This window comes from Myotis lucifugus, unplaced genomic scaffold (assembly GCF_000147115.1).
Source record: "Myotis lucifugus unplaced genomic scaffold, Myoluc2.0 scaffold_890, whole genome shotgun sequence".
Classification (NCBI taxonomy): domain Eukaryota; kingdom Metazoa; phylum Chordata; class Mammalia; order Chiroptera; family Vespertilionidae; genus Myotis; species Myotis lucifugus.
In genome coordinates, this window is record NW_005871938.1 from 95,253 (window position 1) to 163,441 (window position 68,189).

General features: G+C 41.1%; 1 protein-coding gene across 14 annotated transcripts; it reads right to left on the reverse strand.

The window, feature by feature from the left end:
- Positions 1-1,878: 1,878 nt before the first annotated feature.
- Positions 1,879-20,404, reverse strand: LAYN (layilin). Of its 14 annotated transcripts, none has more exons than XM_023747476.1 (8): positions 20,135-20,404; positions 19,529-19,552; positions 16,935-17,232; positions 10,996-11,171; positions 8,091-8,123; positions 7,398-7,481; positions 4,824-4,926; positions 1,879-2,730 (listed from the first exon to the last, which is right to left on the reverse strand). In XM_023747476.1, exons 1-8 carry the CDS (start codon positions 20,226-20,228, stop codon positions 2,364-2,366), a joined length of 1,179 nt encoding a protein of 392 aa, XP_023603244.1. In that variant the 5' UTR covers positions 20,229-20,404; the 3' UTR covers positions 1,879-2,363. The 14 variants fall into 14 exon arrangements, with proteins under 14 accessions (XP_023603244.1, XP_023603245.1, XP_014304140.2 ...); XM_023747480.1 differs by lacking the exons at positions 19,529-19,552; positions 20,135-20,404 and adding exons at positions 5,143-5,206; positions 18,598-19,292 and having other exon boundaries at positions 2,418-2,730; positions 11,014-11,171; XM_023747477.1 differs by lacking the exon at positions 19,529-19,552 and having other exon boundaries at positions 20,135-20,401.
- Between the last annotated feature and the right edge of the window lie 47,785 nt (positions 20,405-68,189).

Genomic DNA, 68,189 nt, shown 5'->3' on the forward strand with positions numbered 1-68,189 from the left:
ATATATATATATATATATTTCATCTATTGTGTGTGTCACAGTGGGAAAACCCTGGGAACTATGGTCTTAAATGATGAAACAGGTTTACTACATTTTTATGTTTTTAAATATGTTTTTATTGATTTTTAGAGAGAGAGAAAGGGAAAGAGAAAGAGAGAGAAACATCGATGAAAGAGAATCATCGGTTGGCTGCCTCCTGCATGGCCCCCACTGGGAATAGATCCCTGGGCATGTGCCCTGACTGGGAATCCAACTGGCGACCTCTTGGTGCATGGGTCAATGCTCCAGCACTGAGCCACAGCGGCCAGGCAGTTTACTACATTTTCAAATAATACCTAGATCAACTCAATGTCCAATTTGAACATAAACACTTAATTGGTGAAGTGTAATTGTCAGAGATAGAAATGGAGTTGGATAAATTCAGGCTAGTAAATCTGAGGAGAAAAAGGAATGGATTAATTTAAATGCAGGGTAGGTAAGATTGGCTGCACGAAAACCCAGAAGGGAGAAATCTGTGCAGGAAACACAGGAACGGCAAAGAGAAGGTGCTGAAGGAGTCACTCCCATTATAACCTTTAAGAATGGGTCTTTTCCAGGTTTTAGTGGCATAATTAAAGCAAGTCGTTAACACAATTCACCAGCTTCCTTTACTTGTAACTACTCTTCCTTCTTCCTAGGCCGTGGGAGTGCTTTTCCAACTAAAATAGTAATTAATCACCTCCCCCAGCAGGTCCAGCGTGAGAAACAGGTCCTACAGACTTTTGAAATACGCAGGCTATTTTACATCAGTCTGAACGATGAATTGTTCATCCCTTCAACAAGAATTGATTGTCTGCTCTGTGCAAGGTGCTGCCTGGCTATCGGAGGGACAATGCTGACAGGGCGGATAGGATCCCTACCCTCAGGGAATTTGCAACCTCATAGTGGCCAGAGTCGAGGGACACTGAGGGGGATAAAGGCACAGATCACAGAGCCAAGATGTATGAAGCAAAATGGGGACTTCAGTATTTTAGAGCAGCGGTTCTCAACCTGTGGGTCGCGACCCCTTTGGGGGTCGAACGACCCTTTCACAGGGGTCGCCTAAATACATCCTGCATATCAGATATTTACATTATGGTTCATAACAGTAGCAAAATTACAGTTATGAAGTAGCAACAAAAATAATTTTATGGTTGGGGGTCACCACAACATGAGGAACTGTATTAAAGGCATTAGGAAGGTTGAGAACCACTGTTTTAGAGCCACGAATTAGTCCTTCAGACCATGAGGTCACTGTTTTTGCTTGAAATGTTGTAACTCCACAGAATACACTCCCCCGAAGCAGACGTAAATGATGTTTTTGTATCCACCCTGCTCCCTATGCCAGCAGGACAGGCCATTGAGCCGTGGTTACAATCCACTGCACTGGGTACGGCTCCGACCCAGACTAGTTCACTTTATCTAGTGTGGGGCTCCATGTGGGAGGCAAAGTTACAAACTCTTCAGAAATAATATGTACGAGGGATGGGACAATAATAAGATCATTAAACGGAGAGAGGGAGGTTGCTGGTGACTTAGATAATGGCCTTCAGACCTCCAAACGGTAAATGACGGATGTTAGGCCACGAAACCTTTCTCTGGATTTGAGCCCAAAAACATTGTCAGGTTCCTAAAACAAAAGGGAAGACTCATCGTCATGACCGGTAACCTTACGTCGATGCTGCTCGAGAACAAACACACAGACAGAACAACCTGCAGTGTGGGGCTGGGGACCCAAAGAAGCCGAGGCTCCAATTTCATTTTCAGTTTCCAAAATATTCCCCAGTTTGGATGTGGGGAGAAAGAAAGAAAGGTCCCGCGAGGCCACATGCAGAGGAAGGGCTGTCGGCACAGGCTGACTAACATTCGGCTTCCTGCTTTTTATTTGATTTGAGTCTGAAAAACACAGATACAAGAATGGCTGGTGCACAGGCCAGCCCAGACCAGCACATGAGGCTTTGAAATCATCTGTCATTTCCGTCCCGCTCGGTGGTGATCCCAGGGCTGTAGGGATCTAGAGGAAGGAAAAAGGCCTGGGGATGGGTGTCCTGGAGATGGGTGTCCCCAGTCCCGCAGCCACCCGGGGGCCCTGCCCAGGAGAGCGCTGTCCCTGGCTGGTCTGCTACAAGCAATCAACTGCCATCGATTTCCTCCTCTGCCCCAGGCCTGGGCAAGCTGCTTCCTCACCGGACAGAGCTGGTGCAAGGCTGGGATAAGGATGCAATAGCGGTGATGGGGACACATGCTCACCCCAGGCCTTCTGAGTGTTTTCCTTACAGAGAATAGGAGGCTGTTGCTTCTCCTTTCTTTCCCATTCTTGTCCATTCACGTGTCGTTCCCGGGACCTAATAACCATAGATTTCATTTTCCACCCACCCACACTCCTTGCTCCTCCCCAGTCGGTGGTCTGGAGAGAACTCGTAAATGTCATTGGTCACAAAGCCGCTCTCGATGCTGGCCAGGGTGACAAACCCGCTCTCAGACGGGTTCACAGCCCTGTGGTCGGAGTCACAGGACATGTCCTCGGGAGTGGCTTCTCCCGAGCACCCTCGGAATGATATGTTCTTCAGTTCCGGCCGGGTCTCGGCCAAATCAGCTTCGCTTTGTTTCCGGATGACGCTGTAAACCTCCAGGTCCGGGCTGAGCCCGGGGCCGGGCGAGGGCCAGATGGTGCGCGGCTCCTTCGTGCTGGGGTCTGGCTGCTCCCGTGTCCTAGGAGAGAAGACAGGGCTGAGTTTTCAGACGCGGGGACTGCGACCATCCCTGGGCCCGACCATCCCTGTGCCCGCTGGCCCGGCAGCGACCATCTTGGGCAGGCACAGCTGTGCTTCTCACCTGCCTGACTCCACAGTCAGGCATCCGCAGGGCGAGGGGGAACAAAACAGGGGCGTGTTGCTAGGTTCAAAGCGACTGTATATCTACCAGTCACTGCTGCCGGAGCATGGAACAGAGGTGTCTGTCCTGGGACCCCCCAGTGCCCCGAAAGGGTCCATGATAGAATGGGATGGGGAGAGATTTCACTTAAAAAAAAACCCTCTCGCCGAGACCGGTTTGGCTCAGTGGATAGAGCGTCGGCCTTCGGACTGAAGGGTCCGGGGTTCGATTCCGGTCAAGGGCATGTACCTGGGTTGCGGGCACATCCCCAGTAAGAGATGTGCAGGAGGCGGCTGATCGATGTTTCTCTCTCATCGATGTTTCTGACTCTCTGTCTCTCTCCCTTCCTCTCTGTAAAAAATCAATAAAATATATATAAAAAAAATAAAACAAAAACCCTCTTCTCTAAGTGAAAAAGGCCAGTCTCTCCATTCTAAGTGTAGGAAAATAAACAAGAATAGAATTAGTAATATCTCTGACTTGATCAACAAGAGAAATCATAGATATTTTTGTGATTTCATGATTTTATAACATCACAGTAATAATAAATGCCTTAAAATAACTTCAAAATGATAATAATTACACCCACCACTAAATAAAGAAGCATCAATCAAGGAGCACATGTATTACTGTATCACATTCCTTTGGGGAAATACTTTGCTAAACTATATATTCGTATAATCGCTTCCCTTGCATCCAATGCATTTTATTTTATGCATTGAAAAAATCTTTTTCCGGGAAGGAATCGCTAGGCTTCACCAGAGCAGGTGAGGTGCTAAATAGGCAGAGGAAGGAAGAGAAATCAAGAACCAATCGCACAGTAAGCAGCCGTAAAACACAATTGTAATTTTTTTTAACTGAATTCAATTTTTAGATGAAAAGGAATTAACTAGTAAAAATGAGCACAGTAATAAGAGCGAACATTTTTGAGTGCTTACTATATGCCCATTCTGCCTGTACTAACTGCTTTGATGCTAATAATTCTCTAAGAAAGTGGTTATTAAATGCAGCAGGTTCTAGACTCTTACTCAATCATCTTAAATTGGTCATCAAAGGGCGTCACATCTGAAACTGGACCTTCGTTTTCCTGTTGTAGAGTGGGCACACCAGCCTTGTCCTCTGTGTACCAGGACAATGGGGGAAAGGTAGCTGGGAAGCTCTGGGCATCTCAAAAGTGTGGCACATGTTCCGTCAGTGGAGTGGCCCTCGGCCAGTGATGGCGAACCTATGACACGCGTGTCAGAGGTGACACGCAAACTCATTTTTTTGGTTGATTTTTCTTTGTTAAATGGTATTTAAATATATAAAATAAATATCAAAAATATAAGTCTTTGTTTTACGATGGTTGCAAATATGAAAAAATTTCTATATGTGACACGGCACCAGAGTTAAGTTAGGGGTTTTCAAAATGCTGACACGCCGAGCTCAAAAGGTTCGCCATCACTGGCCTAGGCTATTAGTGCAGGTGTTTTGTAGCAGTCTACAATTGCTATTCAGTGGAAAGAAAAGCCAACTAAAAGTATTTGGGTATTTCATTTTGAATAGAATGATTCAGTTTCAGATGTTTGCCAGAATGTTCTGAAAGAGATGTTTTCCATGTGGCTCACTATATACTCCTCCACTCACTCAGCAAACACTTTGGAGTGAGAGCGTGGGTTTCTGAGAGCACTTGGCTGAGTGGATGCAGAATAACACAGTTTCACCCCTCAAGCCATTTAAAAAAAAATGAAAGAATGCAAGATCACTCTCAACCACAGCTAAGCACAAATGTTTGGTACTTCAGAATGCCTAGAGCACGGCGGAGAATTTACTCTCAAAACTGCAGTGGTGTTTCTCTTGTCACTGCCATGGCTTTTAGTTAAATAAATAGGGCAGTGTCCAAACCTGAGAGTTCAGAAGACAAAAGTTTGCATGACCAAGGTTTTACTTGCCTCCTCCTCCAGATCCAAACCCAGCAGACAACTGTGGTGACCAGCAGGAGGAGGAAGAGGGGGATGCCGGGCACTAGGAGGTAGACAAGGTTCCAGGCAGTTTCTGAAAAGAAAAATGCACGGTATCCGCATTAATGATGTTGTTATGTGCTTCGAAACAGGCTTTAAAAAGCATAATCCACATAATCAACACAGAGTATTCCAAAGAGCACCTCCTTTCAAAAAGTGAGTCTTTTCTCCCTGTCCAATTATTCTAGGTAACAGAGAAGTTTAAAGTTTGGGTCTCATATAATAGCAGAAGGGCAGTTTGGGTAATTACATTTTTTTTCCAGTTGAAAGATATTCTCTCTTCTTGTCCTTCCTCTCCCTTAACGAAGAAGGGGCTGCTTGGGCAGTGTGGATGTTTCCAAGGCGGGACGAGGGAGAGGGAGGAAGGAGAGACAGTCACAGGAAGCAAGCAATTCAGACTGCAGACTCTTCCCAACATTTCTAAGACTAACTGGATCCAGTTGGGCCCATGAGCAGTGACTTCTTCTGTCCTTTAAGTCTTAGAACCAGAGAATTTTCTTTCAAGGGGCTTTGGGACGATCAAGGATAGGGGACTGACCCCTTCCCTAGCCCGACTGGTCCAAGATTCCCATCCATCCAGAGGCTGTTGCTTTGTTTTTCCACAGAATCTGTTACACACACACACACACACACACACACACACACACACACACTTTAAATACCACCTTAATAACAAAGAGCAATAAAAATGCCACCCATCTGTGCATAGCACTGTGTACTTTTACCCAACATTTCCTTATATTATCTGTTGTAGACTAACACACTTGATTGGCCTTTGTCCCTGGTTCCTGGGAGGAAGGGGCTCTAAATCTTTGGAATTTCTCAGGTAATAAGAGTGATTGTTATTCACGAGGCCCTCAGACCATATCAGAGTGGATGCTGACAGAGATGTCTCACAATGGGGCTGATGGGAAGGCAGTGGGGCCTGGAGATTGAGCTCAATGACATGACCAATGATCACATCAGTTATGCTAATGTAATGACACCTCAGTAACACTTCTCACACCAAAGCTCAGTAGAGCTTCCTGGTCGGTGAACACACTGATGTGTCAAGAGCATGAGAAGGCATCCAGACTCTACAGAGAGAGGACAGGAGCTCCCCATTTGGGACCTTTCTAGACCTCACCTGATGTGTTTTTCATTTGGCTGGTCCTGATTTGTATCCTTTATAATAATACGTAGTCATAAGTATAGCATTTTCCTGAGTTCTATGAGTTGTTCCACCAAATTAATGAACCTGAGGGAGTGGTTGGCACCCCCTGGATTATAGCCAGTTGGATAGAAGTGCAGGTGGCCTGGGGATCCCAGAACTTGTGGCTGATGTCTGAAGTGAAGGCAGTCTTGTTGGGGCCTGAGTCCTTAACCTGTAGGGTTGTGCTAACTTGGAGGGCTAGAGTCAGAACTTAATCACCATATCACAATATCCTATTTTATTTTATGGACACAGTTTCTCAGGTAGTGAGAAAAACATTATTACTTCCATTATGGAAATGATTAAACTGAAGCACAGAGAACTTGTGGTTTTCTTAAAGTTGCCCAGCGACAAAACCCCAAATTTCCCTCTTAAAATTCAAGGTGGAGCCCCCGTCTAGTGGCTCAGTTGGTTGGAGCATTGTCCCACACACCAAAAAGGTTGGAGGTTCGATTCTCAGTCAGGGCACATGCCTAGATTTCTGGTCAGTCCCCAGTTGGGGTGAGTACATAAGGCAACCAATCAATGTTTCTCTTTCCCATCAATGTTTCTCTTTCTCTCTCTCAAATCCATAAACTAATCCTGGGGTGGGGATAACAAAACAATAACAACTCAAAGTGGAGTCCAGGTTGAAAGTCCATTAGCACTCCAACTTATCACCCCATTTCCTTTTATCTTTTATGATTTAACTTTTAAAAGGTTTTTGTCCATTTCCTTTATTTGTTTCACAATTAATATTCATCATGGATAGTATGCAGCATGGTCTGCGACTCTCTGCTCTTATTTCCCTACATCCATTCTCTCAGTCCTGCCCCATCACCGCCCCAGGACTTCTGGGTGGTTCCCAAAGCTCCATCTTCATGCAGATTTTTCCTCCCCTGCAGTCTAATTCCCCCTATTGTCTTAGGACAGCTCCATCAGCATAGTTCACTGATGAAAGCTAACATTTGATGCAGTTTTTGCAAAGTCACAAATGCCCTGTCTAGTTCCATTGTTAGGTAGTATGGGATGGAAAAAAGTAGGAAATGCAGCCGAAACCGGTTTGGCTCAGTGGATAGAGCGTCGGCCTGCAGACTGAAAGGTCCCAGGTTTGATTCTGGTCAAGGGCATGTACCTGGGTTGTGGGCACATCCCCAGTAGGAGGTGTGCAGGAGGCAGCTGATCAATGTTTCTAACTCTCTATCTCTCTCCCTTCCTCTCTGTAAGAAATCAATAAAATATATTTAAAAAAAAAAGTAGGAAATGTAACTGTGGGTAATGTGTGATCAAGGGAGTCCCATTATCTATTTTTCCCAGGAGAGTTCTGTATATACCTTTGTTTTCTTTAAATGTTTCTTTGACATCTTCTTTCTCTGTGTTTTCTGGAAGTATGGGTGTGGCTGCCTTTGTCCTTTCACCTGGAAACAGACACATGAACTTGAGAACCTGGAGAAAGGCATCGGAACACAGATACTCTCTGAAATCCTACCAGGTTCAAGGTGGAATGCCAAAAGGCAGTAGCAATTTGACCATTGCCATTTATAGACACAGAACAAGGGTAGACTTTGCTGGGATAGAGGTTTAATTGTCTTTATCTTTCTGGTGAGACTCTTGCTGCCAAGAATCAGGTACTGCAACAACCAGCAGGTGGCTGGCATCAAGGCACATGCTGTACGCAGGTGCTAAGGGAAGAGTCAATGACTCATTTCTAGGGCCAAACATGATCAGTTTGGCCCACTTGTTCAAACAGATGAGCTATTCCTTTCATATTGTCAATCATGACAAGTAACATCTCAAACTGAATTTTCAACGGCTCCTTTTCAGCTTTGAGAGAAACAGACAACGTTAGAGAGCGAGACTCTCCACGACTCGCCATGGCTGGATATGGCATATACCTGTTTAAATGTTCTGGGTTAACAATGATCTTTCTGTTGAATAATCTGGACTAAAGATCATATGGTTCTGAACCAATGAAGAAGGGCTGTGAAATAGCCCAAATTAGCCCAAACCTCAAAAGACAGGCTTACCTCCCAGCCCCGTAGAAGGAACTGTTGGTTCCTCTGTGGCAGAAAGAAACAAAAATGAAAATAATAACTCCATTTCCATGCCGCCTTAATGAAATTGGCCAGATCATGACATCCAGTTGTTTGCTCATTCAGTCACCAATAAACCATCTTCGTTATGAAGTTAGTCAACAGGATCACTTGTGCACGAAGACTAGCCCTCCCCCAGCTTTGCTTGTACACTTTTTTTCTTTTTTAAAAAGTATTTTGAAATTTTTAAATATGAGGATTCCCAAATATACACAAAAATAGAAAGACAGGTATTATGAACCTCTATGTACCACTGTTAGCTGCAATTGTTATCAACATATGGCTAATCTAGTTTCAGCAATAATCCTTCCCCACTGGGTTATTTTAAAGCAATCCAAGACGTCTTAACAATTCCTATTAGGATGCTTTAGAAAGCAACAGACAATGATCTCCAGGCAGTGGAACTAGTTGGGGGGCTAAGTAGTCTACTGGCCAGGCCCTAGGTAGAGGCTGTGGTCTAGAACTGAGTCATTTTACATATTTCAAAGAACCTCAGGAAAGTCAGGTTGCACAGACAACTTATAGCAAATGTGTGTACTCTCTTCTGGCAGTCACTCCCTGATGCCAACCAGATGGTCTGGGGCTCATGGGGATGGGGTCCTCAAGGGCAAGATTTTAGAATTCACAGTCCTAAGGCCAGGATGTCAAAGCGATTCAGAGAGAAAACTTTTAATCGTCTTCTCATCAGTTCAGGAATTTATAGAGATGACTCAAATCCATTAATTTATTTAAAAAAACATTTATACAGTGCATGCCATATGACAGAAATATCATCATTTCTAAGTGTTTTCTAAGACAAACAATTTATCCTGAAAACAGCCTCATGAGGTAGGTGCTATTATTACTCTGATTTTGTACATGAGGAAGCCAAGGTAGAGGGAGATTATATAACTTGACCAAATCCCTCAGCTATTAAGTAATAGCTGAACTGGGATTTGAAACAATAAATTCAAATAAAAATTAAAATCATAAGGAGACAAACTGTGCTAGGTAATGGAGATAACATAGCAAATGAGAAATAGTTCCATCCTTCTAAGGCTCTTACACTCTACAATTTGGCCATAAAATATGGAAATACAGGACAATATTAATAGATATTGATAAATAAAAATAAATGTTTTAATATTAATGAATATTTTTAAAAATTTTGTAATGTTACATTATAATACAAAGTAAACTCAATAACGTTACATGATCTACTCATTTTCCTGTCTTTCTGTGGTTTAATCCACTGTGCAAACCTGCAGCAGTCAGCATATTTATGCAGCATTTGCTCCAGTACTGCAGTGTGTCTGCAATGCATCGCCTGTGACGAATTGTCTCTGATTTTCACTGAACCTGCCCATTCCTTTAGCATACCCGGAAGTAATCAAGTGTGCAGATCCGGCTAGTATGCCCCCTGTTCTATGTGGTCATGTTGTCAAATGCAGTTTGGGATGTTATTCAATCAGTCCCTTGCCACGCTGGCATAATGAGTGGTGTGCCATCCTGTTTGAACCACACTGGATGAACTTTCCCTAACCCACCAAGTGCAGGGATTAATTGGTCAAATGTGTATATTTCCAGACCTCATGCCAAACATGTAGGGAGGGAGCCAAACTTGTAAATAGGCCGTTAAAGTAATGGGTGTGTGAAGAGCTATGATCCTCATGCGAGGATCACCTAACCTAGTTTGAGGGGCCCTGGAAGGTTCCCAGAGGAAATTATCATTTTTTAAAATTTATTATTTTGAAGTAATTTCCAATTTATAAAAATTTGCAAGAATAGTACAAATAATTTTCATATATTCTCCACCCAAATGTTATAATTTTATATTTCATTCATTTACTTATTCTCTTTAATCTCTCTCTTCTCTCTCTCTCTCACTTTCATTGCTCTGAAAGGTGACCTGCTAAGACAGCCTCCAACTTTGCAATCACCTGCCTAAGACAACTCTGCATGGGAGTTAGGGAAACAGTTTTCTGGGAAACATAATTCACTTGAGAGGGTGGAAAGAAAGAGAAGAAATCTTTTAGCAGAAAAAGCATAGTCCAATTCAAACAATTAAAATATGATAGAATTACCTAGTAACCAACTAGAACTAAGTCATTCTCCTATCGGGAAAGGATGCAGAATTGGAGCCAAGCAGTTGGCTTCATGGAGGTGAGAAACTTGAGGGACAGATCAGAACTCACTTCAAGTTTAGATCCAAGCCAGTTATAATGGAGGAGGGTGGGAAACTCCAGCAGAATGAGACTACAGTCTTAGAGTCCAAACCCTTGACAGACCTAGGAGCAAATGCCCGCTGCATTTGCAAGGTACATATAGAGGGTGGTCTGGGAGTTCAAGCTCATCAATGTGTCTACTCTTTGCCCCAAACCAGAGAAATTGGTGTATTTTATCATCTACTGCCTCAGGTCACAATTCTGTTTCCTTAAAGCCCCAGAAAATAATCTCACATGGCTGTTAGAAGACTTGTAGGAACAATGGCCAGTTTCTTTTCATATTTCTTCTTTATTCCAAGCTCCTACAGCCAACATCACATGTGGAAAGAATAAGAATTTGTAATTGTCCACTTAGAGAACTTTTTGTTTCCCGAAGTTCTCATAATTCTTGCTTTATCAAACATAAATTAGACCCTTTCTTATCTTCATCCCTCTCTTAGCATCTGATACCCCTCTCCTTTGCTAGTGCTATTCCTCAAGGAGGAAGGCTCTCTACATTTCCCTTTCCAAGGATTCCCAATGTTTAACATTGCTGGCATGTGCAACACACTTTCTTGGAGACCACATAATAAATTCTTGGAACCAGCAGCTGCTCATGAAATGAGAGAGGAAGTTGAGAGATTCAGCCACCTAACTTGGGAGAGGATCATTACCATCGGAGTATTTGCAAATGAAATTGTTCTTCATGTTGCATCGGTCGTCATTCCACTGGAACATATAGGGGCCCCCGATGCCGATGGGTGCAGATGGCTGATGGTACATGACTACGCAGACCTCACTGCCACAGGAAGGCTCATCCACATACCAGTTCCTGTAGGAAAGGGGTCAACAGTGGAGGCAATTGGAGAAGGATACCAGCAGCCTTCAAAGCCTTTGTTTGTCCATCAAATCCTACTGAGCCACGAACTTAAGACTCTGCTTCAAGAACACGATACAGAAAAAGGGAGGAATTGAAGTACCGCCAGGCTTTCTAATATGGACAGCACAATCAATCATCTGACATTTGCCACAACCTTTTTGCAGGAAGGAAGGAATATATTACCATATGATTTCTGCGAAGTAATTATGGGGGGAAAAACAGCTAGCAGCGCATTCTGAACAATCTTATTTATTGCTTGCTTTTCGATAACTGGGTTTGTTTTTCTTCTTTTATAAGTCAGATGTGCTGAGAAGAGGCATGACTCATCTCATGTCCTGCTCCCATCTCCTCACACTTTTTAATTGGCCAGAACTGACTTTTCCAGCCCTGGGAAGACTTTCCAAAATATAGAGGCTGTCAAAGCAGGTGAGGGGGTGGGGACAAGAGCAGAGGGCCCACATAGTCTCCCGTTGTTTCCTGCGCCTCAGGCTGATGAGCCCCTTGGTTGGCCTTCACTGCTAGATTTCTTGTCTTGGTCTCCCTGGCTCCTGGGTAGGATGCATTAGCAGCCTCAGCTTCTCTATCCAGTGCTACTTGGAATTAAATGGCACTGTCACCCAGCTGGATACGTGGGTGCCAGGTTTTGGATTTCACAAAGCGTCGAAGTGCTCTGAGCACCCACCCCATGCACTGGCCATGGGCTGGCTCTAGTCTACCTGATTACGCACCTGAGCTGTTTCCTTCCAGCACTCAGAGCTTGTCCTGATGCTCAGATTATTACTGGGCCCTGCGGCTCTGCCTACCCTTATCAGAGCCTCTCCTTAGGAAACTGCTATGAGTCAGGTCACCTCATAGCACCCCATTATGGCTCTGCTCAGTGTTGTATTCCATCCACCAAAAGGAAGAGCCTGTGCTGCACCCACTGGGTTTTATGTGCCTGGACAATAGGTGGCATTGCAATACCACTGGATACTATGCCTGGATCCTCTGCTCCTCCTTAGTTACCTCCAGGCCATTTTCCAACTCTGTGAGTGGGCCTCCTACACTGACTTGCCATTGGCCTTATGGCTTTCCACTGGCCTTATGGCTTTATGTTATTTCATCTCACAGGTGATAGACTAGATGGAATGTTATACCTGGCACCTGGTTTCAAGCTGAGCATTCTCTGATAGAAGGAGAGGCTAGGTTCCAAGGAGGAAGGACCCTGCAACACCATGGCAGCTGCATGTGGTGATCATCTCCTCTGTTCTCCCAAAGGGGCCTACAGCCATTTACTCAAGTAGCCATGAAGTGGGAGAAGAGGAAACCCAACTATTATAGAGACTGCTGGACACAAGGTGCAAGTCGATATTGAAGCCCAAAGACTCGAAGTGACACCAAGGCTGCCCATTAGAGTGGGCGCATACTGAGGCCAGGTATCAAGTGAAATTCTGGCCCAGGACCAGCTCACAGTGGGACCCATCCAGTGCTCATTTTCGAGACCCCAAATATACAAATTGAAAGCCTATAGGCTTTCATAGCAGAGAAGGTCAAGTGGAAGCCTCTGAAACTACACTCTTCCCAACCCTATTCAAGATAGTAAGTAAACACAATATCTTATCCAGGAGAAGATGACAGAAAGTAGTGGCATCCCCAAAGACCTAGAGACTGCAAGGGTGATATTCCCCATCACATCTCTGTGTAATTCACTAGTCTGCAACAACCAGGCAGGTCCTGAAGGAGAAGACTGGAGTAGTGCAAACTGAACCAAGTGGAAGCCTCAATTGCAGCTGCTTTGCCGTATGTGGTATCTTTGCTACAGCAGCTTAACATGCCCTTGGTACCTAGTATGCAGATCTGGTGAACACATTTTTTTTCATCTTTATCAGGGAAAGAAACAGTTTGTATTTATTTGGAATAGACAACAGTATACACTCTAGTCTTCCCTCAGGACTACACTAATTTTCTTGCCCTCTGTCATAATATGGCATGAAGAGACCTGAGCAGCCCAGACACCTTGCAGAAAATCATGCTAGTCCATTACATTGCTGACATGCTGAGTGAAGCAGATGAGCAAGAAACAGCTAGTAAATGGAGGCTTAGTAAGATTCATGTGCTCCATGGGTTGGAGCTAAACCCTATGACGATTCAGGAACCTGCCACTTCATGAAAATGTATAGGTGTCTAGTGATCTAGGGAATGCCAGAACATCCCTTTCAAATGAAAGGATTTAAAGCAGTAATTTGAAGCATCTTGCAATAACTTGAAGAAGGAACCGTGGCATTAGTAGGTCTCTTTGGGTTCTAGAAGCATATTTCACACCTGGAAATACAGCTCTGGCCCCAAAACCAGCTGACACAAAAGACAGCTGGCTTTGAGTGGGATCTAGAGCCGAAAAGGACCCTGAAGCAGGTCTAGGCTGTGGTGCAAAGAGACTTACCACTTGGGCCATATGATCAAGTAGACCCTATTATTAGAGGTATCAATGGTGGGAAAAATAATGCCATGTAGAATTTCTGACAAGCCGGAATGAGAGAATCACAAGGCATATCCCTAGGATTCTGTAGCAAGGTCTTGTCATCTACAGCTGAGAAAGAACCACTTGGCCTGCTACTATAAAAAGAGCACCAAGAGATCATTCAATCCAACTTACCCATCATGAGTGAAGCACTGTCAGACACATATAGTCACAGGCTGGGCAGGCCTAGAATCAATCCATTATAGATGGAAGATATATATGACTGAAGGGCATTGTATGAGTAGGGTAAAGCGCACTGTATGAATAGGTAGAGCAGACTGCCATGACATCTACCACTGTTGTACTAGTGTCTCTTTCTCAGCTTACACCTATGGCTGTATAAGGGAATCCCTTGCCATGACTAGCTGATAGAGGCAGCCTAAGCTTGGTTTGTGGATAAGTCAGCCAAGTATGGCATACAGCTCCAAATGGATAACAGCTGCACTACAGCCCCACTCAGAGGTGGTCTTGAAAGGTCAAGTGTTAAGAGGATATCCTTCTAATGTCCAGAGCTTAGTTGGTAGTTAGTGGAGGTTAGAAGAGAGAAGGACTCAGGGGTAGGGCAGAGAGCTTGGCCAGCTGATCAGGGGAAAAAGCTTTCTAAAAGGAGAAAGAGTACAAGGTTGGGGACAAGGAGCTATTGGATAGAGTGTTATGAGTAGACATATGGGAATAGCATCAAGTATGAGACTCTGTTATATGTTAAAGCCCACCAGAAAGTATCTAGCATGGAAGAGACCCTTAACAACGAGGGAGACAAAATGACTTGGCCAGTTGACGTCAGCTAGTCTGTTGTCAGCTGCCCCAGTGCTGGTGCAATAGATACACACTAGAGTGGCCATGGTGGCAGGGATGAAAACTGCATAGGCTCAACAGTATCTGTCCCCACTCTTCAAGGACCATCTAACCTGCTGGCAATAGAGACCAGGGCTAAGTCCCTGAAAGAGTACCAACCCTAGGAGACCAGCAAGTTGACTAAAATGGACTCCTTCCAGTGACTCATTTTGACCGGAATAGACACATAGCCTGGGTGTGGGTTTGCCTTTCCTGCCCCAGGGCCTTAGTCAGCATCACTGTCCAAAGAGTTACACACACAGTATTTGATCTACCAGCACCGTACCCCAAGTAACATCTCATCAGACCACAGGATCTACTTTATAGCAAAGGAGTGGGAGTAGGCACTTGGCCATGGGATTTGCTAATCATCTCATATATTCACTATCCTGAAGCTGCCAGCTTGACAGAGTTATGGAAGAGTCATTGAAAACAAAGCTTGAAGCACTAGCTTAGAGGCAATACTTTGTGAGAACAGGGCATCCTCCTCCAAGATGCAGCATACACTTTGAATCAATGACCTTTGCATCGTCCTGTGTCCCCAAGTGTAAGACTACATAGGTCTGGGAACCTAAGGATGGAAGCAAAAGAAGCCCTGATTACTATCACTGGTAGTGGCCCAGTTGGAGAATTTGTACTTATTGTCTCTGCAATGCTGGGCTTTGTGAGTTTAAAGGTCCTGGGACCCAAAGGGTACCCATTAGAAGATACAGCAAAAGCCTTATTGAACTATGAGCTTTGGTTGCCACCTGGGCACTCTGGGGTCCCTGTGTCCAGGGACCAGCAGGTAAGAAGACTATTATCTTGGCAAGAGTTAACTCACCCTAGTCATGAGGAGGAAGTACTTCTGCTATTCCAGATTATGAGCAGAGAGAAATATGTATGGCACACAGATTGTCTATTTGGATACCTGTCAGTACTCATATGCCTAATTTTGATGGTAAATAGAAAAGCCTCCTAGTCCCTGAGCAGAGGGGGCAGGGAATCTGGACTGGATAGCAGAGGAGGGAGATGCAGTGGTGAGAAGTGCAGTTCATCTGATTAACCTCCCGTTTTAAGTTTCTCCCAGGAAAAGAAGCCCATGAGGATCCTGAAGGAGGTACTCCTAGAACTTAGATGAAGATGTGGATCTGATCAGCATAATGGGCAGACTTTCATAGATGCTGACATGCTATCTTAAATGTAATAGGTAAAGAAGATATATTTTAACTTTCATTCTTTTTATTGATAATGAGTTTAAACTTTTTTTATCATATGATTGTTTACCAGTTAGATTTTGTATTTTCTGAAATGTCTGCTTAGGTCCTTTGCCTCTTTATCTTTTGGGGTTTTATTAACTTACTAGAGGCCCGGTGCATGAAATTCATGCAGGGGGTGGAGGGGTGGTGGAAGGGTGTCCCTCAGCCCAGCCTGCACCCTCTCGCAATCCAGGACCGGGACCTCTGGCTCCTAACTGCTCGCCTGCCTGCATGATCACCCCTAACCCCTCTGCCTGCCTGCCTGATCACCCCTAACCTCTCTGCCTGCCTGCCTGATCACCCCAACTGCTCACCTGCCTGCCTGATCGCTCCTAACTGCTCATCTGCCTGCCTGATCGCCTCTAACTGTCTCTGCCTCACCCCCGCCACCACGGCTTCTTTGGGAAGGATGTCCAAAATGATGTCCAGAAGGTCATTCAGCTGTCTGGTCTAATTAGTATATTATGCTTTTATTATTATAGATGTAAACTTTCAGTGTTTTATTGACTTTTATATAAGCTCATAAAATATACTCTTTGTTAAATTTTCTACAATTTTTCCAGTCTTATGTCTGCCTTTTAATTTGATATTTTTTGACGTTTGTCACAGCATTTCTTGGGGTGGGGGTGGAGGTGATGGCAACACCATGGTGCCAGGGGAGGGCATGGGTTTAGGAAGGTTCTCTAAACTGCAGGCTCCCTTAAGCCCTCTCTTGCCCAATCCATAGAATTAGATCTTGTCTCTGATTTCTTGGCCATCATTATGATTCCCTGTGGTCTGGAAATCTACCTTCAGTATTAGCCCCATAGACCTTCCATCTCTCACTGGAGTTCTAGTCTGAAAAGCCAGGTAGCCAGAATGATTGACTACAAGCATTGCATGCCATTGGAACAATGCTTTGGGGCCACACCCTCCAGAAGAGAGTTCTCTGGATAAGAGCTGGGCCCAGATCAAGGCTGACTCACCACCTTCACTACACTGTTTTAGTCAGCGCTATTCTGCTTCCCTCTCTTCACGGCTGTTGAGGCTGTTGCCTGGGTCGGTCTCCTCCTCCTCTTCCTCCTCGCTGTTCTGGCACCGTGGGCCTAACCTGCCTTCATTTGGAGTTGTGTCAAGTGGGTTAGCTACTGTGGGTTCCACATTTACCTGAATGTTGATATGCTGCCATCCATCCAAGTATAAAGGTCCTGGCAGGCTGTGCTGTTGCTTTGCTTCTCCTCACGCCTTCGGAGCCCAATCCAGAAATCGCCATCAGACGCCAGGAGGTTTTCAATGAACTTTTCTATCAGCCTCTGTTCATCTTCAGACTCAATGCTGACTAGCTGGCCCCCATCCCTCCGGCAGGCTGCTCTGGCCTCCTCAAAGTTCAGTCTTCGAGAAGCATCATGGAAGTAAAGGACTTTATAACAAGGTCTCTGTGTTCCTCCCCGGCAGACCGGCTGGCCTAGAAAAAAAATAATTCCAACCATGTGAGTGAACCCAAAGTACACTAGAGCAGGGACTTGGAGGCATGCGAATGAAGCTGTCCCTAGGGCAGGCTTTCTGATGACTCATCAGTGGACTGTTGTAAGATCAGTTAGGGTTCTGAGAAAAGTTAATAGCCTGCCCGCAGGAGATGTGTGACTTAGACTATATCACGTAGGGACTCCATGCTTTGTTTGTCCCATCACAGCTTCCTGAACAGCAGATTTTTGGCTTTCCTCTAAAAGAGAGGTAGATGAAAACGTATGGTGTCACGTAATGGCACACAAATCACTTTCATGCTATTAGGGAGTCTCAGGGGATAATGTGGCTTTTTAATATTTTTTATTTTTATTTTTTCTTACTTCTTTAGTGTGGCTTTAAGTGAGTTATCTGTTTGGTGCTTCCTTCAGGGAAGAGAGGCATGCTGAAATTGGGTGTGGACTTCTCTACCCTGGAGCCCTCTGCCCATGTGGCAGGACTCAGAATTCACCCATTCTGTGCACCGTTCTGCTACTGATCTTGCCTAAGCTCAACTAAGGTTAACTGAACTCTCACTATGTGCCATGAACTATGCTAAGGGTTTTTGTTGTTGTTGTTGTTGTTTTTTACATTTACATACATCATTTATCTCATTGAACTCCCATAGTAAGTCCCTGATGTAGATATTGCTTATGCCCCATCTTACAGATGAGAAAACCGAGGCTTAGAGAAAGTAAAGAATTTGGCTAAGGCCACATAGCTATCAGCAGCATTGCCTAAGTCAGAGCCCTAATTATAAAGTCATGTCAGTAACCAGTGAACTGTATTACCCACTCCCCATTCCACAGTCAGGCATGTTCCATCTGCTTGACAGCTGAAGGGCAGACGACCATCTGAGACAAGTAGATGGGATTCTACTGAGGAGCGAATAACAAATTGTTCACCAGTACACACCACTCTAGCTTGGGTCCCGGTGCCTGGAGCCTTGCGACCCCTGAAACATGAGCCTCATTACTCTGTTGTTTAATCATCATGTACTGAGTGTACTGGCTGTGCCTAGCACTGTGGTAAGTGCTGGGAATATGGAAACAGATGCCAGTTCCCAGCCCACAGGAGCAGACAGCATCTGTTTCTGGATCCAGAGTCCAAGGGGAATCCCTTTCAGCGAAGAGCCAGATCCTGGGCCGTGGGTGTGACTTGCTGCATAAAGCAAGGGATAATGGATTTTGGTTTGCAAGCCTCTTCCCAGCCCTCATGGAATGTTCTCACTTTCCTAACTTATTCTGCAGCTGTGCTGGGAGCCAGATAGCCTTCATTATTCTCCATCATGAGAATACAGTGCTACACGGGGGACCAGCGCACATACAGACAAATCCAGAAGGCTGTGATTTCTTATTTCCTATTTCTTCTTTCATTGCTTTGGTAGAGAAAGTCTCAATAAGCAGCCAGTTATAAAGAGTTTTGTACCTTCTTTCTTTAGGTGTCATTCTGCTATTGCTAAATAAACCCGAATAGGACTGGTCCTCCAGAGAAATAGGAGGCCTCAAAAGTGGTATTTCACCAGAGGTATTCCAGAGAAACTGGGAGCACTGGCCGGAGAGGCTGTGGCTGGGCTGCTGCCTGGGAGAAGACTGGGCCCGCTCGGCTTCAAGGAGTCCTTAGAGGTGGCTCCAAATGAGCAAAGGACAAATGCATGAGCCCTAGGCCCCCCAACTTACCCCCCCGCCCCCCAACTGGTCATCAGCAAAACAGAAGTTGTAGTTGATTCACTGGTAGTGCCCGCTGAACACTGTTGGATTATCAAGGAAAAAACAACACCCTGAAGAAGTTCCCGATGTGGTCCAGCCTGGCCACACCTCCCAAGTCAGCAGGTGAGTGGCCCCCCGAGGGCCAGAGCTGGCAGGAGGCCAAGGGCGCGTCTGGCTCCCGGGCCTCAGGAAGTGTCCAGCTCTTCTTTCTTGCAGGAAGGGGAAGCGGGGAGGGCCTTCTGTTCCCCTGGGCCGATGACAGAGCCCAAGCAGCCCAATTCAGTTCACCCTCCCCTTGGCAGCTCCGCACCCCACCCCGCCCGGAAACCAACTTTAGATGTTTTCAATCAGCTGTGCAAGCAGGAAACCAACTTTAGGATTTTTTCAATCAGCGGTGCCAGCAGGATAAAGGCGTGCGGGTTCCATTCGCCTCCGTCCCTCTGGGGCCAGGCGGTCGCCTGCAAGGCGGGCCTGAGAAAGACAGGAGCGCGGGCCTTCTACCCCCACATGCAGAACGAATGCAAGAGGCAAGAAACCCAAGCACTGTACCTCCTCTGAGGTCCACGTCCGAGGCTGCAGACACACGGGAGGAAGGAAGCAGAGAGTCACTCCTCAGAGTCAGGCGGGACTTGTCCCGAGCAAACTAGGCTTCTTCCCGATCTCCAAGCGCGTATTCCGAGCGCTGGATTCAGCCATCCCGCCCTCTCTCCGCAAAAGACCAGGAGTAACAGGCTAGGTTCCCGGGGCACAGCCGATCCGGAACCCCTACGGTACCCGCCCTCTCCTATCAGACCTTCCCAGGGGGGCAGGACCGGGAGTCTGCGAGCCCGATCTGCGTGGGGGTCCCGGGCCTGTGCCTGCCGGGCCAACTGGGCCCACTGCCCCACCAGCCCACGTTCCCGAATTCCGCGAGCTGGGCTGGGGACAGACTTGGCGAGATCCAGGATATCAGGGAACCCGCGCGGGGCTCAGCCGCGGGAGATTGCTCCCCCAGAAAGGCTGAGTCCACTAGTTCTGTTGGGGCTCTACCGCCCTCACCCCCGCAGCCCCCCCCTCTGCAAAGGGCCTGAGAAGAGGAGGCCCTGAAGACTGCGTGGCTGGGGTGCGGTGGGCGCATCAGCCGAGCCTCCCGGGAAGCGGCCCCCGCGCACTCACCACTCAGCAGGCGACCCTTCTCGCCCCGGAGCCCCGCCAGCAGCACGGCCAGCAGCACGGCCAGCAGCACGGCCTGCGGCGCCCCCAGCTGCATGGCCCGGCCCCTGTGCGCCTCGGACCCCGGGCGCTACCGCGGAGGAGCGGGGTGGATCTTCGGCAGCCCGCACCACTGCAATCGGCAGCTGCATCTCCGGAGACAGACCTGGCACCCGGACGAGTGGGGAGGGCGCGGAGCCAGCCGGTCTCCCCTCCGCCCCCAGGGACGTCACTGCGGGGAGGGCAGCCCCGCCAGCTGGCCCGCCCCCATGGCTCCTCCGGGGCTGGGCGCAGACACCCGGCCGGCCCGGGCAGGCGAGCAGGGGAGGGGAGCCAGCTCCCCGCCCCACTCCGAGCTTCCCTAGGAGATCCCGCATTTGCCTAGAGCTCAAACCCGCCTGGCTTCGCTGAAGTCTGATGACGAGGGCACTGTGGCTAAAAACAGGACCGCGCCTCGTCTTCCCCCCCGCCCCCGCCGCCCCCCTCCTGGGGACACGCCAGATGCACTTGGGAGAGGCAGGCACGGAGACCGCCTGGGGCTGGTAGGGTGCAGCGCAGGCTTCGGGCTGGCCGGGCGCGTGAGGGACAGCATGGATCGCGTCCCTAGAAGGAGGCTAAGTTGAAGTTCTGGCTGAGCGGAGAGTAGCTCCGCCCGAGGCCAAAGGATGACTGAATTCAGCAAGGAAGTAACATTGTCCTGCTTTTTGCAGGGCTCGTGTTTGTTCAGCCTTGAACTTGTGATAGAAAGGAGATAGCCCCGCCCCCCACTCAACAGTGACCCGAGTTCCTCTGGAAAGGCTTTCCTCACAACCCAGCCCTCCATGTGTGCTCCTTCTAAGCTCCCACCGCAGCTGTGTTTTACATTTGGTTTTCAAATATATCCAGACAATAATGTAAGCCTCCAAAAACGAAGGCGCTAAGCAGAGGTGCGTCTGATTTCCCCGCCTTTGCCTCTCTGTGAAGCACAGCAGAAGCTCCCTCTGGGCGGACTTCTGGTTTGGGGCCTCAGCTTCAGCCACTGCAATTCTAGACACATAGGTCTGAATACAGGCTGGGGGTGTGGAGAGGCCTGCTTCAGTACCAGCTGGTAATATGGGGAAGCTCTGCTACTGCAGAAACCAGTAGCAACAGCAGGAACTTATGGCAAGTTCATGTACCACCAGTCTTTATGTCCGAATTAGAATATCTCGTATCCAGCATACATTTTTCTAGAAATTCCTCATTATCTAAACAATCAAAGAGAGAGCTGCTCTGGTGAAAATCAGCCCTTGATTTGGCACCGGGCATTGTTTCCAGTCCTGTTTTTCTTCACTTAATGTCTGTGTGGCCTTTGAGAAGTTTTATTGTGTGGGTTTTGTTGTTGTTGTTTTGGCGTAAGTTTCAATTAAATCTTGGTAACACTAAACGTTACCTCAACTTTTGTGAAGGGTTGATAAGACAACCAGATGTTCAAGTGTGTAGGTAGCTGGGTACTTCATGTCAATTGCAAAATATTTATTTCCAATATTACAGCATCGTTACAACCTAGAGAAGCTGTTACCTTGGTCCAATTAATTAAATTGTGCCCTGAGTTCTCCCTTTGATACGCTGGCCCTTGGTCCAGAGAGACTTTGTTGAGGCATGCAGTCAACCTAATGTGGTAGATTGTAATAACAACCCCGATTCTTCACACCACCCTGTATCCACACCCTTTATTATGTGACTTTGCAGTTCCTCTTACTAAGGGGGCAGAGTATGTTTCCCTCCCTCTTGTCTCTGTGTTTGAACATGTGATTTATTTGGCCAACAGAATGAACCAGAAGTTCCTGAGCCAAGACTGGAAAAAGGCCTCACATGTTCTCATTTGTTCTCTTGCTTCTCTGCTACTCTCTTAGGGGAAGGTAGCTCAGATATCCCACTGGTCCCTGTACATCCCAAAGAAGATGTGAGGAGCAGAGCTGCCTCAATCCACAGGCCTGTAGTGAAAAGAGACCTGCCTAGGTGCTGTAGCCTGAAGCACAGCTGTCTGGCCAAGCCTAGGTCAGCCAAACCCCCAACTGACCTACAGATGTGTGAGCAAGAATAAATGTTGACGCTCACTTTGACATGCAGTATTGTTGCAGTAATACCTAACTGTTACACCTGGCAATGCAGACAGGTGTCACCAGGGAAAGGCTGGTTGTCAAGAAAGCTCACAAAGTGGAATTTTTCTCAGTAAAATTATCTTGGTCCAAGGTCTAATCCTTAGTTTGACAAACTCAAACCCAATCTAAGAGCCTAATATATTTACACATTGAGAAACACAATCATCAGGTAAGCTCATGTTTGCATCGGCCTGTTGAGCACATACTCTCCCTCTGGGCAAAAGATGACTCAGTGAGCATGGGATCAGAAGAAATATTCTCACCTGAGGATATTTTTCCATTGATTTTTAGAGAGAGTGGAAGAGAGAAAGAGAGAGAGAAAGACAGAGAGAAATATCAATATCAAAGTGTGAGAAACACATTGATATGTTGTCTCCTGCACGAGCCCGACCAGGACCGAGGAGGAGCCTGCAACCCAGGTACTGGCCCTTGACTGGAATTGAACCCGGGACTCTTTGGTCTGCAGGCTGATGCTATATCCACGGAGAAAACGGGCTGTGGCCTTTTTATTCTTGATGGTGCTGATATGAGATTTCCACTTTATAACATTCTAAACTTTTCTTAAGGCCTACTTTCTGTTCAAAACACTTTTCTTCAAATAGTGTTGTGGTGGAAACTGCTAGTTTCCACTAATATTCATTCTCTACTTCTTTTAGTGATAGCGTCCTGAATTTTAATTGGGTAGATCCCCTCTTCTCCCCCATTTAAAGCCTATTTCCTGGCCTCCCTTGCAGTTCGGTGTGTCCCTGTGATTAAGTTCTGTTGGCACAGCGGAGTAGGAGTTGCATCTGATGGAGGTTATGTCCAGGAGCTGCAGGTGGAGGCCAAGTGAAGTGAGTGGTGGTCATAAATAGAGCTGTGAGCACTGGAGCAGAGCGTACAACCCTGAGCAGGAATGCCAGTGGGACAATGCCGAAGAACAAATACTTAACCTTCTCTTTTCCAATATACACCGAAGAGAATGATCTTTAAAAGTGAGGGAGGTTGGCACTGGGATGTACATGTGTGTAAGACATAGGAATGCTAAGCCAGCTAGTCACAGAACTAGAGCAATTAATTCCTGACTGCAGACATGTTCCAGAAACCAAATTTTGGAAAACAGATTTTTTTTTTAACAGCAAGAAAACCTTAAAGTTTTTAGGATTGCCCTTTCATCCCTATTTGCTTATTGTTTTTACTAGTGGTCTACTAATTGGGGCACATAAAGCCCTGTTTCTTGTCTATCTGATATTCATAACATAGGTCAAATATAACAATTCTGGAGACAACAAATAAAAACAAGAAAAATAGGAGTTTGAGAATGTATAAGATGAGAGAGATGGTTGTGTGGTGTCAAAAACAGTGGTATCCAATAAGTAAAATAGATCCAAATATTCAATAACTGGTAAAATTCCTGGAAGTCTGCATACTTAACTTTTATTTCTTTGCCTATTTTAACAAATGATCCCAATGATCCTGATGTAGGACTAGGTTGTTTCAAAAGTGAAGATCTAAGTGAGCCATCCTCTAAGACGTGTCAATCAATTTAGTTCAAGGCTTTGACTTCTTCTTGGTCTTCCTTATTGGACTCTGGAATCACTTTCCTGTTGGCAGTAACATAGGTCAGTTCCCACACACAGAACTCTGTAGTTGTGAACACAAAGTAGCATGGAAACAACTTTCAAAAGTTTTCCCAATAAAGGTTTACTGTCTTGGATTCTGACAATGCATTAGATTTTGCAACCAAGTGTAAGCTTATATGCGGGAGGAGCTGTAATTCTACTGTAAAGTGTGATTTGAAGGGCATGAGAGAAGACCTCCTAACCCTAAATATGTTTTGCTCACCCAAGAGTCAAACTTGGGAGATTTCACCATTGCTAATTGATTATGATGGATTATCTATTGTTCCTTCTAGTCAGTCCTCTATTATGCAAATATTCCTGGAGTGGATAATAAACATATTGCTACTAAAATCTTACTCTGTACACACTTTCTAGTTCTTTCTTTCTGACAGTAGGGGATTTGGATTGTCTTAAGATCTGTTGGATAAGGGATGGTAAGGTTGTATCTGTGAAACCAGAGGGGTTTGGGACAGATAGGAAAGAATGGAGGGAGGTAAAAGAGGGCAAAATTAAAGTATTTTACAATGTGTCTAAAATATTTCAAAATTTGAAAAAATGTTATAAACTAATGTACAGTATAAAAACATCACTTTCTAAATTAACTAATACTGAACAACATCTTTCTGAATATTTTCTGAATTCCTACATGTAGGGAGTATGCTAGGCACTTTGGGTGACCCAGTTTCTAATGGAGCTTACAATACAGTCATAGACAAGGTAAAGGTATGTGAAAAGTTAAATAACAACTCAAGACATAATATCAGTTGAATAATAATAGAATGTGGGCACAGAGCAGTGCGTGATCAATTGCCAAAAGATGGTTATAGTGTAAGAAGCTCAGAGGAAGAAGTTGTCACAGTGAAATGGAAAGAAATGCAAGGCCTCAGGACAGAGGAGGGAGAATTAGCAAGCTGATATACAAAAAAAAAAAAAGTAAGCTATGAAATATGTTTTACTCTTGGATCAACATGGGTAGTAGTAAGGAATGTTCTGGCCATTCCTGTAAAAATATGTACAGAAATTGAGGCACCCAGAGATATCTGCTGATGCTACTCAAATAGCAGTCTTTATTCATTATTTCAGTGGTTCCCAAACTTATTTGGCCTACCGCCCCCTTTCCAGAAAAAATATTACTCAGCCCCTGGAAATTAATTTTTTTAAAATTTTAATAGCAGTTACTCATCGCCCCCAAATGCACCTGTGGCCATCAACGCCCCCCTGGATCACTGCAGTGCCTACCAGGGGGCGGTAGCGCCCACTTTGGGAATCACTGCATTATTTGAATCAAGTGAATCTTCATTAGACTAGTTTTGCTTCCTCCTTAGAAGTTACATCTAATCATCTGGCTAAAATGCAAGAAATTAAGTTGCTGAGCATTGTGTGGACAATATAGCCAGGTGACAGAATGATTTTTCCATTTTCCCCAGTTTTAAAAATTAGTGTAGATATATTAATTTTTCTTTAATAACATTTGATAACATTAAAGGGAGTCAGCCTCAATACCAATGGGGTAAGAATAAAAATTCTATTACTTTTTAACTGTTCTTCTCTGAATGTATTATGCAAATAAATACTTTTAAAATAAATGTTGAGTTAGCCACATTGGTTTTCAGTCATAATAAAAAAACACCTGAGAGTTCTTAAATGGTTAACTAGTGGCAGCTGGTTTCCTTTCAATAGTTCTGGACCCTGTGCCTGGTCCTGCTCTAATATTATTCTAGGGATAAGGCTCTTAGCTCATCACTGTGAGGGTAAAGCCCTTGCTACATGGATTTAGATTCAACAGATATGCCATCGGTGGTGTCAGCACTGACAATAGAAGACCTACTGATTTGCTAAGGATGGTGGGGCTAGGTGTGGGTAGGGGAGAGGGGAGTGGGGAGGGCACTAGCAGGTGGATACAATAGCCCAGGTTAAGAAAGGAGGGGGAGAGAATGTGTACAGAGATATAAGGTTGATTTACTTTCCTGTTTACACTAACTTATGCTTGCATACTTCACAGATATGAAAGTGGGCACACAGGTTTTAATATAGAAAAGAAGAAAGTTTATTCAAGGCAAGAAATCTCTAAATCAGTGGGTGGGTTTTTAGATTTGAGTATAGGGGGGCAAAGTGAGTAAGAAAAAAAGTGCTTTTATGGGGTAACTAAAAAAGTAAAAATATTTGACAGAAGTAAACTTACTTTGCTTTGCAGACTTTGCTCTTTGGTTTATAAGGAAGGGAGACCAGTTCTTTCTAAACAAAACACAAGATCAAAAAGGAAATGTGTTACTTTTTGCACTGACTGAAATTTAATTGAAAAAAAAATTGAGGTAAAATTATCACAGAGTTTATACAGGCTACTTTCTTAAATCTGGAGACTGTGGGGTCAGAAATGTTCCAGATTAGGGAATTTGGGGTTCATTCAGGAGAGTTTATACATTCATAAGTTTACAGGGTGCTATTGTAGTTTTTATTAAGTTTGTTTATCATCATTTAGCATTTGTTTTTGCATGATCTAAGTAAGATCAATCATCATAAAAAAAATATTAGCACCGAAGTAGCCCATGTTAATACTGCAGCTTTAAACTATGTGATAATCAGCTCACTGACAATAGCATCTAATTTCTCTGGCATCAGAGCTGGCACACCCTGGAGATATCTTTGGTTTATCAAGGATTGCCAAATTATCTGATGTCTATACCCTGCCCCCCTCTGGTATATAAAAGGCTCGGGACCTTGTTATCTAGATTCAAGGGGTCAATCTTGGAGAATTTTCGATAGTTCACCACCCCCCACCCAGATAGATTTATCCAAATGCCTACTATCAGTCTCACCGAGATCCTTTCTTCTCTTTGTTTTTTTAAGAGTTGGAGAATCTCATCTCTCCTTTTAGCCTGTGTAAAGAGGGAAAAAGTGGGTGAGTCTTTTGTCCACCAAGAGTAGATTTTTTTCCATTTTTCTTCTTGCATTTTGGGGCAGAATTAAAAATTTTTTTTCCATAATAGATTTATATTTTTCATTTGTAACACAATGCAGTTTTTATTCCAGAGGATGGTGCTCTGCAAAACAATTCCATCCCAAATAAAAGGGATTTTCTTGTGCATATAATGATTAACTTTTATTAAGACTTTAATACATGAACTATGCCAAGAACTTTATATACATGATGTAATTATTTTCTTATAATAACTCATAAGTTTGACTACTATTATACCAGGTTATAGATGAGGAATCTGAAGTTTACTAAGGTTAAGTAACTTAGGCTATTAAGTGCAGAACTAGATTTGGTATCAATTGTATTTGACAACAAATCCCAAGCTAATGACCACCACATGAAATTGCCATTAAGTGATAGCAAGATACAAAATCAGCAAGCCCAAACCACATGCCACCACCTAAGTATGCTCTTTCTACTAGCTTGCGCATGAAACAGAGCCTTATTCTCTCATCTCTCCTGTCTTAGATATTGAGACATGCACATTCTCAAGTTTTCCTAAGTGTAAAAAACTAATTTAATGCAGGCATGAAGATTTATCAAGAAATAGACTATATAAAAAGAGGCAAATATAGGTACAAATTTTTTTTCATAGAATCACTTATATTCCGTTTTGGAGATAGCCAGGCAGAAAATTGCATCTGGAGTATTTGAGAACAAAAGAAAAACCTGAGAATCTGACAAATAAAACTTGTGACTTCAAATGGCCAAAAAAAATGAAAGAGGGTCTGTTTAGATCAAAATTAGAAGCAAGAGGCTTCTGGTCTAGATGGTGGCGAAGGTAAATATGGTACTCTCACCCTCCACAGTCACATAAAAAATACAACTAAACTACAGGACGATCATCATTCAGAACCACTTGAAATTTAGTTGAATGGAAGTCATACAACTAAAAATATAAAAAAGAAGCCACACCAAGACTGGCAGGAGGGGCAGAGATACAGAACAGGCTGGTCCCACACTCACGTGTGGTAGAAAAAATCAGGAGGGATATTTTGGCTGCAAAAGACTCTTTGAGGATTGATGGTTCCCAGCCTCACACCAGACCCCCAAGTCTAGGGTTCCAGTACCAGGAAGAGAAGTCCCAATAACTTTTGGCTGTTAAAACCAACAGAGATTGTGGTTGAGTGTAATGGAGGCTGCTGGAGTCGCAGGCAGTTCCTCTTAAAGGGCTCATGAACAGACTTACTTGACTTACTCCCTCTGAGCCTCAGTGCTGGAGCAGGATCTCCAAAGGCATCCAGGATGTATGTGGAGGAACTAAAGAGTCTGACATCAGGGTGAGAACCGGAGGGACCACTTTCATCCAGATAGAAGTGCTGGCAGAGGTCCTTGTTCCTTTGCCGAACCCTTTCCCCACAGATTAGGCAGGCAAGCACCATATCTGAGTCTCCATCACCTGACTATCACTGTTTGCCTCACCCTAGTGATTCCCTGAGACCCCACCCCACAAACTTGCAGGTCTACTCAAGCTGTTTCCAGTGGGTTTTCCTAAGTCATCCATTGGTCCATTCAAATTTATTGAGCACTGCACTATTTTCCCCAGGGCTTCTGTAACAAAGTTTCAAACTGGGTGGCTTAAAACAACATATTCATTGTTTCACAGTACTGGAGGCTAGAAGTCCCAAATCAAGGTGTCAGCAGGGCCAGCAATCTGTGGCTCTCTTTGGCTTGCAGCTCTATAACTCCAATCCCTGCCTTCATGGTCACACTGCTTTCTTACTGTATTTCTGTCTTCACACGGCTGTCTTATAAGGACACCAGTCATATAGGACTAGGGGCTAACCCTACTCCAGTATTAACTTCTTAACTAATTTCATCTGTAATGATTCTATTTCCAAACAAGGTCACTTTTTGAGTACCAGAGATTAGGACTTCTCACAGATTTTTGGGGGTGGGGGGGGATACATTTCAATCCATAATGAGAACCTATGATGTCACAATACTGTGCAAGAGGCTGAACAAAACGCAATCCCTGCCTGCAAAGTGATTGCAGATTCATGGAGAAAAAGACAAGTAAATAATTTCAAATGTGCAATGATGGGGTCAGTATACAAAGTGCAATTAGAAAACTGAAGAGGGAACTTTAATGCAGACTAGAATGTGTATGTATCTTTCAGGGGAGTCAGAGAAGATGTCCCAGAGGAGGTGATGTCCAAGCTTGGACCTGAAAGTTATCGTCACCCAATAACAATAGAGACAGGATGGGAAGAAAGCTTTTGAGAAAACAGGGTGTGCAAAGCCCCAGAAGCTGCTGCATTGCTAAGTGATTCCTCAAGGTGATTCTCCAGCCCTTATACCTGCAAGAGAAGCCACAACCCTCAGGCATGCTCTGAGACACACGCGAGGAGGAACCCATGCTGGGGAGGAGCAATCAGCAACCGAACCAAGAACAATGGTACTTTGGTTGGCATCATTCTGCTCAAGTCATGTTAATTTTATCTTTTATAAGCCTACAAACTTTTTTATTTTATTTATTTTGGTACAAGATTTCTATCTTTTATTTGAATACTAGAGGCCCGGTGCATGAAAATTCATGCACTGAATGGGGTGTCCCTCAGCCCAGCCTGCTCCCTCTCATAGTCTGGGAGCCCTCAGGGGCGGGAGGCCACCCTGTGATCAGGGGAAGGCGATGCCCCATCACACCTCTGCTGCTGCCACAGCTGGCAGCACAAGCCTTAGCCGGCCCTGGTTACCTGAGCCTTGGGTGGCCCTGGGCGGCTGGGCAGCCGCCATCCAAGGCTTGCCTGCACCTGGGGCCAGCCCTGGGTGGTTGGGGGGCTAAGGGGACTGGGGGACTCTGGAGGCAGGCGCGCGAAGCGGCCGGGCCCACCTGGCCTTGCCTCGCACCTGCCACCCCAGCGGGGTTGAGGTGACTGGGAGCTGCCATCTTGTGGCTGTGGGCGCTGCTATCTTTGAGGGTGGGGCAGTCAATTAGCATATTCCCTCCTTATTGGCTGTGAGTGCTGCCATCTTTGTGATGGTGTGAGGGTCAATTAGCATACTCCTTCTTTATTAGATAGGATTGGGCATCATCTATTACAGCTATTGAAAGAAAATAAATTCAGGGTATTTTAAAAACTAAGCTGAATTTCATAATATCTGTTCACTTGCTATGGACTGAATAAAATAATGTCTGTAGATAAAGACATGGGATATTTTCAATGTAGCTACTCAATGTTAGTTTCATTTCCAACTTTTCCATTGCACATATACTGAATTGGAATCAATTGCTGCCACACAGTGATTACATAGCACTTTATATCTTTATTGTGGTATTGATCTTACTTTCCCTGCTTTATCTCATAGTTGCTACCTTGTCTCTTTCAGAGTCTTACTCATCTTTTATCCTTCCTTAGAGCTTAGCGGTGCCTTGCATATTATACTCAATGATTTTTTGTTGAATTGGAATTGATTGAGTCATGATGTATGAATAAAATCATTACACTGACTAATACACAATTATTAGACTAAGCAAAAAAAAAAAAAAAGTTTTAGAAGGTGAATTTAAACAGGGGCAAGTTTAATTCTTAAAATCCCCTTTGGACAAAATAACATGATTATTTTCTGTGTAGCCATTGGGTAGTCATAGGCAAGTTATGTTGTTATAATCCTTCTAATATAAAAAGAGACAAATATTTAATTACAAGATTCTAAAATATGAATTAAAAATTCATAATGGTGATGGGAAAAATAATAAAGTAAAATAAAGGGAAAATGTTATGTTAACATAAAAAATTGATTCATTTTCTATTTTTATTTCAGGTCCTTTTTAAATAATGGATTTTAGTGCCTAATAAGTTTTATAATATAATATAATACACCAGAAACAAAGCCTTCAAATGTGATTTGACTTCTGCTTCCTGGACATGTTTCCTGGGAATGAATAATAAAACTATTGTAAGCAGCTGTATCATCAGAACAAGAACATTGCAGAGTCTAAGATATCTCTGCCAGGATAATGAAATAAATTCAGTGGTGAGAGAAAATCCTTGCAATTACTTCATTAGTAGGGATAAATAACTTACTTGTTAATTTCATAACAAAATTCTCATTTCTAATCATAGTGTTTTGATTGTGCCCATTGGTGGAATTTTATGATATCTTAATGTATTAACTTTAAAAATAATACTAAACGGGGGTCAGGATTTACACTTATAATATTTTTATATTATTTATTTTCTTATATTATATTTTCATTTATATTATTTATATTTAAATAATATTATTGAAAACACAAATTATATAACAAAAATTGATTACATAAAATTAGAATATGATAATTTACCAATTTAATGTCTCAGTGAAGGATATTGAATTTTAATGTCACTTCTAGAATTGCTTAGTTCTCTATTTTTGCCTGTTCAAAGTCAAACAAATTGGGTAGAAATATAGATTATTGGAGTCAGATACATTTGGGTTTGAATCCCATTTCTGCTGTGTGATTAATGGCAAGTAATATCTTCACTATCCCTCCTGGCTCCTCCTTTCTTCCATCCAACTGTACTCACTAACCCATGGGTTAGAAGTTTGTGGTCTTGGATAAATCAAAGAACTATTTCTCTGAATCTTGGATTGCTCATTTATAAGAAAAGTCATTGTGAAATTTGCAAATAATACAAACATTGCTTAACATAATGCATGACATGTAGTGGCTAGTTAATAAATTGTAGCTATTATATTGTGGTGGTAATGATGGTGATGAGAGAAAATTTTTTCTTCCGATCCTTCAAAAAGTGGAAAAAAGGAGAGAAGGATGGCTTGCCCACCTTCTTTATATAGGCATGGAGGATTTCTGATTATTCAACCTCTGATCTATGGGTGAATTGGTGCATAGAGTTAGAAGAAAAAAGGAGAAACAAGGAGTGGTACCTAAGATAGTATTTGCCCTGAATTATGTAGTGCAAAGTCCTCTGACCACAAATTCTCCTGCGTATTATAAACTTTCCACTCAGTTAATCTTCAGGTATAATAAAGTTCTTAATACACACAAGACTTTTTTAAAAAGGTCCTTTCTTCTTAAGACCTGGTTCTCATATAAAAAAAATGCATTTCTTCCTTGTATTATGGTTGACATTTTTTGACAGAAACATTCATCAAAAATAGCATATGGTAGTGTTTATTTCTCTGATAACTATCTACAGTACCAATAGAAATTTTCTTTTGACTACCCTAGTATAAATGCTAATTCACTTAATTTGATCTTAAAATATTTTACAGCAGTATTGAATTGATTCCAAAATCATCTCTTTGCTTAGTTACTTGGCAACCATCCCAATACTTAGAGAATCTAGAAACTCTTGAAACCAGTATGATATAGAGGTTAAGCACCTTGGCTCCATTGTCAGATGGACCCAGGTCCAAACTATCTCCACTATATTTTAGATGTGTGACCTTGAAAAGGCCACTTACATGTTTCAGCTTCAGCTTCCTAACTAATAGAGGCAATTTAACGCTTCTCACACAGTTTTTCTGAGGACTAAATGAGAATGTGAATAAAGGGCTTATATTGTAAATGTTATATAGTTAGTACTCAATTCTATTATATAGTGAGAGAAGAAGATTCTTTATTTCTTCCATTGAATATAAATGCAATATATGCTCATGGCACAAACATCAGAGAATGTGAGAGAAAGCACATAACGAAAGATAATATTTACACAAATCCATTGCTGAATCTTAGTATAAGTTTAAAATTTTATAACATGCAAAAATTTTAGAACCTTAAAAAAGTTTCAAAATAATCTATGGATTAAAAATAATGCATCAAATGGAGAAAAGCAGCTAGGGAAGCAGTGGGCTAATTTAATAATCATAACATAAAAAGCATGTTCAGTGATGAAAAGAATTTATTAGTCCAATTAAAAATAATTGGAGACATGGAGGTGGATATGAGCTTAAAGTTGCTTAAAGATGGTGATAAGCCTGACTTGACTGGGATAGAAGTACACAGGATAGGGGAGTTGAATGACATCATATTGAGGATATTGACATCAAGATAGCTCTTAGTTTAGTAGGAGATAGGAACTATTTCTGATGTCAACATAATTAAGTTATAAATAAAAAACAGATAATTTAAGAAGACTTCATACATTGGAATATTAAAAAGCATACTTAAAAATAATTCATAGGCAAATTATAAATCAAAATATAAATTTAAAAATACTTAAAATGAAATAATAATGAAAACATTATCTAGCTTATGAGATGCAACTAAAATAGTATTTTGAGAGATGTTAATAACTGTAAATTATTATATTACAAAAAAAGATAAAATGGAAAATTAAGAAACAAGTGAAAAGGGAAGAAAGTTAGAAGGAAAATAAGAATCAACCCAAAATTGAAGAGAGAAATAAGTAATAATATAAAACCAACAATGTGAAAGAGGTAATAAAGCACAACTTCTAGCATATCAACATTCGCATCATGGGGGTGGTGGAAGGAAAAGAGAGAGAACAAGAAGTTGAAAACCTATTTGAAAAAAATAATGATAGAAAACTTCTCTAAAATGGCAAAAGGAAATAGACACACAAGTCCAGGAAGACAGAGAGTTCCAAACAAGATAAATCCAAAGAGGGCCACACCAACAGATATCATATTTAAAATGCCAAAGGGTAAAGACAAAGAGAGGATCTTAAAAGCAGCAAAAGAAAAGCCGTTAGTTACCTACAAGGGAGTGCCCATACGACTATCAGCTGATTTCTCAACAGAAAGTTTGAAGGCCAGAAGGAATTGGCAAGAAATGTTCAAAATGATGAAAAGCAAAGACCTACAACCAAGATTCCTTTGCTCAACAAGGCTATTTTTAGAATCAATGGACAGATAAAGAGCTACACAGACAAGAAAAAGCTAACGGAGTTCACCACCACCATCATCACAAGAGATGTTAAAGGGTCTTTTTTAAAAAGAAGAAGAAACATAAAGATCAAATATATAATAAAACTAGAGGCCCGGCGTGCACGAAATCGTGGGTAAATAGCTTGCTTCCACTTGCCTCAGCTGACCACCCGCCCATCGCCACTCATAGCTCGCTGCCCCCACCCTCCACCGCTTTTGGCCCTCCGCCACTCATAACTCTGGGCTGCTAGTTACTTGCGCCCCGCTGCGAGAGCTGCTGCTCTTTGGTCATTATAGCGTGACACTGTGATGGCCACAGGCCTTTTATATTAGAGATGGCAGGCCTGGCTTGTTGGCTCAGTTAGTTGGACTGTTAGATCAAAAGGTTGCAGGTTCGCCGAAACCGGTTTGGCTCAGTGGATAGAGCGTCGGCCTGCGGACTGGGGGGTCCCAGGTTCGATTCCGGTCAGGGGCATGTACCTGGGTTGCGGGCACATCCCCAGTGGGAGATGTGCAGGAGGCAGCTGGTCGATGTTTCTCTCTCATCGATGTTTCTAACCCTCTATCTCTCTCCCTTCCTCGCTGTAAAAATTCAATAAAAAAAAATATTTAAAAAAAAAAAAAAAAAGGTTGCAGGTTCAATCCCCAGACAGGTGGGTACGGGAGGTGGTAGATTGATGTTTCTCTCTCACCTTGATGTCTCTCTTCATCCCTCTCCCTCTCTCTCTCTCAAATCAATAAACATATCCTTGGGCGAGGATCTAAATAAATAAATAAGTAAATAAATAAAATGTCAATAAGTACATATATATCAACAATGACTTTAAATGCAAATAGATTAAGTGCTCTAATCAAAAGACACAGGGTGTCTGAATGTATAAGAAAATAAGACCCAAACATATGCTGTATAAAAGAAATTCACTTCAGATTAAAAGGTACACACAGACTGAAAGAAAAGGGATGGGAAAAGATAGTTCATGAAAATAAAAATGAATCAAAAATCTGGGGTAGCAATAGTTATACTGGATAAAATAGACTTTAAAACAAAGGCTGTAACAAGAGGCAAAAAGGTTCCAGCAATTCCACTTCTGGGTACTTATTTGAAGAAACCCAAAACACTAATTCAAAAAGACATACACATTCATATGGTCATTACAGTATTATTTACAACTAGCAGCCTGATGCATGAAATCCATGCACAGGTAGGGTCCCCAGGCCTGGCCGGCAATCAGGGCCAATTGCATGGCAACCAGTGGGGAGATCAGGGGGCCCCCGCTGGCACCCGCCTTGGCTGGCCTGGGGCCTGCGGGTTGGGGCAGCTCCTGCATTGAGCATCTGTCCCCTGGTAATCAGTGTGCATCATAGCCACTGGTTGTTCCACCGTTCGGTCTATTTGCATATTAGGCTTTTATTATATAGGATAGTCAGGATATGGAAGCAACCTAAGTGCCATCAATAGCCAAAAGGATAAAGAAAATGAGATATAGTATATTTGAAATGGAATATTAGCCATAAAAAAGAATGAAATCTTTCCAATTGTGACAACATGGATAGTCCTAAAAGGTGTGGTGCTGAGTGAATCCATCAGACAGAGAAAGACAAATACCATATGATTTCACTTATCTGTGGAATCTAAAGAACAAAATAAATGAGCAAGTAAAACAGAAACAGACTCACAGATACAAAGAACATTTTGATGGTTGCTAGAAGGGGGTTTAGACTCTGAGTAAAAAAGGTGAAAGGATTGAGAAGCACAAATTCGTATTCACAAAATAGACATGAGGATGTAAAGTATCTCATAGGTAACATAGTCAATGATGTTGTGGTGGCTACCTGTGGTACCAGACGAGTCATGGATTTATTGATGTGATCGCTTCATAGGTTATATGGATATCAGTTCACTGGGTTGTATACCTAAACTAATATAGTATTGTATTCCAATTATAATTTAAAAATAAAAAAAATTAAAGAATTTAAAAAATAGTACCACACATTTACTCCAACACAAAAACAAAATTAACAAGCAAACCAGACTTATAGTACTTATACAAATTAGGGCCATATTAATAACTTCAGTTTTAGTCAACATTTGACTCATCAGTTGAGCTTGCTTTGGATGGAATTGGGTCTACTTGCTGTATTATTTACCATTTCTAATAGTGCTTTGGCTTTAGTAAGTTAGCTTCTATACTGGAGTCTTTTTCTATATTTTTAGCAACTGTTGCAAAGGGTATGTGTATTTTCAAATATTCCTTTCCTGGTTAATTTTTGATAGGGTCTGGTTGAGAGCCACAACTCAGACCTTCAGAATCATTATGGCGTTCACCTCTTAATCTACGGAGAGGCATTATGATAAATTCAATGACTGTTATTTACCTGCAAGTGTTAAATCAACTTTGTCCACATATTTTTGCTCTGTAGTTAAAATATATCTCTAGTGGTAACTTTTCTTTTGCAGTTGACACATAAAGAGAATTAAGGGAAAATAACAGGAGAGTCTCCAAGCCAATGTTGATGGTATCTTTTAATCAGATGTGCACACGTAGCTGACTATGCCTCTAGTAATCTACTCATCACCTTTGAAATGTCCCACTTTAATCAAAGCATTTCAGTTATACTAAAGCTTATTTTGTACCTGCTAAAATTTTATTTTTCAATTAGGGCTGAAAGAGAAAACAGAGAAGATAAAAACAGTTTCATTGAGTAAGTTCTGGATATGAAGCCTGTGTGAGGAATTACTCCTTTAATCCTCCTAACACAGTGAGGTAGATGATATTATTATTACCTCTTTACAGATAAAATGAACTCAACCACATAAAAATTAGCAACTTTCCTCAGTTTTACTTAGCTAACTAGTAACTTCCCAGTTCTGTTCGACTCATATCCTGTGCTTCTTTTGCTGATCTACTTCAAACCCATAGTAGAGATTTTTGTATATTTACACCTAACACACACTTACAGAATGGTTTCTTTATTCTGAAAAGGAAGAATTAATTAGAGTTAACTATGGTGAAGAAGACAGATAAAGTCTCCGCCCTCACAGAAAAAATTATATTCTAGTAGAAAATGTGTGCTATGGGAATACACAGCAGAGGTAGCTAATTCAGTTTAGGGCCAGCTTTCCTCAAAGTTAATTACTTATTTTATGGTATCATGTAGCACTTTGCAAAAAAAAAGCTTAAAGAGTAAAGAATAGTCCTCAACAAAATATTAGCAAATTGAATTCAGCAATACATTAAAAACATCATACACCATGATCAAGTGGTATTTATCCTGGGATGCAACATTGGTTTCATATTCACAAATCAATTAATGTGGTACACCACATAAACAAAATGAGGATGAAAATCATATGATCATATCAATAGAAACAGAACAAGCATTTGACAAACTCACTTTGTGATGAAAACTCTCAGGAAAGTAGGAATAGAGGAAACGTACCTCAACACAATATAGGCTATTTATGACAAACCCACAGTTAACATTAAAACTTGAAAGTGTTTTCCTTAAGATCAGGAACAAGGCAAGGATGTCAACTTTTACCACTTCTATTCAATACAGTATTGGAAGTTCTAGCCACAGAAATCAAACAGGAAAAAGCATAATAAAAGGTATCCAAATTGGAAAGGAAAAAGTAAAACTGTCATTATTTGCAGATGACATGATACCACATATAGAGAAGATTGCACACTAAAAAACCTATTAAAGATGATAAATAAATTTAGTAAATTAGCATGATATAAAATTAATATTCAGATATCAGCTGCAAGAGTTGCTCAGTTGGTTGAGTGTTGTCTGTACACCAAAAGGTTGCTGGTTCTATTCCTGGTCAGGGCACAGCGCATACTTGGGTTTTGGGTGTGATCCCCAGTCAGGCACATTCAGAAGGCAACCGATCAGTGTTTATCCTTCCTTTCTCTCTTTCTCTCTCTTCTCTCTCTCTCTCTCTCTCTCTCTCTCTCTCTCTCTCTCTCTCTCTCTCCCTTTCTTCTCCTTTTCTCTCTCTTAGCATGTCCCCAGGTGAGGATTAAAAAGATACCTAAAAATAAATTTAACCAAGGAGGTCAAAGACATGTACTTGGAAAATAATAAGACATTGCATAAAGAAACTGAAGAAGATACAAAATAAATGGAAGCATATAGTGTGCTCATGGATAGGAAGAAATAACATTGTTAAAATGTCCATGCTACCCCAAATAGTTTTTTTAAATTTCTTTATTGGTTAAGGTATTACAAATGTGTCCTCATCCCCCCATTAACCCCCAACCTCCCCCCTCCACTCATGTTCTCATCCCCCTGTTGTCCATGTCCATTGGTTTGGCTTATATGCATGCATACAAGTCCTTTGGTTGATAGATTCAATGTAAACCTATCAAAATACTAATATTTTTTCACAGAACTAGAATAAATAATTTTAAAATTTATATGGACCTGCAAAATATCCTGAATAGCTAAAGCAATCTTGAGGAAGAAGAACAAAGTTGGAGGTATCATGCTACCTGTTATAAAACTATTCTCAAGACTGTAGTAATTAAAACAGCATGATACTGGCATAAAAGTAGACAATAGATCAATGGAACAGAATATAGAGAGCCCAAAAATAAACCTATGCCTATACAGTCCATTAATCTATAACAAAGGAGGAAAAACTATACAAGGAGTAAAGACAGTCCATTCAATAAGTGGTTTTGAAAAAAAAAGTATATATATATATATATATGCACAAAAAATGAAGCAACCACTTTCTTATACTATATAAAAGAATAAACTCAAAATGGGATTAAAGATTTAAATGCAAGATTTCAAACCATAAAACTCCTAGAAGAAAACATAAGCAGTACACTATTGACATCACTCCTAGTAATATTTTTTTTAGATATGTCTCCTTGAACAAGGGAAACAGAAGAAAAAATAAACAAGTGGAACTATATAAAAAAAATTTTTTTTGCCCAGTAAAGGAAACCACCAACAAAATGAAAAGACAATTTACTGAATAGAAGATATTTTCCAATGATACATTCAATAAGGGATTAATAACCAAAATATATAAAGAACTCACACAACTTGCCCAGCCAATGTTTCCCAGTGGTTGAGCATCAACCCATGAACCAGGAAGTCACATTTGGGTTCTATTCCTGGTCAGGACTCATGCCCAGGTTCCAGGCTCAATTCCCAGTAGGGGGCATGCAGGAGGCAGCCAATAGATGCTCTCTCACCATTGATGTTTCTATTTCTCTCCCTCTCTCTTCCTCTCTCTGAAATCAATAAAAACATATATTTTTTTAAAGAACTCACACAACTTAACACCAAAAAACAATCGTAAAAAAAAAAAATGGGCAGAGGACCTAAATAGACATTTCTCTAAAGAGGATATACAGATGGCCAATAGACATATGAAAAGATGCTCAAAGTCACTAATCATTAGAGAAAAGCAAATTAAAACCACAATGAGATATCACCTAACACCTGCACTGTCTTAATTCTTAGTGGGTTTTATTTCTATTTTATGTTACAAATGCAATCGTGAGGAAAGTGAGACTTTTTCTTACTTACAGTAAAACTATGTATTAGTGAAAAGCCTCATTTTGGGCTTGATTCCAAAAGGCAGTATGCACCTCTTAGCTTGTTGATTCTGATAACAGAATTCTTCAACTATGAATATATTCTATGAATTTACTACCCTCTCCTGTGTCTATTCCTTGAAATCTGATATGTACATTCAATAATTTTCATAGAGTAAATTTATATCTATTACAATAAGATACAGAACTGTTAGACCTCAAATGATCTGCTGTGCACTTTAAAAGATAGTCTGAATAATAAGTGAAAAGGCTTTCTCTAGCACGAACCTGATTTTTAGAAGGAAGACCTATCACAGTAATCTATGGAAGTGGATGAAAGATGTTAGAGGAATATTAATTGGAGAGAGGAAGAATGCTGACTTGCAAAAAAATGCATATCTAAGCACCTTTTTGTACTTCCTGGAAATCACTTGACCCTGGCTCATTTCCCAGCTCTGACATATATAATTTTCATGGAAAAATGACAGCTTACTAAAATGAGAAAAACATATCAGTCATTACATAAGAGGGATTCCATAACATTTTTCTTAAATGTATGTTTCAACAAAATATGAATTTATCTGTTTTGAAGAAGGAAAATGTGTATTTTCTTAGTTCTGTTACATATTTTTTTTCTTAGTTCTATTACATATATCTTAATGGAAAACCAATAATAATTACTTCAAGAACATAGCTCTTATTTTAAAAAACTTACACAAAACAAATGCATAAAAGTAAAAGTGATTTTAAAAACTGCTTTAATATTGCTTTAAAATGCACTTATTTTTTAAAGCAATTAAGTGAGATCTGAATTTTAATGTTGAAAAAAAACATGAGCATAAAATGAGCATTACATTTTAAAATTCAATAAACTATAGATAGATATACTAAAGGTACTTCTATATATGATTGAATTGCATACTATTGATGATTCAGTCTGCAGTAATTATCAAGGCCAACAAATAATTAAGGTTTTCATCGTGTTGATGTTGCATAGGTATGATGAATGGGCGAATGGGACTGACTTCATCTTTCAGGTATGTCTTCCCTGCCTTGCTGTTAAGTTGTAAGGAGAGGGTGGGGGATTCCCCAGCCAGATGACTCTATCTCATCCCTGGCCCGTACTTCTCTAGCCCATATATTCACAGGCCTATCTGAAAGTTCAAATTGGCTTATCTTTGCTTATCTCAAAGGTACCTGAAATTCAGTAAGTCTAATAATCCAGGAGTAGGGACCGTCCAGCCTGTGGACTGTATAAGGCCCACAAAATCATTTGGCCTGGTCCTGCCAAGTCATTAGGGGTGAGTTAACTAAATGTTTGACTAAATATAGAAGGCTAATTTTTAAGTTGATAATTTTGTATGGCCCTCGAATGATGTCATAAATATCCAAATGGCCCTAGGCAGAAAAAGCTTCCCCACCCCTGGTCTAAACTGAACTTTTAACCCCTCACTTCTTTCCAATAAATGTCAACACCTGACCTTCATTTAATGTTCCTTGTTTCACAAAATGGTACCATAATCCTGTTCAGCAATCCAGAAAGCTATGAGTTATCTTTGATACCTTGCCATGCCTCATCTTTCATATCCAATATGTAAGTGAAATCCCAGTTATTTTACTTGCTACATATCTCTCAAATCTCTTTTTCCTAATCCAAGCTACCATCACCTCCCAACTACATGATTGCAGTGGCCTCCACTCTGGTTCCTCCCTTCTCCTCTGCACTTTTAACCCATTCTCCATATCACATCTCCTGAACTTTTTCAAACAAATCTGATATTATCATCCCCGAACCTAAAGGCCTTCAATGGCTTTGAAGTATGGTAGCAATCATCTCAGGTAGAAACTATAATTTACCTTTAACCCTGCTGTTTGACTTATGTACCTATTTGTTTTGTTTAACAATAGACAGGTTATTTTGATTTTCTGAATTATATAAATCATCCCATTCAATTAAATACCCTATTGATTGTAATGTGGAATCCCATTTGTAGTGGTCATACTGGTCTTAGAAAGCACATTTTCCTTTACCTGGGAAGGTCAGCACAATTATCCCAAGGTCAGAGGGCTCCAGTTAACATGTCCCTGTTGACTCAGTGTTCTGGAGACCCAAAACAAAAACTGTAATTTAGATAACATGCCTAAGTTTAACCAAGGTTCCTCATTCCAGGCCCGAGGGCTCTAGATCATGTGTTTCTGTCAATTCAGTGACCCCGAGACCCCAAACTATAATTAACATGCTGCTTCTGCTTCTGTAAACTGCTTTTTTCCAAACCAGGTTCCTCATTCCAAACCTTGAGATGTAATCAATATCTTTGTGATCTTTGCCTATATAAGTCTGGCTTTGCCACCATCTTATCACTATGAGATTTGGGAAAGCAAAATGGCCCCTCATAGTCCCGGATTGCAATAAATGTGACTCTTTAATTCGACTTCTTGAGGCATCCTTCTGTGATTCATGGGGTACATTATAACAGCTTCACATTACCATCCTGATCATTCAGCTTCTGTAAGGTGCTTAGCCTTCTGAAGCAGAGGGTCTTTGCATGGCTGTTTCTGCACCTGAAATGCTCTCCAAATGCTCCCTTTACCCCTCTTTCTGGCCTAATTAATGCCCACTCTTCCATCAACTCTCAGCTTAAAGTTCTCAGAAATCCTCCCTAATTTTCTTGGTTGGATCAATATTGCCCTATTAAATGTTTTCCTAACACCATGTAGAATTCTTTCATAAATCTCTCTCTCTAATTGCAAATTTCATGTAAGGACAGAATTTGTATATTTAAAACATGTTTTTTTTGTTGTTGTTGTTGTTGCTATTGTTCATTGTTGTGCTCCAGTACCTAACACAATTGTTTTTGTTTTAACTTACTCAGTGCTCTAAAAATTGACCCTTTATTTAAATAAAAGTTTCAAAGTTTAGATATACAGTAGTCCCTCCTACCCCTTATTTGCAGTTTTTCTTCCCATGATTTCAGTTACCCGTGGTCAACCTTGATCCAAAAATATTAAATAGAAAATCCCAGAAATAAACAACTCACATGTTTTAAATTGCAGGCTGTTCTGAGTGGTATGATAAAACCTCATGCTCTTCTAATCTGTCCCACCTGGGATGTGAATCATGCCTTTGTCCAGCGTACCCATGATGTATATGGTACCCACATGTTAGTTAGTTAGCTGTCTCAATTATCAGATTGACTGTCATGATATTGCAGTGCTTGTGTGCAAGTAACCCTTATAATATCCTAATTCCTAATGCCTTATAATATCACAATGCCTATGTCATTCACCTCACTTTATCTCATCACTTAGGCATTGTATCATCTCACAAAATCACAGGAAGAAGGTACAATAAGTTATTTTGATCCAAGTGCCCCCTAAAAAAATAGAAGATATTTTGAGAGAAACCACATTCACATAACTATAACCTTTATTACAGTATATTGTTATAAATGTTTAATTGATTAATAGTTATTGTTATCTTTCACTGTGCCTAACTTATAAATTACTCTTTATCATAGGTATGAATGATTAGGAAAAAACCCCAGTGTAGATAGGGCTCAGTATTATCTGTGGTTTTAGGCATCCACTGGAGGTCTTGTGCATAAGGGGGGACTACTGTAGTATCCTAAATAACTTCTAGGTTTTTTTTAAAAAATAAATTACTGTTATAATGAAAATATGTTTTTAAAAAGTTTATTTCAATAATGGAATCAACTGTTTTAAATTGATTTTTGAAGAATATTTTTTGGTTTGCACTCCCCTCTACCCCAAATTACCATAGTTATTTTGTTTGTCTAAAATACTGATGGCTTTAAAGTAGTTTTCAGAGAATAACTCAACTGTTTAACAATGTGACTGTAGTTTGGAGGAAGAGTATATACTTCTAGGACTTTGCTTTCTTTTGTATAGTCAAGTCTCTCACTTGTTCCAAAGTTCTAGTATATGGAAAGCTGTCTGTCCCCTGTGTTCAGTACCTCATCTAGTATCTCAGGTACACTGGGACAGCGGTCCTGTGTTATTTTCCACTCCTGACCCTGTGTCCTAATCACCACATCAAGGTTTCTCTTACATGTGGTTGCAACTTGACACCATGATTTTAAATTTCTAACTATTGCCTTTTTCTGGTATCACTTCCTTCAGAGAACATACAATGTTCATCTGCTGTGACTTTCTTCTGTGACCAAAGTTTCTCTCTCACATTGATGTATGCATCTCTCACTCTTGTCTATTGCTTGCCCATCCTTTTGCACAACTGCCTGCAGGTCTGTTCAGTACCTGTGAGGCCTCTGAGTCTAGGTCAATCCTATTTTGCATTTTCCTCTTATGAAATGAGTACCTCATATGACATCTAACTCAAGGAATTGGGCTATCATGCAGGATCCTTGTTCAGACAAGTTAAATCACCCATCTATTAATTCGTATTTGTTTGACAAGTTAGGAGATCATCTACTACTTGACAGATTCTGTGATTATAAAGTCAAAGAAGTTATGATCCATTCCCTTAAGGAACGTAGAGCCTGCAGGAGAAATACATCAACCACACCACAGCACTATAGGCCAGGACTATGGCAGGACTAGGGAAGCACAAAGGAAGGGGCCTTTATAGCAGACTGGGGAATATGTGAGGGTAAAAAATACTTGAATGTGACCATTGAATAGTTTTAGAGTAAAAACAGGCATTACCTAAGTGGGAAGAATGGGAGAAAGGCATTTCTAGGTAGAAGAAATGGTAGGCTCAATGTCATGGAGGTATGAAATACCTTGGTGGGTTCTTGGAACTACAAGTGGTTAAAAATGGCTAAAGTATGGCACTGGCCAGTGTGGCTCAGTTGGTTGGAACATCGTCCTGTGAAACAAAAGGTGGTAGGTTCTATTCCTGGTCAGGGCACATACCCAGATTGTGGGTTTGGTCCCTGGTTGGGGTGCATGCAGGAAGCAACCAATCAATGTTTCTCTCAATCACATTGATGTCTCTCTCTCTCTCTCTCTCTCTCTCTCTGCCTCTCCCTTCCTCTCTCTAAAAAATAATTTTTAAAAAAGTTATTGTATGAATTGCACTTAAAGGGGAATGGTGGTAAATGAGGCTGATAGTAAAATACTTTGTATATTAAACTACAGTTCAACCAATTGTAGTGTAGTCAATTTTCATTCGCAGTAGCTATGATTTATAAAGTTGCTGTGAACACTGAATTAGCAAGTACTGAACCATTGTTCCTAGCTTCCTGCCTGCCTTGGTTACATTTCATCAAAGGATCAACATATAACTGTTTTGGTGTGTGCTTGTCTTTAAAGACACCTTATCCTATATAATATAAGGCTAATATGCAAATCGACCAAACAGCAGAACGACCGGTCTCTATGATGTGCACTGACCACCAGGTGGCAGACGCTCAATGCAGGAGCTGCTCCCTGGTGGTCAGTGCACTCCCACAGAGGGAGCACTGCTCAGCCAGAAGCTGGGCTCTCTGCTGGCGAGTACAGTGGCGGTGGCAGGAGCCTCTCCCACCTCCACAGGAGTGCTAAGGATGTCAAACTGATAAATTGTAGCTAGTAAGTAAATTTGCAAATATTACCAACACAGTGGCTGTAAAATCTCGAGCCAAACAGATGAATGATTGTATCACCTAAACCGTCAGTTGGACATTCCCTGAGGGCTCCCAGACTGCGAGAGGGCACAGGCCGGGCTGAGAGACCTCCCCCCACTCCCTCCGCCCTGAGTGCACGAATTTTGTGCACCGGGCCTCTAGTTTAAAATATACTGTTGATTTATCAATACAGAACCCAGAGCCAGCATCATTTATTTATAACTCATGTCTGAACAAAGCTTATCTAATACATGTATTTCCCCCATAAGGCACATGGTAACTACTTGCACTTAGAAACACTAGACAGCATTTCAGCACTTGGAGGCTTTTCTTAAACAGTGAAATCATTTTTCAAAAAGCTAAAGACGTGGCACTAACTAAACTGCAGAAAGGAAAACTGTTCATAGTATAAGAGCTGAAACAGCAAGCAGAGCACCATCACCTTGTTCATCCTCAGCTAGAAATGTGTTTGGGCTACGCAAAGTGTTCACTGTTCTGTGGGCGTCCACCAATGACCATGGGAGCACCATGAGCATTGACTTTGGAGTTACAGATAAATTGTAGCTAGTAAGTGAATTTGCAATTACCAACAGGGTGACTGTAAAATCTTGAGCCAAACAGATGAAAGATTGTATCACCTCAGGCTCTGAGGGCATTCTTGACTACATTTCATGTGACTAACATGCCTTCTCATAGAAAAATGGTCAAATGATGAAGTAAATATAGATACATAAATTGTTTAACTTTATTATGTTTAACTTTATTATCTGCTCCAATATAACTTGCCCATGATTTTTCATCTTGTCTTTGATAGAGGCAAAGGGAAAAGAATGCTATTTTATTGATTTCAGGTATGCCATAATTCTTTTCTGAGTCATCTGATCCACAGAATAATACAGCTCTCTAATAACTCCTGCTGCTTTTTTAAAAAAATATATATTTTATTGATTTTTTTACAGAGAGGAAGGAGAGAGATAGAGAGTTAGAAACATTGATGAGAGAGAAACATCGATCAGCTGCCTCCTGCACACCCCCTACTGGGGATGTGCCCGCAACCAAGGTACATGCCCTTGACCGGAATCGAACCTGGGACCCTTGAGTCCGCAGGCTGACGCTCTATCCACTGAGCCAAACTGGTTAGGTCACCTGCTGCTTTTAAGGATCAACTAATTTGAATAATAATGCTTCATGTAACTGAAATCAAATGGATAGTTCTGCATTCACTTCAAAAATACATGATCCTTTTTTTGCTTCATTCTGCATTTGATAGTTTCATTCAATCATTGCAAACAGATAATCAGTATGAGTCCCTGTCCAATTGTACAGTAGGGTACAATTTTGTTCTTAAGGTGAATGTGTATAGAAAATAAAGTATACAGATCTTTGGAAAAAAGAGGAAGAGATTCAGCTGAGGGCATGGCCTTACCCAACTCGGGGGCTAGTGCTGTCTGGGGCAATGAATTCAGCTACTTGATCCCAAATCTCACTCCTTTCCCCAAGTATGTTTCATTGACTGTAGATGTTACTAAAGATTAAGGGGGTTGGGGGGGGGGACTTCATCTCTCAATTGAACATGTTCTCCAAGATTAAATAATGCTTGAAAACAAAGTGGTACTGTAGATGATATAAAGGAGTAATTAGTCTTCATATAATCCTTTAACTATCATTTGCTACCAAAACATTTGCTTGTTATTGTGAATGCCCAGTCTGTTATGATTCTTTCACCTGAATTATTTGATAAATTAAGAACAAGAATTTAAGTGACTAAGTATATTTTGTTGGTGAAAGAGAAATCCACCATTCCTAGTGGTATTTGTCTTATGGGGGAAGGGAACTCTGATAATATTACATTGGGGTGGAAAAGCAAAACTAACATAAAGCAGATAACACTGTTACTGAGAAAATTTACTTTGCCTGGGAAGCCAATCCTGATCAATCTGACACCCAAGAGGATTTTCCTTATCTGAATTCCCTACATCTCTGGTTTGACTCTAGGGCACTCACTTTGAAAGTGTAGGACAGGCATCTCAAACTCGCGTCCCGTGGGCCATATGCAGCCCACAATGAATATTTTTGTGGACCAGCCAATATAACAATATGTAAGAAAGGTTTAATAAAAGTTTCGTAATTTAATTTTTACAATATCCTGTTATACATAATTACTAATAACTACAACGTTCGCTAATGACTGATTACTATAATCGTGTTGCATTCATTTCCCTTACTTGCCTTACACACAGGCGCACCATTTCTCTCCACTAATATTAGCAGTGAATATTTTAGCAGCCGATTGCCACGTCATTAGTCTTGGACTGACCTATTTGGTGTGTGCAACAGGAAATACTTCGCTTTTGGAGAACAAGAAAAATAGGTTTATTTGGGTTATGCTTATTAATTTGTGTGTTATTCAGTGTCTGGTAAGTTAATGTTCAAGAAAAAATATTAACTTTTATTAAAATGTTCTATTATTTTATGTTAACGATTACTAATTTATTTCAGGTCTTTGTATTCAACATGTCTCCATCGAAATAAACCTATGTTTCTATGAAAATTGAAGCCTTTGTTTTTTTGTGGCCCACATAAACTTAAACCTTGTTTATTTGGCCCGTGTTAGCCTTTGAGTTTGACATGCTTGGTGTAGGATAACAAAGAATAACATTAAAATTTTATTTCCACTTTCATGCTTCCGTGCCTAAGAAAACACCTTGTGAAGCCTCATAGATTCTTCTTCTTCAAAGAATGCTCTTATCATAATACAATTTGCTTCTTTTTCACGGAAATGATAGATAGCAAACTCACTTTTGGTTTAGACTTACAGTACTGCATAGGTTGGGTGACAGGACAGGTTAAACCCCCATTCCCAATAAAGGGCTTATCAGAGATATTGATATGCAGATTGAATAATTTCCTTGTAAAAGGATTTTATATTTACTCATGCTAAAACTTGGATTCCAGGTGGATATTTCCAAAAATGTCATCTATATATGTGCCTTAAAATACTGCTCTGATCTCTTCTTCCTTCTCCAAGCAAATGCATCATTTATAATTCTTTTCATAAAGAGATAATCATTAAAAAGGTGGCAAAACTAGAAAGCAAATTAGTTTTATGATTTCAAAGAATTAGCTGACTATTCATTTATTAGAATGTTTTCAGACTACTTTAGAACTCTCAGAGGTAGAATAATGGTCCATATAGTGCTATCAGGTTTCCTTTATGGACAGAGTAAGCCATCTAATCTTGACAGACACAATTGTGTTTGATTTCCTGCCATGGATATCCATCACAGAAATAGAAGTGATTAATAGCATTTTGTCCACTAACCAAAAACATTTATAATGTATACCTAGAAAATATTCCAAAGAAGATAACATTAAAGTTTCAAAAAATTTCAACAACTGAAAAATCAATATCAGTTGAGGAGAGAAAGCCATAAAAGGTACTTTTAAGAGAGATGGAAAATACATTTTTAGATTTTTGTTAATTTTAAGGAGATAGTGGAAGAAAAAAAAAACCTTTAAGAGAATTGATGGGAAATATTATTTCCCATTTTAAAATGAATATTATTCCAGGAATTTACTTATCATGTATATGATCAAAACATGTATAAGATCTTCTCAAATTAAATAGATTATTGTAAATGTTTTAAAAAAACTTCTACTCCCATTTACTTTCTGTCATCAAGCTAAAAATTCTAGAATAATGGTGGTAGCAATGCAGAGAGAGTACTATACACTTAGAAAAACAGTTGTACCCGAAATAGATTTTATGTCTTAGTAATTACAGGGAGTCATTTTTCCTCTCATCATATATTGACCGTGAGATACAAGCAAAACCAAGAAAAGAGGTGAGGTGCTAGAAATGGTCCTACTAAAGCAGACTTGCAAACAGATTAGCTTTTGGGAACATTCTTGCAAAAATTATCATTCCAGAAAACTTTCCTGATGAATATATGTTTTAAGGCTAAACAAAATGGAAATATCACTGTAGAGAGCATACTTTCATTCATTTATTACTTCAATTATGTATTTATTTATTCAATTAAAAATATTTGAGTTTCAGTAACTGGAAAGGCATGGGGTTAAGCAAATAAGAAATAACTTCTGTCCTCATAGAAGAGAAGAAAATTAACATTTGTTGAGGGCAAACTATGGCTGAGTACTTTACATCTTATATCAACTCTGAGGTGGATATTTTTTACCATTTCTCTTTTTATATCTGAGGAAGCTGAGCCTCATGGGTGTTTAATAGGTTGCTCAAAGTCACACAAATAGTAAGTGGCAGAGTTCAACTTCCAAAATACTTTGTCTCCAAAGCTCACTACACTACGGGCTTGTAATCTAGGGGGAAAGCCAGAAACATGCACAAGTAGCTGCAACACAGATAAGAGACTGTGACAAACACTAGGAGCGAGGCATATGGCACTTGCTCTGGGAGCAGAGAGAAGGAAGCTCTTCACCTGCTAGTCTCGAGGTCACTCTGGGAAGGCTTCACGAGAAGGGGCATTTGAGCGTGGTCTGAAGATAAATGGGGAGAAGAATTACAGGTAGAGACATAAAAGCGCATTGCAGGTTGAAGGAACAGCTTATAGTACTGCAGGGCTGGGAAAGATGTCTCACGCTTGTTTTCATACTTTAGTTTGGAATTTTAGAATATTTGGCAGCATGCCTGAACAATGCCATGGCCCGCAGTCATTACAACACAATGAATTGCATGGGCTCAGGAGTTAGGATGCAGGCTTTGAATTTAGGCCTGCCACTTCCTGGTTGTGGGACCTTCGGAAAATCATTTACTAATAAGCTTTGTTTGGTTAAACGGGGATACGCATCATGAGGTTGTTTTAAGGAGAATATGAGTGGATACATGTAAACTGCTTAGCATTGACTCACTAAATTGGCTGTTAGGAATGCTACATCCCAGTAATACATTCAGTCATTGCAGAATTCTCTTGGTCACTTTTTGCACCATGGCATTGTTGGAAGAGAACTGTACTGTACACAGTATTAACTAAACTCTCCTATATACTCACGAAGCACAGTTTCAGCAACATTCTCTTTCTTTTCTGCCGGATTGCTGTTTTGTTAGGTCTCTTCTACTCTCCAAAACATAATTTTCTATACTGCATTGCAAGACCCACTTGACTAAATGTACAGTTTGGCAGATATACAGAATAATGTGTTTGTTTAGGTTTAGCAAAAATTATCCAGTCACCACTCTGGTAGCACATATGGGGGGGGGGGGGTATAATATGTGGCCTAGCCTGGTGGTTGAGAACCAACTGTAGAGAGTAGGTACATTGGGAGTGGGGGAGGGGTACAAGGGAAGGAAGATAGTGGCAGGAGAAGTCAGTCAGGTCATGGTGAGATTGGAAAGGAACTTGAATGCCATGTTGAAGGGCTTGGTCTTGTCCCTGCAGATGTGGAGAGTCATGGAAAAGAATGACAGTAGGTGCATGGACTGCACTGTATCCCTCTCAAGTCCTTATGTTGAGGCCCTCCCCCTCCCCCCAGTGTAACTGTATTTGGAGATAAGGCCTTTAGGAAGGTAATAAGGTTAAGTGAAGTTATCAAGGTGGGGCCCTAATGTGATAAGATGTGACCTTATAAGAAGAGACACCAGAGCTCTCCCTCTGCCATGTGAGGACATAGCAAGAAGGTGGTCATCGATAAGCCAGGCAGAGAGACTTTAGCAGAAACCCACCCTGTTTGCACTTTGATCTCAGACTTCCAGCCTCTAGAACTGAGAAGATGAAGTTCTATTGTTTAAGCCACTGGGTCTGTGGTATTTTGTTAGGGCATCCCCAGCAGACTAATACAGTAGGACATCAGCATGATTGGATTTGGGATTTAGGAAGATAACTAGTGCAGCGGAGAGAATTGTTTTGCATATTTTTTGTCTGGTCAACTCTATACATTCTTTGAAACCCAGCTGCTCTGAGAAGAGTTCTTGATTCCTTAAGCTTGATTTTAATGTCCTTCAACATGTTCCCATAGTATTATGTGAATACATCTATCATAATCATGTGTCATAATTCTTGACTTTAATTGGTTATTTCCCCCACTAGATTGTAAACTCCTTGAGATCAGGAACCACATTTTATCTTTGCATTCCCAGCATCTAGTACTGTACTTGGCATAGAAGAGGCTCTCAATAAATATCTGTGGAATTAATAATTCATAAGTTAATAGAAGAACCTGGGGCAAGGAAACCGGTTCTAAGATACTAATGTAATAGTCCATTAGCAGAATATCCACCTGTAGCTTATACCATATTGTCTTAATTGTTTGACAAAAGATTAAAAACTGATAATAGCGTATCTTTAGCATTTTATTTCTAATCCCTTCCAAAATGATATTAAATGAAACTTTAACTCCAAAAGTGCTAAAGAAATAGATTTTTAATGATTTTTGCCTCCATGAAAATGAGGCTCCTTCCCTCACTTTAAGTTCTAGTATAAATATACTGTACCTAATATCCTCGAGAGAGAAGAAAATGCTGACTGTTTCTAATTACCTAATTTGTTTGGAGGAATCAGCAATAGTCCACAAAGAGAATTAATGTGATCAGCAAACTCAAATGCATTGTTTTGTAATTTATGCAGAATTCCCGATAAGTCTTTCAGAGTTTGCCAATATGTGCAATGATTAAAGACATTAGGCCAAAACAAATCCTCTGTCTTTGCCTTTAGAGTACAGAAACAGTTACAGGAATGGAATTTATCCATTAACCAAATAAAGTATTTCTATAAATCACTACATTAATTGCTGACTTAAAGGCTGTGCCCACATCATGAAAAGCAAACAAAAGATATTGCCAAAAAGAGACTTGTCTAGTTGATTTGACAACATCAATGTGTTTACTTAGTAATTTCAGCCCTTAGTGGAAATGGTGACAGACTCATTCCTCTGTTCTTTTAATTTTGATCTATTAAGATAGTCAATCATATTCAATTTTCCTGATTTTATAATATTTCTGTTCTTAAAACATTGTATATGGTTTGGGACCTTATTGGAGGGAAAGTATGTCAATCCATTTCTCTCCATTTCCCTCTAATTCTGTTGTTCCTATACATCCTTGGGCTTTTGCAGAGACTGAGAATAGCAAGTTTAATAGAATTTCTTAATCTTCAATTAAAATTCTAGCAAAAGTTTTCCATTTGCTCAAACAGACATACAGATGTAGAAAAATTTTATATACAGATGTTAAAAAAGAATAATTGGGATTATTTAGAAAGCTTAATGAAAATCAGATGACCTTCGGAAATGTTGACCTACCTTTTCCAGATACTTTTTTTTCTCCTCCATCTTTAGGGTTTCATCAATGGCATCTGTTCCCTCTAAAGAAAATAAAGTCATATTCAATCTGAAATAATTTTATCTTGATTTTACAATAATACTGATATAAAATTGCATAAAGATTAAAAGTTAATACATAGAGTAGGAAGGTAAACACAAATATGTACTATGTCTTAAAACTTTATAAACCAGATTCATAAATAATTAGAGATGGAATTAATTAGCTATGGCTCCAGAAAACCTCTAATCTTTAGAAGATGAGTACGCTTGAGTCCAGAGACAAGAAAAGGTATTTGGTATCAGAGATTCCAATTTCCACATCCCTATTCAAGATGTTATAGGAAATGAGGCATTTTCCTCTGAGTAAATAGGGTGGTTCCCGAGGCAGAGTTACGCCAAAGTATAAAGTTGTATCTTTATACTTCAAATTTTCTTAATCTTGGAATCAGAATGTTGAGAGGCATAAAACTTGGTACTTACTGTTTTTCTCAAGAGAAAGAGACTGCAATAAACTTTTCTCTAAAATTAACAAAAGAATATAAGTCATTAGAAAACAACAGCATTAAAGGTATTTAAGCTTTCTATACCTATAAAAATAGTTTCCTTAGGCCTTACTAAGGTCTTACAGGCCAGGAACTTGGTTCCTAATGTTAACTCTGCCTTCAATTTTCACTAGGGATTTCATGTTTGAACTCAATTATGTAAATGACTATTTAAAATTTTTTTTTTATTGATTTCAGAGAAGAAGGGAAAGGGAGAGAGAGATAGAAACATCAATGATGAGCGAGAATCATTGATCAGCTGCCTCCTGCACACCCCCTACTGGGGATTGAGCCTGCAATCCAGGCTTGTGGCCCTGACTGGAATCCAACCGGGAACCCTTCAGTCTGAAGGCCAACGCTCTATCCACTGAGCCAAACCAGTTAGGGCTAAATGGCTCTTCTTAATATCCTTTCAGCCAAGGTATAATAACATTTCCTCAGATGCTTCTATACCCTTTGGCCAAGATGCTATATAGGATACTTTAAGATGTACTTTTAGATATGACAAAGACACCACCGATCCTTTTGGGTAGAAGAATTGATGAGAAGTCTTAAGAACTATTTGCATAAGGTTTTAGACATGTCAAATGAAAGATTCTTATTTTAGAATTAAATTTGATAGATACATGGATAAAGTTGTGGTACATATATACAATGGGATATTAGCCATAAAAAAAATGAAATCTTGCCCTTTAGGGCAACATGGATGGACCTCAAAAGTATGATGCTAAGTGAAATAAGTCAGACAGAGAAAGACAGATACCATATGACTTCACTTACATGTAGAGTCTAAAACACAAAATAAGTGAACAAACAAAACAGAAACAAACTCATAGAGAACTAATTGATGATTGCCAGATGGGAGGGGTATTAGGGGATGGATGAAAAAGGGGAAGGGATTGGAAAATGCAAATTGCCAATTATAAAAATAGCCACAGGCTGCAAAGGAAAGCATAGGGAATATAGTGAAGAATGTTGTAATAATTATATATGACGGGTACTAGACTTGTGTTGGTGGGATCACTTTTACGAAGTGATGTAAGTGTGTAATCACAACGCTGTACACCTGAAACTAATATTGAATGTCAACCATCATGGAAAAAAAGAAAAAGCATTATGTTCAGCAGTTTCTCCTGGGAGGGGCTCTGGTATCTTCCATGTTGACTGAGGTGGAGAGGTGGAGGCAGACAGGATAAACTGGAGGCAGCTACTCACCAATGGTGCTGCTCTTAGAGGACCTGGCCACGGGCAGACGCTGACTGCTACTGCCCGACAGCACCAACTGGGATTCGTTAGGCGGATACATTGACGCCGTGATCCAAAACTGCTTGGCCAAGCTGGTGTCCTTTTCTGAGGAGCCACTGAATACTAATAATCCCTGGGGATAAATTTCACAGGACTTCTTTCCAGGGCTAGGACCTGCACCAGGCCTCGTTTCCATGGCAACTGAGGACGCTTCTCCAAGCTCCCCTGGCCCCTCTCCCAGCCCCGCCTCTCAGAGAACCTTCAAGTTGGCAGCAACAGGCCAGGCCGGAAACCCTTTGTTTCCTCCGTAGATGTTGAGGTCCAGCGCACATGGGTGGGCCCTCTGAAGCCCACTTCTGTAGTGACCGCAGGCTTCGGGACCAGTCTTAGATGGAGTCCAGATAGGAGAGTCAAAACATCAACTGGGGGCGTGTCTTGTCCTGTTGGGGTCAGTGGGGAAGCACTTCAGCGCTCATATTGTGGGTCAGCCTTCTGCCTGCCTCCCCTAGTCTCCAACTTCCATTCCCCCAAAGATATCCCAATAAAGCTTTCTATTCCTTAGCCCCATCGCCCCAATTCCCCCTTCCACACCGACTGTCATAGCTCGTTACAGGCCAGCTTTGGTTGGAGAATTAAATGGGGCAGATCCCATTCTATTGGGAGCTAGAGGTCTAAACTGGGGCAATGGGTACCCATGTATATAATTTTTGTTATAATTTTCTCCCCCACCCCATCCTTTAAGACAAATCTTAGGAAAGAAGCTGGATTTAGATTAACTGCATTTACTAATGGGTCCCGCTAAAGGCTGCCTAGACTGCAACAGTGTAAATGATTATTTAAAGATGTCTGATGAGTGGACTCAGTCCTTTCATGAAAAATACAAATTTTGTTAATGTAGTTTTACAGAAATATTAACAAGTGCTTGTGAATAGCTTTCCTGGGAGGTTTTGTTAATCTAGGAACAATTTAGCCATTTCAGAGATAGGAAAGTTGTAATTACTGTGGCAGGAATTGAGATGATCCTCATAAAGGCAACTTAGGAAATGAACACGGGCCAATGACCATCTATGTCGGCATGGCACTTTATTCTTTCAAAACACTAATACAGTCTCATGGAAAAGATACTTCAAAAGTTGATCATCCCAAATCTATACAATTACCCAATCTATCTGAAAATTTTTTGGGTTAAGAGCCTGATGAAATACTGAACATTTTTATATGAAAATACACATATATTTCATTACAGACATTATATATTTAGCAGCTAAAATGTTGAGTTCTCTCTTGGCTGAGAGAACTGGCAATATTTCCGTGTTCCAACCCCAACTCCCCCAAGTCCATCGATGTGCACAGGCGCCTCCTTTGGATGAAGTCCCAAATCTTTTTACTTGGCCGTGTAGTTAGTGATTGGTACTACTAGCAATCAGCTAACTACACTGCCTAGTAACCAGACTCACAGAAAACAGTTTCCTTTCATCGCAAACTGCAGTCTCAAGTTGGCGCCCCAGGCTTTGTGACGGGTAAGCCATTGGCTCAGCTGTAGCTCACTTTAGTTGGTGGGTGTGTGAATGCCCTACTAAGTAATGAAAAATCGGCACGATTAATCACAGCTATGCAGCATTAAACGTCGTTACCTGGGGCGAGGGAAGGGGGGGGTGTGGGGGGGAGGGGGTGGGGTCCTCCCAGCAGTTTAAAAGTCTGTACCTTACAGTTAAAGCCATTAAATCCCACATATTTCACTTTCCTCACATGGGATTGCATAATCTTGCTTTTACTCTTAGAAAGGGGAACAGTTTAAGTGTATCTAGAAGCAGCACCCCCCCCCCCCCCCCCGCTCCCGGCTTTGCTGGCACTTGGACAACTTGCTCGCCAAGCAGCGCCAGGCCCATCAAATGCTGACGCATCAGATCTCAAAGCGCAGCTCGCTCTGCTCCAACGCTTCGGGTTGGCCCTTGGCCGCTGCAGCGGCGTCCTGTCCTCTCCTCTCCGGAGGCGGCGATGCTGTGCCTTGTTTTGATGGCAGTGGAGTTAGTGATTGCCAGCACAGAGCACAATCAGCTAATTACACTGCCTACAAACCGAGCACTGGCGCCCGCAGGCTGCAGCTCCGGGCGGTCCGCAGCGCCCACGCGGGGTCCCCGAGCCGGCGGCCCGCGATCGCCACCCGCCTGGACCCCGCACTTCACCTGGGGCCATGCCCGCAGTGCCTGGGCGCGAGGCCCGGGCGAGGCTCTCGGACGACGCCCCCGGAGCCGCCAGGGACCCACTTGGGACCCACCTGGGACCCACGCCCGGCTCGCAGGCTGCGCTGTCCCGCAGGACTCGCCGCATACACCTCGGGTGGCACGGCCAGTGGGCGGCGCTCCGAGGGGACCCGCACCTCCTGGGCCGGGCCCCCCAACTCCAGGTGGCTCCCGGGAGCGCCCGGCCGGCCGGCTTCACCTCTGCCGCAGAGTCCGGCTGCCCACCTCCGCCGCCCCGCAGCCTCCCGCACCGCCCAGGGCCTCCTCTTCTCCTCTTCCGTCCCCTGCGCTTCCTCCTGGCTCCCACCGCCCTCACTCCCGGGCGGCCCGACGACTTCTCTACAGTTCCCAGCCCAAACCCCCGAGCCGGCTCCCAACCCCGTGCGCCCCGCAGCTCCGAGCCGCCAAGTGATTGTGACCGTGGCCGTGGCCGTGGCGATCCAACGGCCCTTGGAACCCCGCGGGGAGGGGGGCGGGGCGGGCACGCGGGGCTGGTGGGGGAGGGGCCGGGGAGGGCGCGGAGGGAGCTGAGAAGGGGCGGGTGGATGGCCCCCTGAGGGAGGGAAGAGGCCAGGAGTCGGAGGCACAGCTCCTTAAAAAGTTCCTCTACCTGATGAGACCGGGGGGACTAAGAGCTCCTTCTCCCCTCTCCCCCCCCAAGAAGCCCCAGGAGCCCACTTTTCATGCCCATCCCCATTAGGGATGACAGCTGGCCTGGTACCAAACTGAAGGCTGACTTTTCCAAGTGGAGATAGGCCTGGACCCTGCCACTGGGCGGAGGAATGACTTTGAGGGTTTCATCTGCGCTCTGTGTTCCCCTTAAACGCTGGGAGGGCCATGGGGTGAGGTGGAAGGCTGATCTTTAGTCAAAAAGCGAGCCAGGAAGCTTGTTACTTAGATCAAAGTCTGGCCCTCATGAGATCAAGGCCACGGTTTTACACTCTCAAGACCCACATGAGGCAAAACGATTCCTACTTCCAGCACATGTTTATTTAAATACCAGCTATGTGTTCAGCCCCCAAAGTCATAGTGGCAACAAAAAAGTGAACCTTTGGAGGCAGTATACAATCAATTGCTAAACTGGGTAGAGACAGAAGGGAGTAGGGTGGGACATTGAGAACTGTGATTGGTCAGGGAAGGTTCGTGGGGCAGGTACTTGAAATAAGACTCAATTTGGACATTCAGGGTGAGGGCTGTGAAGGCCGGAGAAGCAATGTCTTGTGACCAGTTCCATTTTCTTATTCTCACAATTTCACATTTGATGACGGAGATGTGTTTGTGTGTGTGTGTGTGTGTGGAGTAGATGGGGCAAAGAGGACAGTTACAGAGGAATTCTGGTAGAGCTCCACTAATAATTGTTTCCTTTAGTCACTCCTTCCCCCCTTTCCCCTTCAATAAATGAATCAGAATTACACCCTGTGTGGAACTCAATTGGAAGTAGTCCCCCACCCCCCAATATAGTCTTCATGAACCCAGCATAATGCACTCCCTGTTGATCCTGAAAGCCTAGTTCTAAATTATTTTCCACCAAAGAAAGCTTCCCAGCTACAGAGCGATTCCCGAAACCAGCAAATGGTCTCATAGGTGCCATCAATAACATGGAAAGGAGGCCCCCAGCGAGTCCTAGCCACAGAAAGGAGTCCTGTGAAATTTATCAACACACATTCCAAACCCCCACTATTAAAACGCCAGGACTTCCCAAGGATAAGTTGAAGTTACAGTATTATCTTTGAATATACAAGTATTTTTGCTAAATTCATTATTTGTTCTGTGAACACCAAAGTGAAGAGTAAGAAATCAAAGTGAAGTATAAAATGTACAGCACAGAAAACATGAACGTAAAAATTAACCTGTTAAGTTATAATGCAAAACACAAGTCATTTACAACTCACTGTAATTTGTGTCCATCTTATTTTGGGGAGAGGCACAATATTGTAGAACACACTACACAATCCCTTGTACTCCTTTGAAATGTACAATAAACTAAGCCATACAAAGCAACACATTGAAATCATAGCTAATTAACCTCTGAGCTCTCTGGAGATAACTGGAGAGCCAAGTTTGTATTTTACAGTTAAATAGACACACATGAATAAAATCAGGAGCCAGATCCCCTCCATTCCATTAGCAATAGGCCGACTTTTAAGTCTTGATTAGGTCACAGTTACAAAAACAAATCTGTTCTTTCAAATGGTTAGTCATTTTTCCTACTACAAGATTTACTACCTCTTCCTGGTTGATGTTTTATGATTATTAGTTGCATCTTGCACGTCTTACCTGAGCTGGGTTGCTCTCATCCAAGGCATGGGTTGCAGTAGATGCCTTGAAATTTAGATTTTTAAAACTTCTCTTCAAATATAATAAAAAAATAAAGAAAACATAGATATAAAAGTCACCAAGATGCATTTCCTACTGAAATAAATTTTTAAAATGCCATGTATCTTGTGGATAGTACAACTGAAGCAGTTCAATAATGAGGAGAATATGTGTGGCCTGGCTCTGTGTGTGTCTGTTTTAAAGAATGCTTGTTCTCGGGGTTGCTGTTGATGTGGCCAGCAGTTACTAGAGAAACTCCACGGATCTCGTTCCCTTTATGGTTCATGTCTAGGCATGCCTGGAGACCTGGAGACCCACGATTTAATCTAAGTAAGAATGCTGGGGGTGGTTAAAATGCCCCAACAGAAGATGGTGTTTGTTTTAGACAGTACCAGGAAGGCACCTTTCACAGGAATTATTTACTATTTTATTTAATTTCTGGGCTTTTGGTGAATAGGGAGATGGGGAAGGAGCACTAAGGAAAGGAGGTGAGATTAGTGATGAGAAGGAAACCAAGAAGAGGCTAGAAAACAAACACCTTCTGCTGTAGCTTTGGCAAATTTGTATTGGCTACATTTACCACTCCTACATAAAAGACTAAGAAGTGACGGGGAGCTGGGAATTAACACATAAACACCATCTGAGCTTTTTCTATTTATTACAGCTTTTGAAGCATGTCAGGAAGGAAGAAGTGAAGAATTAGATTGATTAGAAATGATTGGAGTTTATCAACTTCTTTTTAGACCTGTTTTTTTTTTAATGCCCATTTTCTCTTAGGAAATATAAAACCATATTTTGATTTTTATATATATCAATAAATGCCAGATTATCATGTTAACATTCATGATACTACATTTAGGAACTAGTTTATGTGTCAAAGCAAGACAAGATTGAAGTCAGTTTAGTGCCTTGAAGAACCAAACATCAAAGAGTCTGAGAGAGTTTCTTTCTAACTAAAATGATCTGCCAGCAGTTTTTATAATTTTATAGTTCTGATTCCATTTTATTGCACTCTCATTAGTAAGAGTGCACCAGATTCTTAATTGGCTTGTATATGTTTATTGATTAATCAATAATGCTGCTTTCGATATGAAAATGTTAAATTAATCTTTTAGTAAATCAGAAACAATCTAAAAATAGGCTTTATAATTAAAGTTGTTTGAGCTCTTAGCAGAAGGAGTAAACATGTTGCATATTTACGGTCTTCAGGGAACACAGTTTAGGGATTTATGGTTTAGCTGGAGAGAGACACAATTTGTATCTATAATAATAAAGCATTAATATGCAAATTGACTGAACAGCTGAACAGATAATTGAGACGACCTCCCAAAGCCGGGGCTGCAAGGGCCGAGGCAGCTGGGTCTGGGAAGGCCTACTCTTGCATGGATTTCGTGCATCGGGCCTCTAGTATATAGATAATTGAGATAGTTACACAGTCATCTCTCAGGATCCCTGGAGGATTGGTTCCAGGACCCCTGACGAATACCAAAATCTGCAGATGCTCAAAGTCCTTATATAAATGGTGCCGTATTTGTATATAACCTACATCCATCTTCCTGTGTACTTTAAATTATCTCTAGTTTACTTGTAATTCCTAATACAATGTAAATGCTACGTAAATAGTTGTTATACTGTATTGTTTATGGAATGATGACAAGATAAAAGTCTGTACAGGTTCAGTACAGATGCAACCATCCGAAATACACGGTGTAACATTTTTTTAAAATATTTTTGATCAAAGTTTGGTTGAACCCGAGGATGCAGAACCCACGGATTTGGAGGGCTGACTGTATATTAATCACATTAATATACCCAATCTGATAATTTAGATATTATTTGTATATTTATATTACATATAATTATATTAAGTGCCAAGATGGAACTTATGTATGATGTGTTTAGGTTTAGGCATGTTTAGTTTTAGGTGGTGAAAGGACATGGTGGTGGAATTAGGTATATGAAGCTGGAACTCCAGACCTGAACTGAAAAGAGAGATTTTGTAGTTTCCTGAATCTGTAAGAGTTGAAGTTGTGAGGATAAGCAAGATCTCTAAGAGAGCTATGCTGTCTTATTTTTATTGATCCTACAGCACCTACTAACCTGCTATGGTTCACTCAGGACAGAAGACGACTAACAGCAACGTGTTATTCTTGCAGAACAGGGAATAGCATGAGGAAAGCCGAAGGCCTCAAGACCAACTTTGAGAGCATCCATCTGCTATTTAGAGGCTGGCAAGAGGAAGTAAATCTTGAGAATGATTAGTCCGCAAGGAGAAGCAGAAGAGAGGATGCTCATTGAAGCCAAGCTGTTTTAAACAGGATCATATGCACATATGAACCCAAGGGTAACTGCTGCCTTGGCACCACCAGGTCACAAGGTGTGGTCAGTGGAATTGCCCACAGAGCAGCAGACAACTGCACTGGCTCTATCAGAACGTTTTGCCTCAGTGCTTCCTCAGCCAGTCAGTAAAGGCTCCATAAACTGCTCTGGCTACTAGTAAATAGATGATCTTTCCTGGCCACTTCTCACCACTGATTAAACTCTGTCCCCTCTACAAAAACAAAAACAAAACAAAACAAAAGAAACGGGCTAGATCATCAAGGTTACCTCTTATAAGAGGTAATTTTAGGGTTTTAGTACAACCAACAAGTCATCTAGGTGCACAGTTGAAGAAAGTCTATTCTCCATAAGAGAATTCACTGATTCTCTTGTTAACTAATTAATTTATAAGAATGAAAATAGTTTATGCTATTCTTTGAAGAATTACTCTATGTCTACTTATTCTTGTTCTGATTTTCACTCTCCCTAATTTGGCACTTAATCTTTTTTTTTCTATGTAGATTTATACTTTTTAGTTTTAAAAAATTACATAGCTCTTATTTGTTATTTTTTATTTCCTCTATATCCATAGACTATCTCTCAAGAATTTCATCAGGATTACATTTACTAAAGTTCACATCGTCCTTCCCCTCTTAGCTCTCATCTATTGTTTTCATCTCAGGCTCAAAACCTACTTATGGTAACATTTTTTTGGTGCTTTTTAGCTCATCTTGCTCATTCCCTTCTCTAACTCCTTTTGCACTTATTTACTCTACAATCAGTATCTTCCATAAGTAAAAGAGCACTTTTTTCCAATATGTAATTGCATTTTGAAAAAAAGTATTTTGTTATACTAGCAGAGTGTGATGCCATATATAACACACATTTCTTATATTAGCACAGAGCACTGGATATACATTTTCTTAGTGGGCTAGCTTGGTTTCCAGCTTTATCTATTGCCCTCTGTAGCACAATACCACTTACATTATAGTGCCCAATAATTTACAGGTTCCAGTTATAATGAATGTCCCCCCTGAGTTTGTATGTAGCTGCATTAAAAAAAAACAACAATAGTGTTTTCAATGTTTCACAGCTTTGTTTCCTTTATGGCCTCCTGCAAAGACCCCAGATGAAAATTTGCCAATCCGTCCTGCTTTCTATTTTTATGAAGACAATCAAAGCTGGCCCAAGAAACACAATCTCTGACTTTTAAAATAGCCAATGATGTCTTTAAAACGTGGTCTGCCAGTTTGTAATGAAATGGTCCTATTTTTGTGGAGAGAGACATAACTTAAAATGAGGTTATACATCAATATGTACATATATATGTCTATATAGACTTGGGGAATACTGCTAAAACATCTATAATAAAGTTGTATCACTGTCTTTATTTATATTTTTTCAACTATGATATTACCCAGAGGTACAATAACTGTTACACTTTTGAATATCCAAAATTTACATTTTAGAAATAATGAGAAAAATATGTGAGTGTTCCCCCTCAAAAAATAAAAAAGAAAATAGAAATAAAGTCAGAAAAATGCTTGTCATAAATAAAGCACTTGTATGGTAAATTTATGAAAAAGAAGCATCATGTTTAAGGTTCATTAATTTTATCATTAAATGAATTTCACATAGATAAGACAGCTCTAAACTAAATTTCTTTTGGGTTCAAATCAACATTGCATGACGTACAGTTTTACTCGGTAACATGTTGGCATATGAATTTTGTTTTAATAATTAATGTAACTTCCTTATTATGTGGTTTGAACCTAATGGGCTGAGTTCATGCATGGGTTGTATAGAATAGTTCATCACTATATAAAATGGTGCTACTTGCTTTTATAAAAAAAAGAAATGTACTTTCTGTCAAAAATGGGATTTTTGCTAAAACATCTATATTTTCCCCCTCATTAGCAATGGCATGCATGTGCAAATGGATGGATGATCCTAGGGATGTAATTTACAACTTAAGGAAGTGAAGCTACTGAAATCAAACAGGTCTGATTATAAGACTGGCTATGATATCAAAAATCCGGTGAATTTAATGTTCAATTTAGATGATACTTTAAATTATTTTGCCTATTTTAAACTGTTGTATGCAAAAACATTTTCATTGTATAGCTGAAGTTTAGATAAAATAAAGAAGACAAATGTCAAGGCTTACCTTTATTGATGAACCTTGTGGGGCTTGAGGATACTGTAGCAATCAAATTAAACTCTTGTTAAAATGAAGAAATGCAATTCCAAAATGACCTCGTACAAGGTCATTTTGGTCATTTTAATGTTTTATACCATTTGATTTCCTGTTACAAAAGGTAAAATGTCTTTGATGGTCCCCTTCATCCTGTTCTGCATCCTCATTCCTAACGGCCAGAAACCCGATTCCCATTTTCCGTGATGCCTCCCCCAGATGCTCTCCTCAGAAAGAGCATGAGCCTTTTGCTCTACTATGGATAACCCATTTGACACTTTGAAAAGGAAATCCTGGAAAGACAACATCTTATAGTAGGAATTTTAGACATCACATAAAAACAGTGGAAGAGCTGTTTTTAGTCTTCACATTTCAGCAGCCATTTTCTACTCTAAGTCTGAGGCTGGCTTGGGCTGGCCCCATTAAGACCTTCCGCTAACTTCTTGTATCCGTGCAGTGGACATCACTATCTGGGTGTTTCACTGTCAAAAAAAAAAAAAAAAAAACAAAAACACAAAACAACTCAGTATACCTCAACCTGAACCAACCATCATTCCATTTATACTGGCTCTTCCGCTGAACTTGATTATGTCAATGATGACATTGTCGTCTTGGTTACTAATGCTTGAAACATGGAGTAATTTGGGGTATCCTATTTCTCAAACTCTGTATTCAAATAGCACTTGTGTAAATATTTGATTTCCTTCTCTAGATTATAAACCTCTTAAAAGGCAGTTGTTTTTTCCCAACTCCATGGCACTTAGCAGTGTCTAATATGTAGTAGATGGTCAGTGAATAGTCACAGAGTGAATATGAATTATAACAGAAGGTATAGTTGTCATTAATGTGTAGGAGGTGATTTAAATAAGGTGTTTAAATCATCATAAGTAACTGAAGGAAGTCTTGCATGATGTTTAGTTTCTATTTGATTGTTCTTTCCTGAAATCTAAGTACATTGGTATCCTACAGTTCTATTCATACTTCCAAGGCCTGCCTGGGCCTGTTGCAAAAAATCATGCTAGGAGAGGGCTCAAAGCCCTCAGTTAACATGATTCACTAACTCAAAGTGCAGTAGAACAGTATGCCATCCTGGAAGGTGAAATAAAGAATTATTAAATATCTGATAGCATTTTAATCATCATATATAATGAAAGGCTAATATGCAAATTGTCCTCAACTGGGAGACCAGGAGTTGGATCACTCGCTAAGATGTGGGCTGACCACCAGAGAGCAGCACAGAACATGGCGGGCCACCAGCAGTGGTGGCTGGGCACTGAGGGAGTGAGGGAAGAAGGAGGCAGGGAGGCCGGGAGGCGGGGAACCTGATCACTGGCCAGGCCTAGGGACCCTATCTGTGCATGAATTTCGTGCACTGGGCCTCTAGTATAAGTATAAACATTAATCATTTGGAAAGGAAACATTTGAGTATGTGCTAATGCATGTGTTGCCTTTAGTTCTGAAGCAAATTTTATTTCAGCAATATATGAGCATTGTCCTGATTTTCAATTTTGTTATTTCCAATATAAATTTAAAAAGCAATCTTTTCAGAAGTTATCCCAGCAAAGGCTAGAAAGGATGAGAATAAAAAGATGAAATGCAAATTTGTCATAATAATCTTTGTTAAGCTTAAGGCATTACTAAGCAATTAGAAGTTTAGAATACATTTCCAATTTCTTTGACAACTAGGCGAGATCTCTCTTAATGATCTCCCACCTTTATTGCACATTAGAATTACTTGGGGAGCTTTTAAAATCCTGATGCCCAGGTTGCACTCCATCAGACTTAAATCAGAATGTCTGAGGGTAGGAGTCAGGCATCAATATTTTAAAAAGATATTCAGGTGATTCCAAATTGCAGCAATTTGGGAACCCACACAATTGAGTAAGGGCAAGGAGAACCATATCATGGAAAGCTGAAATAAACAAGATGCTGTGGAAGGGGAAGATCATAAAGGTTTTAGTCACACCTTTATTTTCTTTTTATATGTTCTGGGTATACAAGGTACTTAAATACTTACTGAATTGAACTAGCCTCATTAAATCATGTCATTAGTAGATGACTCAGCCACCCATTTCCATAGTCATTATCATTTTCATATCTCCTAAGCATCCAAGATATTACACTAGCCAATGCACACCCTAATATCTGTGCTTCATCTTCATCATTGATGAGAGTTTGTAACAGTTACACCACTCCAGTGTGCCAGGAGCCATCCATATCAGGATTCCTTAAAACATTCCTGGTACACACACAAAAAGAAAAAAAAATATTCCTGGTACAAACTGTATCAAATGAAGTTTCTTGGGAACAGACTCTGAGATGGGAGTTGCATGCAGAAGGTTTACTGGGGGGTCCTCTTGAGAGATATACCCACACGAAGTGAGAGAGATAGGACTGGGCAGAGGGAGAGTGGTTGCAGTTGAGGCCTCAGCCTATCTGAAAAGGAGCCCTGGAGACGGGTAGCCCTTCAGAGTTGTTACAAATTGAGGCAAGAGGGCCAGGTTTTTGTATTCCTACATTAGCTGGGCAATGGCTGCAGGTTCCCCCTGGAGGAGGGGCAGATAATTTTACTCTGAGGCTTTTCTCAGAGCTATTCTCAAGGAGAGCTGCAGCTGTGAGCCAACAGTACCTGACAGTTCCATCAGCTAGAGCAGCGGTTCTCAACCTGTGGGTCGCGACCCCTTTGGGGACGAACGACCCTTTCACAGGGGTCGCCTGAAACCATCGGGAAACACATATATAATTACATATTATTTTTGTGATTAATCACTATGCTTTAATTATGTTCAATTTGTAACAATGAAAATACATCCTGCATATCAGATATTTACATTAGGGTTCATAACAGTAGCAAAATTACAGTTATGAAATAGCAATGAAAATAATTTTATGGTTTGGAGTCACCACAACATGAGGAACTGTATTAAAGGGTCGCGGCATTAGGAAGGTTGAGAACCACTGAGCTAGAGGATGACTGTTGGTCTAGAAGAGAGGAACTGGTTGAAGGACCACAGTATCTATTACAAAGTTCAAAATGACTTATCTTTGGCCAATACTTTGTGTGGGCTCGTGAGTCTTTTGACATGGCCTATTGGTTTTGTAGAGCTTCCTAGCTTTTTGGTATAAAAATTCCAGGCTCTACCTGAACTAGAACTGGAATCAGTAGTTTCTCCAAGGATTTTTTTTTTTTAAAGAGGCATTCAGCAACCACAAAATGAATGTTAGGGTTGTTTATTAATTCTAGGCCCTTTTTTCTTTCTTCTTTCTTTCTTTCTTTCTTTCTTTCTTTCTTTCTTTCTTTCTTTCTTCTTTCTTTTTCTTTTTTTTTTTGTTAAACCTCACATGAGGATATGTTTTTCATTGATTTTCAGAAAGAGTAGAAGGGAGAGAGAGAAAAAGAGAGAGAGAGAAACATTGAAGTGAGAGAGACACATGGGCTGGTTGCCTCCTGCACCAAGCCTGACCAGGGCTGGGGGGTGGGAATGGAACACAAAACCCAGGTATCTGCCCTTGACCAGGGGCTCTGGCCAATGCTCTAACCACTGAGACACCGGCCAGGGCTAATTCTAGGCCTTTTCAATGGATAGAACTAAAAAAATATATTTTTAAAAAGAAAAAAATCACAAACTCATATTAATATTGCCATTTTGAATTTAACATTATAAGATTTTTTATCTCCTTTTCTTTACATTAAAAATCTTAGTTCATAACAACATTAAATATTTGTATTCCCCAATTCTCTTCCCATATATGTTTGAAAACAGTAATACTGCTGTTACTGCAAACAATTAGGCTACAAAATAACTTTAAAAATATATCCTTGCAGCTCTCTAGAATATATTCCAATGTGTTTTAGAGTCACTAGATTTTGTGAGCGCACTCTGCTTGATTTGTATCCTCTACAACCTTTTAATTCATTATTTGTAGCAGGACACATTCTTGTCAAATTTGCAGATAAGATAACGGGTAGCCCAAAAGATAAGAGAATGTATTAGAAAACAAAAATCAGGGTCACAAATCTCCATTCTTTATAGTGATGGCCTAAGTTTTATACAATGAAATATGATAAGTATAGCTGCAATTATGTAGTTGTTTTATATTCACTTAATAAAAAATAGAAAATTATATTAAAATAAGTATGAACTTAAATTTATTAATAAGAAAGGCTACCACTTTTTGAGTACATATTAGATGCCAGGCACTCTGCTAAATGCTTCATATAATTTTTAAATTTAATCTTGACAAGAACCTCATAAGGCAATAGCAGTAGTATGACGTTTGTACTACGACAGCAGTAATAGCTAACATTTACAGAGCATTTCTTCAGTACTAGCTGCTGTTTTACACTTAATTCTTACAACTACCCTTCAAATTGGGTACTATTATTATTACCTTTATATAGATTAGGAAATCGAGGCACAGAGAAGTTCAATAACTTGCTAAGTTCAGACAGGAAATCGAGCTAGGATCCAAATCTGGCAGTCGGCTTCCAAGGCCATGCATATTCTTCCTCCTTTTATGGATGAGACTCTGAAGATTCGAGAGGTTGAGAAACTTCCCCGAGTTTCTAGTGAGCTAAGGCCTGGGATTCAATCCCACAGCGCTTGATTTTACAACAGATTTCTTAACTGCTCTGCTGTACTGCCTTCCTGTAAAGCGACTAAGTAACTAGTAGTTAGATCAGGTGCTTACACAATATTGGTGGTAATCTTGATAGCAACCCTAGGAGATCGCTGTTTCACAGACCTCCTCCTTCTGAAAGTTCAGGAGGTTAAGCAAGTTGCTCAAGCTTACAGATAGCGAGTTGTAAAGTTGCCGTTCACACCAGGTCGGACTCCGAAGCCCGCACTCGTAAACATTCCGCACTGTGCAAGAAGATAACGATGATAAGATAAAAAGAAGACTTGCAGGTTCAATGTGAGGCAGTGGTCTGATGCTCCTGCCACCCAGGTAAATGCTACCTGAAGCTGCGCTGTGGAAATACAGTGTTCAGAGCAAGGGAGGCGACAGTCCCACTTGGTCCCGCGGAGATGGAGCCCACCTGGAGCGCTGTGTGCGCGTGGGCCCCACACTCTCAGAGGGTCCCTGACTCACCTGAAGCCCAGCCCGAGGGGAGCGCCCCGTGGGGAAGGCGCTGAGTAACATGTCTCAGGGAAGAACTGTTAAAACTCTTAGAGTAGTCT

Coding starts and splice junctions, on each gene's coding strand:
- LAYN (XM_023747476.1), bottom strand. CDS start 20,228: ATGCAGCTGGGGGCGCCGCAGGCCGTGCTGCTGGCCGTGCTGCTGGCC. Junction 19,553..20,134: donor GAAGGGTCGCCTGCTGAGTG/GTGAGTGCGCGG, acceptor GTGTGTCTGCAG/CCTCGGACGTGGACCTCAGA. Junction 2,731..4,823: donor GTTTGGATCTGGAGGAGGAG/GCAAGTAAAACC, acceptor CTTCTCTCCTAG/GACACGGGAGCAGCCAGACC.